Genomic DNA, 72,089 nt, shown 5'->3' with positions numbered 1-72,089 from the left:
TCGAATGCTGTTGGAATATCTTCTTTAAATTTAGCTATAGCACTTTCAGATAGGCATCTGGTGTAGAAGCTTTTATCTAATTTAATATAGTCAGGTAGTAAGAATTCGAAAGTGATTAAAGAATGATCTGATAATACTGAATTCTGCGGAGATATTATTAAATCCTCAATTTCAATACCATATGCCAGCACAAGGTCGAGGGTGTGGTTAAAACAGTGCGTCGCCTTGTGCACACTCTGACTGAAACCGATTGAATCCAGTAATGAGTTGAAAGCAATGCTAAGGCTATCATTGTCAACGTCCACATGGATATTAAAATCACCTACAATAAGTACTTTGTCTGATTTAAGGACTAAACATGATAAAAACTCTGAGAATTCAGATAAAAATTCAGAATACGGACATGGAGCCCTGTAAATAACAACGAATATAATTGGCTGTAATGTTTTCCATTTTGGATGTTAAAGATTAAGAACAAGACTTTCAAAGGAGTTATAATTTAATTTAGGTTTAGGAGTAATTAGCAGGCTTGCATCAAAGATGGCTGCAACTCCCCCTCCTCGGCCTGAGCCTCTAGGAATTTGAGTATTAATATGACTGGGAGGAGTGGCTTCATTTAGACTAACATATTCTTCATGGCCCAGCCAGGTTTCAGTAAGACAAAATAAATCAATGTTATTATCTGATATCAACTCGTTTACCAATAATGCTTTAGAAGACAGAGATCTAATATTTAATAACATCTAATTTTCCTATTTTGTTCTATCGTTGCAGTCGTTTTAATTCCAATTAGGTTGTTAAGTATAGCGCATCTTTAATCAATGCAAAGGTTCTCCTCTAGTGGAAACTCCAAGCATCTACTGCATATGGCATCATAGAGAGGACGTACCTTGAAAAACACATCATTGTTATCAGCTGGCTTCTCCAAATTGTTGATTGTTGACCAAATGCAGATCTCATCTGGCATATACTGTTTGAAGTATTAATACGGTCTCATGGGATGATCCTCATGAATTGGAGGATTCTCAAAGGAAGTGTCCATGATTGTAGTGAACGGCCTGTGACGCCACTTGATTTCTTCCTTCCTGGTTACTGTCATCTCCTCCTGTCCTCCTCTGTCACTACACTGTCTTTCTCCTCTATATCAATCTCATTTACCACATTAAGTTCTTCTGGCATGCATGTAACCTCTCCACTGTCCCTAATAACAAAACATTCACATTTTAACTCATTTTATGTATTCTTACTCTTGAACATTCTATTTAGATCTTACATATAAGACATTAAATTGATAAAAACCACATACTAAGAATTAAAAACACTCATTCATTTCTAAATTTACCACCTATCTCACTCCTGGTTTCATCCTCCTCATTTCCCGAGTTCAAGGAGTCAAGTTCAGATAACTCTCCATTTATGAGACGTTCAAGGAAGTCTTTGACTTTATACTCTACAACAGGGTGCTTATTTTCCCAAGGCCACATGGAAACAGGCTGTTGTGAGGGCAGACATCGGCTAATCTCAATTCTGCTCAATATTAATTTTATCTCTTTATAAAAAGCAGTACATTTTAAGGTATTTGATAAGCTGTGACTGGTAAGGGCACAAATGTTATGATTAGGACATGAAAAAAGTGAAGCAGACATAATACAAAATGCAGTTATGTCACTATTTATTTAACATCCACGAATGCAATTGTGACCAAAATGTGCAAGTTTTTGCCATTTTTTAAAGAACAGCATTAAATTACCTTTACAAAGTGCTATTACGATTTCGTTTGTAGTCTAACTAGAGAATTAGCTTATTTCACTTTTTTCTTAGAACATGAAAAAGTGAAGCAGACATAGTACAAAATGCCATCATGTCACTATTTGAACAGCATTCACAAAGCAATTGTGAACAAAATGTGCATATTTTTTGCCATTTTTCAAAGAACAGCATTCAATTAATTTCATTCAAAGTGTTATTATCTCTTTTTAGTCTTACGACCTCATTTGCTGTTTTTCAGTTGTATTTCTTGTTCAGTGAGAAAAATCTAGTCTGTGCTGGGCCTGAACAAGTGCACTAAAGTCAGTTTCAATGTCTGAAGTGGATATGCGAAGGACAGCTGACAGGGGATCATCAGTGAGAGAAGATCTCTATCTGGATTTGTTAAACTTCATCACTTTAAAAGTCCGATATGTTTTCCTGTTAGATTTGGACAACCATTGGTTGTAAGCTAACACATGCCAGTTTGTTCCATTTAAGTCCTATTTTGTCAAAACATGCATTTACCTCAGTGAACAAATCACTCCCCGTCTTCGTCCCTTTCATTGACCGCCAGATCCTCCGTTATCTCAAAGTCTTTCGTTATCCCACGTACAAAAATGAGTAACTGGGCTGTGTCGCGGACATCACAGCTTTCGTCCAGAGCCAAGGAGAAAAGTTTGAAATTGGTTTCCAGCGATCCTCAATCCTTGTCGTTACGGTTCGCCTGGCAAGCGGCACGTTCTCAAACCTCTCTTTTTTTCTCTGGGCATATTAGCGCAGCAGAGTCCACCAAACACTCTTTAATAAATTCCCCTTCAGAAAATGGCTTACTGTCTTTGTCTTGACTGCTGCATCCCTGGGTGTGCAACGCTTGGTAAAACAGCCTGGTTGCTTTTGCAGTTTAACTAGCAAAACTTCAGATGTCCGTTCCTGCTCTGCATTGTAACCCTTTAACACAGCGATCTGTTCTCCACAAACTAAGCACACGGTTTTACCTTTGACTTCAGTAAATGAATACTTAGAAGTCCATGTTTGGTTAAAAACTCGGCTCTCTGTCTCGACCTCTCTTTCTTTCCCAGAAGCTGACGGAATAACAGCTCATTCACGTCTCGTGAGCTCAGTTCACGGCTCTAACTGACACATTACAGTTCTTCTTCTTCTTCTTCTACTTATTTTCTTATTTACTTTACTATACCATGGTCTGGGTGAATACTCGATTCTGATTGGCTGCAGGGTGTCCATTAAAAAGTGATGTAGGACACCTACTAAAGGAGTTCGGTGAAACTGACTGTTTACTGTTCTATATGAATGCGCTACATTAAATCAAAAAGGAAATGTGGATTCATTATTTCCAGCTCGTCCTCTTGAACACCACAGGGTGGAGCTAAAACACACAGGCTGCAAGAAGTAAGTTATACTCAAGGGGGTAAGCTTCGCTTCAGAACTCGAACCTCTGATGGCGCCATTTTGTTGCTACAAAGCCATCACCTCCTGTTAGCATTCCACTGACCGCCATTTGTTTTTTACGTCACTTTGACAGAGAATAACTTTACATCTGAAGAGTTTAAAGACTCTATTTGTCCGTTGTTTATTTCTAAAGAAACACGACAATGTATAAAAGGCTCCATTACCTTGTACCTCACGTTATGGCTCCGTAGCAGACGCTTTTATAACAATAGGCTAACGATTGGGTCATAACCACGAGACTTACTGTCACACAGTAGAGGAATTACCGTATAGTACAGGAGAAGCTCTCAGGCAGTTTGGACTTCCATTATCTGTTTAGGTTTAATGACTAATGTTAACTAGCATGTTAGTGATCAGTAATTAGCCTGTGTCTATGTTATCTCCTTACATATACCTACACTCTCCGTCTCTGTAAGATTGGGAATGATTGAGATTTCTCTCGGCACAGCTACCAGAAGACTTCACACTTTCAGACAGGTTGCTCACGTCACATCTACGTCTTCAAGCTCAGTTGGAGGCTGCTCAGTAAAGCAAGAGATCACCGGAAAAGTGCTTCTAATAGCCTTCACTGGTCTCAGTCCAGAGCAACGGGGTCTATTGGTCCATTATATATATGTCAATGCTTGCAACCAGAGAAGAAGAAGCTGCATACATTTGCACAAAAAAAGCAACAACAAAACATTCGCCTTCAAAATAAAAGCACTGCAGTTGTATTTCATGCATGATGTACACTTATTTACGTTTGATTGCTAACTTCCCATTGACCTCACGCGGGCCGGTTAGGGCCACCCAACGGGCCGGATGTGCCCAGGTCTGCTCTACAAGAACATTATCTACAAAAAATATATATTTAAAATTTTGTAATCATGAATAAATAAACTGTGACACCATACTTTAACTATGAAAAGCTTACAGGTATTTTGTTTCTTTATAAACTGACACTAAACATGTAAGCGTTAGGATAAATCCTATAAATTAATTATATGATTTATTTTCAAAATAACTTCAAATATTATCACTTGTAACAGTTAAAATTATACTGACAGCTAATTTGTTTGGCCAGCATGAACATGAATTTATATTTTTGATTGAAAATGGGCACTTACTCTTCCCACTCTGCAGTCGCTCCGCCATGCTCGTCTTGTCCGATTTCTGTCACTCTCTCAGAACGTGTTCAAAGTCATAACATGATTTTGATTGGATAATCAGGATCCAATCAGTAACCAGCATTGCTGACATCATTCAAGTATTTATTGGTTTAGAGACAAAAATATGTCATGACCCTTCCAATGGACACAGGGACGGCATCAGAAGAGAAGTTAGGATAATATCAGACTCATGCTGTGATGTTGTGAATCAGCAGCTACACGGAGTATGTTTACATCTACTTTATATTCCACTATTACTCTGAATGTGTTAACAGCATATTCTGGTTGGATATTCAGAATAAAACTTAACCCACTTGTAGGTCTCAGTAGCAGTTCAATGCCTTTACAGTCTGAAATTCTGTCTGGGTTTTAATCGGACTAACCTTTGTGTCTGGTCTTTGTCTGGAGGTTGGAGACATGAGGATAGGTGACTGGGAGCCGGCTCCAGAGCACCACCAGCAGCCCCTCATTTCAGCAGACATTACTGTTATGTTTAGGCAAGAAAAACTGAGCGTTATGCAGCGATCAAAGTTAAGTTTAGGAAAAGATCCTGGTTTGTATTTAACCACTTCCAAGGAACACACGTCAGCCGTCAATGTTGTGCAAACAGGAAAAACGTGTAAATCATACGAAGTCCAGAGCTTAACCTTTCGTAGCATTTTGAACCAATGGTTCATGATGACAGGCTGATTTTTATCATCTAAATTCTCACCTATAACGTGTGAGAAGAAAGACGTTGACAGTGTGATGTAATGCAGCTGAAAGTTTTTCTCCAAAAACTCTGATATTAAGGAACAATATGAACACAGTCACTCTCCTGTTGATCTGATACAATCTTATCAGAATGAACCAGGCAGGAAACAGAGAACAACCTGTCCATCAACTCTGCTAAGCTAACAGCTAGCACCTGACTGTGTGTGTGTCTGTGTGTGTCTGTGTGCCTGTGGTTGTGTGTGTGTCTGTGTGTGCGTGTGTCTGTTTGCTGGTCTCTGTGTGTGTATATGTGTGTGTGTGCCTGTGTCCGTGTGTGTGTGTATGTGTGTGTTTGTGTTTTTTGTGTGTGTGTCTGTGTGTACGTATGTTTTTGTGTGTTTGTGTGTGTCTGTGTGCCTTTGTGTCGGTGTGTATATGTGTGTGTGTGTGTGGGTGTGTGCCTGTGTGTGGGTGTGTATGTGTGCCTGTGTGTGTATGTGTGTGTGTGTGTGGGTGTGTGTGTGTCTGTGTGCCTGTGTGTGTGTGTGTGTGTGTGTGTGTGTGTGTGTGTGTCTGTGTGCCTGTGTGTGTGTGTGTGTGTGTGTGTGTGTGTGTGTGTGTTTAGACAGGCTCTGTGCCATATGTGCAGCTCCACTATCTTCACACCCTTTATTGTTCATGCCAAACTTGCTCTTTCTCACCTGTCTCATTACTCTGCCTCTGGCTGTGATTGATGGCCCGTGATTGGCCCAGATGTGGCCCAGATGGATGGATGTGAAACTTGTGCTGGTCCACAAAAGATTGGATTGGTAGAATGAAATCACAATTATATTTATACCTCATTGGGTCCTACTAAACACCATAGTTACTGCAATTGCATAACTGCAATAATCTCTCCCCAACAATCATTCATTCATCAATTCTTTCATTTCACAGAAGTTTGGCAACAGCTAAAAGAGCAAAACACACCAACTAATAAGACAGAATTGTTCCCACTGCACACCAAAAAGATTTAAAAAAAGGAATAATACATGTGAATGATACAACATATGCCCATGTTTATGTTCAGCAAATATGATTCAAATTTACAATCACATTTTAGCCATTTTCAAGCATTTGGAACTTACAGAGTGCTTGTGAACTAGCATTGGGTTTACTTAGTTTGTAAAAGTACATTTATATACTGTATACATATATATATATTTATACCATGGTCTGGGTGAATACTCAATTCTGATTGGCTGCAGGGTGTTCATTAAAAAGTGATGTAGGACACCTACTAAAGGAGTTCGGTGAATCTGACTGTTTACTGTTCTATATGAATGCGCTACATTAAATCAAAAAGGAAATGTGGATTTATTATTTCCAGCTCGTCCTCTTGAACACCACAGGATGGCGCTAAAACACACAGGCTGCAAGAAGTAAGTTATACCATAGACATAATATATATATATATATACTATATTATGTCTATGAGTTCTACTGGCCCTCTGGACTGACTCAGTTTCACAGAGAATAACGTTATCTCACTTCCCGTTCACTGTTCAGCTCGCTGCTTCAGGCTGCGCCGCTGCAGCCGACAGTAACGTTACACATCGCGGATCAAATTCTTCGTAAAAGTGGTTTTATTGTTTTGGGGACAGTGACATGGCTGATAGCTAGCTTGTCTTGTTGTTCAACATACTGTCAAATTATTTTTACTGATTGCCAACTGTACACAACGTTATTGACTTTGGATCTTGCTAGCATAGCGTTAGCTTTCTGGCTCATAACTAAACTGAATGCGCGTCGGACGGTTCACGCCTCGCCGTCGTCCATTAATACCTGACAATGGTCACCTCGTCGGGCATTAACCCTTACATATATTATATCTTTTTGAGAATTCAATGCATGTATTGTTAATCCTCCAGCAGGTATCATCTCTCTTGTCTTGTCTCCAGAGTCAGAAGATGGCCAGGCACAGCCACTGAAAGAGGAAACAACATTATACAGCAAGCTGTCTCAACCAGAAGAGCTTTTGTTATCGTCTTACACACCTGTTGCATATCCAGCTCAATCTTCCCTGTGTCAGCTCTCTCCAGAGTCTTAAACATTTCTGGTAGAGAGACAGAAAAAAAGGTTCTGGTAATGTAAACATGGCTGAAAATCCAATGGACTGAAACAAATAGAAATGCATATCTTGAACACACTCTGTTGGCGTGCAAGAAAATCACATTAACAGTAAGATTTAACTGTGAATTTAAGACTTCTCCGTGACCAGAGAAGGAGCTGGCCTCTGAGCATTGTCCACTAGATGGCTGTATTACAGCAAAGCTCTGAGGTCTCAACACGTTCTCACACTCATCTCCTAAAATATGGACGCTTGGTCAGGTGCCTTTGTCCTTTTTATTGACGCTAAAAGTCTCCTTTAGCGCTTGGTCGGCATAGGCGGCGCCAGGGAGGGGCTTGGGGGTGCTGTAGCTACCCCTAGAATTCCCATAGCACCCCTTTAGCACCCCCAAGAGATAGCGGTGGTTTAGTTATTATTTTGGGGGGCATTTCTGCCTTTAATGGATAGGACAGCTGAGATATGAAAGGGGAGAGACATGCAGGAAACCGCCACAGGTCGGACTCCAGAGTACTTCCACAGTAACGTATTTAGAAGAAGAAGAAGAGCGCATTATTTGGTAGCCGTTAGGATTAGCAAAGTGAGTGTAACGTTAGTAGAGGATTGTTTTTTACTCCCTAAACGTCAATGTGTGGAGACTTTACCAAAAAGCTGTAAATGACACAGAGAGATATGGTGAACCTGTCACCAACCAGGACGAAGAAAAGCCCTGACCGTGGCCGTGATTGCTGCTGAGGATGCTGAACGTTACCCTGCTGTAAATGACATCAGACCAGTGAGGATGCTTAACCTTACACTGCTGTAAGTGACATCAGACCAGGGGATCCCACAGCCAGACCACCAGCCAGTCTGTGAGGAGTCCTCTAATAGGGGTCCAGGCAAGAACTGTACTCTGATCTCAGTCTGGCAGTAAAGGATTACAGTGAAGATGTGTTGTACAGTACTGTGAAGAAATGGATCACCGTTGGTTTAGCCCAGAAAACGTGATCGAAACAGGTTCAGCCATTCACCCTCCGTGGCTTATTTAGATAGTCACTACAGATATGACTCCATTATTTTTACCTTGTGTGCAAGTATGAATACTGTGACAGAATGCATGCATGTGTGTTTCTGTGTGTGGTTGGCTATGTGTGGTGTATTTGGCCTGCTGCATTCCTCTTCTGTGCCACTGTATGAACGCTACAGAAAATGATTGAAACCTGGCTTCTTGGCTGGGATTTGAAATATGTGCGGTGGGCTAATCAGAGTTTTATGGTGCTGTTGTATCGACAACTTTAGTGCATAAAAAACAAAAATCAATCTCTCTATCCCTCTCGTTCTCTCTCTTATTAGCCTAAACCACGTGGACGTGGGTGTGTATCTGCACGCGTGTGCAGTAGAGCTGTCCCACACGATTATTTTTTAAACGATTAATCTAGCAATTATTTTTTCGATTAGCGATTATTTTCCCATTGCTCAATTATTAACAATTTACACAAAACAAATTTCAATTAGGTTCAAATCTCTATTTATTAAAATTGTTTAACACTGCACTGTTCAAGTAAAATTAATTTGTAGTGCAACCTGAAGCCAGATGTAGGCAATCCAACCACAAAATACAGTCACCTTCAGGAGGAATACAAAAATGAAAACGTAAAGTAAACAGAGCAAGTGCAAAAAGATATGTGTGAGAGATTAACCTGTATTTGCTTTTTTTTAACAGAGGTAAAATAATGAATAAGCTCTTTAATGTTAATGTTTAACATCCAAGCTCTTCTCCCTTTAATTTAACTTGAATTATTTGTATCTAAAGGCTGGTTAAGCACTGTAGGGAGGAGAGGTTGGACAGTTGTTTTTGTCTCGTTCCAATGATTGGCACATCTGGGTGATGGCGTCGGATATGCGTTATCATGTTAGATGTATTTTCACTCACATACCCAACAACTGCTGCGTGGGTGTGCAGGCTATGTGTGACAAAGGAAACTTTTAGAGCACCCTCACTGAAACGTCGAGCTACCCCATAGCACCAGCAGAAGAACAAATCCCTGGCGCCACCACTGTTAGTCGGCACTAGTTGCCCTCCTTTTTGACGCAGTTTTGTTTAGGAAAAGGTCGTGGGTGGGTGTACGGTTCTGTGACACGCGGGAGGAAAGAAATAAGCGACTATAGCAAGCGTGACAAGCAGGATGTGAACCCCGTATCCTGGGTGGAAGCCCCGTGTTCAACATGGTGACCAACGAATCACAGCAACCGGTTGATGCCGCTGTCGCTGCTACGTCACCCGGATCGCTGCTCTGATTGGTTGAAGGACTGTCCAATTGCGTACAGAGTCATTTGAACTATGCTCGCTGATCTCTCCTCTTGTGCAGTAGAGAAATCAGAGCAGACTCCCCAGACTAAAAGACTGAGCTTGGTCTGCTGATAGCCAGACTACCAGGATGTCCCTGGGTTAACTGACTGCATATGTTGAGGAAACAACATGAATATAGTCTATATCAGCAACGTTACCTGAACAGTAGCGTTAGGTTACTGGTAGTCTATATCAGCAACGTTACCTGAACAGTAGTGTTAGGTTACTGGTAGTCTATATCAAGTATACGGAAAATAAATTATTACTGGTAGTCTATATCAACAACGTTACCTGAACAGTAGTGTTAGGTTACTGGTAGTCTATATCAACACCTGATTTGTTACTGGTAGTCTATATCAACAACGTTACCTGAACAGTAGTGTTTAGGTTACTGGTAGTCTATATCAACAACGTTACCTGAACAGTAGCGTTAGGTTACTGGTAGTCTATATCAACAACGTTACCTGAACAGTAGTGTTAGGTTACTGGTAGTCTATATCAACAACGTTACCTGAACAGTAGTGTTAGGTTACTGGTAGTCTATATCAACAACGTTACCTGAACAGTAGCGTTAGGTTACTGGTAGTCTATATCAGCAACGTTACCTGAACAGTAGAGTTAGGTTACTGGTAGTCTATATCAGCAACGTTACCTGAACAGTAGAGTTAGGTTACTGGTAGTCTATATCAACAACGTTACCTGAACAGTAGTGTTAGGTTACTGGTAGTCTATATCAGCAACGTTACCTGAACAGTAGTGTTAGGTTACTGGTAGTCTATATCAGCAACGTTACCTGAACAGTAGTGTTAGGTTACTGGTAGTCTATATCAACAACGTTACCTGAACAGTAGTGTTAGGTTACTGGTAGTCTATATCAACAACGTTACTTTGAACAGTAGTGTTAGGTTACTGGTAGTCTATATCACACAAGCGTTACCTGAACAGTAGCGTTAGGTTACTGGTAGTCTATATCAACAACATTACCTGAACAGTAGTGTTAGGTTACTGGTAGTCTATATCAACAACGTTACCTGAACAGTAGTGTTAGGTTACTGGTAGTCTATATCAGCAACGTTACCTGAACAGTAGTGTTAGGTTACTGGTAGTCTATATCAGCAACGTTACCTGAACAGTAGTGTTAGGTTACTGGTAGTCTATATCAACAACGTTACCTGAACAGTACTGTTAGGTTACTGGTAGTCTATATCAGCAACATGGATCGTGTTAATGGGACGGCCTGAACACACCGATGTTGGGCTAGTTGTGTTATTGTGTGAAAATGTGACTCCAGATTAGACTAAAGGATGTTAGTGATTGTGATAAACTGTAAACCTTTAAATATATGAATTGGAAAGTTCAGGCATTTTGAACACACTACAGGTGAAGAGATTTAAACATTTTAAGTAACAGATATCAGCATCACACCTCTCTGATTAATGACATTAAGACTAGTATTTTCTGTCAAGGAGACAGTGTAGTGACATGAATGTTTTCTGAAAGAAGACATGTTATGGAAGATTAATAAAGGTAAAGGTGATGTTTCTGTCTGTTAGTGTCTCTCCTTAAAATCAGCAGCATCATAACATCAAACATTTAGAGATCAGAGCTGAAGGTGAACAGATTATTTTAGTTAGAGCTCCACTTGTGTTCAGTCTGTTCTTGTTTCTGACAGAATCTAAACTGTGGAAGAGAGTCAGGGCGCCATCTGGTGGAACAATCCTCAACTCATCCTCAAACACACACATTTCTCAGTTTCCCTTTTTGGTGAATGGTTGCCAGGGAGATCAGGGTCCATTTCAGAAAGCATGTTTAGTGAAAACTCAGTTTGTTAACCCTGAGCAACCCTGCAACACTCTTTTTTGTTATTATGTTTTTGTTCAAAGGACTTTGAGTTTAATATCTTAAGTTTGTGATTTTATACATTTTACTTATCAGAACTTTAATATATTTTGATGTTCTGTTGTGACAATAAAACATTTTAAACTGCAAGTGATGACTCATTAATAACTACAAATTACTAATGTTAGGGAAATCTTCTTGTGTCTTGTTACACCTTTCTGGACTTTTTTTTTTAAACACAAAGGCAAACATGTACACACAACAGAAGAAAAGCTCATCGTCTGTATCTGTACAACACTTTTTTAAAGACGTATATCACGATCTCGAATACCTGTATACCACGTATTAAATCCCCCTTCCAACACCACCATGGATATAGAGCCAAAACACTTATTTATGAACTTCATTGGAATATAATCTCAGAATGAAATATCCCAACGTGGTGTCGACATAAAACACAGCGTGGTTAAACCGGAGAGCAGAGATCACTTCACGCCCAAACCAAAATACTTTCAACCAGGAATCTCTCGTTCATTCCTCGGGAGTGTTTCAATCCAAACCACCATCTTTTTCCTAAACTTAACGAGTCATTTGTAAAACGAAATGAAGAAAAACATTATTATGTTTGGAAACTGCAGCTATTTTATTAGAATGACATGAGTAAATGTTTCTAAAGGTGATGTGAATAAACTTGAATGGGTAATAGATGCATTCTAATCAGCGACAGTGTTTAACAATAAAAACTACAACTCCCATAATTCCACGCAACTTTCCAACGTCATCAGAAGTCTGAGTTACCATCCAGTGTTTAGGTTGAGAGACCCCTAGTGGCAGAAAGTTACATATTGTATGTTTAATATCTGCAGTTTTCAGCCTTCTTGTCTTCACAGAATCAGATGGTTTCTTATCAAGTTAAAACTAAAACAGTTGTTATTATACTGTCTGCAGTTTGTTATTGTTATTATATTAATCTGTAATTTTACCCACATCTACTTTATCTACACAAAGTGCTGTCTCTTTGTTGTTACATAACCGGACTACTTTATGAATGAGTGAACATGACAACATTAAACACAGACCCAGAGTTAAACTGTCAGATGTGTTTTATTCAACAGGAGACACAAGTTACTCTGATTCAGCAGGTAGTAATAGATTACTCTGATTCATCAGGTAGTAACAGATTACTCAGATTTATCAGGTAGTAACAGATTACTTTAATTCATCAGGTAGTAACAGATTACTCAGATTTATCAGGTAGTAACAGATTACTTTAATTCATCAGGTAGTAAAAGATTACTCTGATTCATCAGGGAGTAACAGATTACCCTGATTCATCAGGTAGTAACAGATTACTCTGATTCATCAGGTAGTAACAGATTACACTGATTCATCAGGTAGTAACAGATTACTCCGATACATCAGGTAGTAACAGATTACTCCGATACATCAGGTAGTAACAGATTACTCCGATTCATCAAAAGAAAAAAAAAATTTTGGGGGGGGGGAAAAAAAAATATAAAATTGGTTTGAAAAAAAAGGAAAAAAATGTTCAAATTTGATTATAATTTTTCTGTTGTTAATGATTTTTTTTTAGCTACTCCTTTGTACCGACAGTAGTAGGGAACAGCAGGTGGATTCTGCTTCACCAGGTTACAGTCAACAATTGGGAAAGTAGCTTTGCTGATTGTCATACCGTTGTTGCCATATGGGTCTCCTCCTCCTACAGCACAGATGGCTTTCACATCCCCTTTGATGATGAAGGTAATGAGACTCTTGCAGCTGTTGCTTGGGTTCACTTGGGTGGGTGGGGTCACGATTTTCTATCTTTTATAACCTGGGTACATTGGACAACAGTCATCCCAGCATTGATATGCTTATGCTCAAACTTAGTCCAACTTTGTCCGTCCACAGAGAGCACGGCAGCAGAGATCAGCAGAACACCAGCAAAGATAGAGATCTTCATGTTGATCTGGAGAACACAGAGTTATAAAAGCTGTTAGAGACTTTACTCTGACATATCTACCATCTCTTTATATTATCATATAAAAGCTGTTAGAGACTTTACTCTGACATATCTAACCATCTCTTTATATTATCATATAAAAGCTGTTAGAGACTTTTCTGACATATCTACCATCTCTTTATATCATCATATAAAAGCTGTTAGAGACTTTACTCTGACATATCTAACATCTCTTTATATTATCATATAAAAGCTGTTAGAGACTTTACTCTGACACATCTACCATCTCTTTATATCATCATATAAAAGCTGTTAGAGACTTTACTCTGACATATCTACCATCTCTTTATATTATCATATAAAAGCTGTTAGAGACTTTACTCTGACATATCTAACATCTCTTTATATTATCATATAAAAGCTGTTAGAGACTTTACTCTGACATATCTAACATCTCTTTATCATATAAAAGCTGTTAGAGACTTTACTCTGACATATCTAACATCTCTTTTTATTATCATATAAAAGCTGTTAGAGACTTTACTCTGACATATCTAACATCTCTTTTTATTATCATATAAAAGCTGTTAGAGACTTTTTCACACTTCACTGATGGTCAAAGGCAACCACAGGAAATCAAGAAGGAAAGTTAAGATGTGGTTTTCACACTTTGTTCTGATGCAGACGCTGACTAAAGTAGGTACTAGGTAACTGGTGACCTACAAGAACAGACAACCATTAAAAAATACTTGTGTTAATATCACAAAGTAGTCAGTTTACAGTTAGGATGTCCTAATGTTTGCATGCACTTTTGAATGTGTGTGTGGGTCTCTCTCTCTCTATGTGTATGTGTGTGTGTGTGTTTGTGTGTGTGTGTCTGTATGTGTGTGTGTGTGTGTGTGTGTGTGTGGGTGCATGTGTATGTGTGTATTCAGCTAGTTTTCAGTCAGGATGTACTGAGGTATGCATGCACTTTTCACGCTGTTCACACCATAAGTATTTAGTTCCTCTATGATAACCACAGAGCTGGTTCACACCAGTTGATGTCTCTGTCTGGCCTAAACTAAGAAGACTTATGATGGTGAAACTAGAAGCCCAGACTGGTCTAGAAAAAGCTGATAAAGATCTCCACGCTGCAGCTCTGACGATGTTCCAAGGAGAGACTGAGGTCAGAGCAGAGGCCAGCCTGGGACAGGAAGCTCCATGGGACGCCACCCATATGACCCTGAGGTGTTCTTCAGATAGAACACTAAAGGACACTGGGCCAGAGACTGTCTACAACAACAGACCAGCACCCTTCAGATAGAACACTAAAGGACACTGGGCCAGAGACTGTCTACAACAACAGACCAGCACCCTTCAGATAGAACACATAATAAAGGACACTGGGCCAGAGACTGTCTGCAACAATAGACCAGCACCCTTCAGATAGAACACTAAAGGACACTGGGCCAGAGACTGTCTACAACAACAGACCAGCACCTTCAGATAGAACACTAAAGGACACTGGGCCAGAGACTGTCTGCCAATAGACCAGCACCCTTCAGATAGAACACTAAAGGACACTGGGCCAGAGACTGTTTACAACAACAGACCAGCACCCTTCAGATAGAACACTAAAGGACACTGGGCCAGAGACTGTCTGCAACAACAGACCAGCACCCTTCAGATAGAACACTAAAGGACACTGGGCCAGAGACTGCTTCAACAACAGACCAGCACCCTTCAGATAGAACACTAAAGGACACTGGGCCAGAGACTGTCTGCAACAACAGACCAGCACCCTTCAGATAGAACACTAAAGGACACTGGGCCAGAGACTGTCTACAACAACAGACCAGCACCCTTCAGATAGAACACTAAAGGACACTGGGCCAGAGACTGTCTACAACAACAGACCAGCACCCTTCAGATAGAACACTAAAGGACACTGGGCCAGAGACTGTCTACAACAACAGACCAGCACCCTTCAGATAGAACACTAAAGGACACTGGGCCGAGAGACTGTTCATAACAACAGACCAGCACCCTTCAGATAGAACACTAAAGGACACTGGGCCAGAGACTGTCTACAACAACAGACCAGCACCCTTCAGATAGAACACTAAAGGACACTGGGCCAGAGACTGTCTACAACAACAGACCAGCACCCTTCAGATAGAACACTAAAGGACACTGGGCCAGAGACTGTATACAACAACAGACCAGCAGCCATCAGGCCGACTGAAACGAGGAGGGGGGGAGAGACCGCAGGCTGCTCTGACTCATCTGATGCCTGTGGAGGACGGTACTACACCCACAGCACACACACATTCTGATAACACACACATACACTATTAGGAGAAGATAAACTACTAGATCAAGATATTTATTACCTCCAAAACAAATATGGACCCCTTGTGTGCACCTATGTGAAGAATCAATTGCACCCATTCTAGAAAATGCCTCAATGTTGATTCAGTTGCACATTCAGTAATTAAGGCTTTGCATTTCCTGATACAGCTTCTCTCAAAGTTAGAGATGACTATGTTCATTTTGTTGGTGCATCAGAAAGAACTTAAAGAACAGAAGAAATATGTCACTTTTTTATACACACGTTCGTGCACCAACAACACAAGCAACTTGTTCAAACATCAGTCAGTACTGTCAATCTAAAGGGATGTGATCTCTTGTTAACATTAGGAATTGGATTCTAAAATTCGTAAAGTGATAGGATTTGATAAATATGACTCTGATCATTTATTGTATGTCTGACAGTAACCGACTTTTGGAAGAAGCCAGGAAATTGCACTTCTGCTTTTAACACACAAAATGTGCAGAAGGACTCACTACACTAAACATCATACGTGTCATTAGGGTCAGACAAAGTGTATGAAAAACAGGGACAACAAAAAATGAATGTGTAACGATCACACAAATATTTGGGTCAGATAACACGTGTGTTGCAGTATGTCATTAGACCCTGAAGAACAGAACATGTTGACAGTGTATCATTCATCCCTTCATGTCTCCCTCTCTGAGCATACAGGACGCAAATGGGAAGATTTGGGAGTATTTACGTCAAAATTGAACACAGATTGGCAACCAACTGAACAAAAATCTTTATTACAGCGCTCGTCATCTTTGATTTGGTGAGCTTTGTTTCTTTACACAGCCTCCAGTTAAGCAGCAGGAAGACAGAGCTGGTTGGTGCATGGAGATAAGTGTTTAACCCTTGTGTGGTGTTCATATTTTTGTTACACAGCCAATGTTCCCGGGTCTGCTGGACCCACCACATTATTAGGCTTTTATATCCATACAGCCAGAACAATTTATGTAAAAATACTTAACAGATGTTTACTTTAGCTCAATTAGTTTAGTTTAGTTTAGTTTATTTATTTATTCACAATACCACTTCAAACATTACAATAATACAGTTGGGGTACAAGATCAATTGGGTAGAGTGAATGGGTCCCCCAAAGAAGCTAGAAAAGCTTATAGGTGCGGGCCCATGATTCATGAAAGGGTCGTGGTACAGACTATAGAATACACAATTACCACAGATGATGATGAGTAGATGCACGCAAAAAGGCTTACCAGTACAATTACCAATGATATATACATCATTTATGGTTCATATTTTCCATTTACCCCTGTGAGATCACATTTATGATCATATGATCTTTTATTTTTTTTTCAGGTTAACTCTTGTGCAAGGCACTGTATCCGTGTCACATTCTCATGAGGGGCTGAGACCCCCTAAATATCAGATCCTAGAATCACTCCTGTTGAAAACTGTGAAATTTTGCAAAAATAATGATTAATGAATAATCAAAAGGTGGAAATGTATTTATCTGTTATACTGTTGCTTAATCTTTCTTATAAATCTGTTCTTTCTTTCAGTTTCTACTTGAATACAAAAGTCTAGTCAGGATGAAGTGATTTATGCATGCTCTTTTGACCACACGTGGTTTGTTCTTCTATGATAACCACAGGTTGGTGGTGGTAGAGAGTAGTCCCCCCCCTTCCCCCAAAGCACTTTGAGTGTCATATATAAATGTAATAAACTATTATTATTAGAAATTAATTAAGTAAATAAAACACATCCTGTACAAAAAGTAAGGTTACTTTAGCATGCACTGGTGAGTTAAGAATTAAAAGTATTCAATCTTTTACAACGTTACCTGATCAGTAGCGTTAGGTTACTAGTAGTCTACTGTCTATTTAACTGACACTTTTATCCAAAGCGACTTACAATTGCTATACAGGCCGCACACCTCTGGAGTGACTAGGGTTAAGTGTCTTGCTCAGGGACACATTGGTTGACGTATCACAGTGGGAATCGAACCCAGCAACCCAACGTTTTAGCAGGATGTCCCTGGGTTAATATCTGTTACTTACATTTTAAGTAACAGATATCAGCATCAAACCTCTCTGATTAATGACATTAAGACTAGTATTTTCTGTCAAACAGACAGAGTAAAAGGTAAAGGTACTTTATTGTCACATACACGTACATGTAGCGAAATACATTCTCTGCATTTAACCCATCCCTTAAGGGAGCAGTGGGCAGCCAATGACAGCGCCTGGGGACCAACTCCAGATCTGAGCCAGTGCCTTGATCAAGGGCACTGACTGGAGAACCTAGTACATGTTTTTTGATGGTGGGGAAACCGGAGCACCCGGAGGAAACCCACGCAAACATGGGGAGAACATGCAAACTCCACACAGAAAGGCCCGGGACCACCTGGATTCGAACCCAGAACCTTCTTGCTGTGAGGCCACAGTGCTAACCATTGCCATGCCAGAGTGTAGTAACATGAATGTTTTCAGAAAGAAGACATGTTATGGAAGATTAATAAAGGTAAAGATGATGTTTCTGTCTGTTAGTGTCTCTCCTTAAAAACAGCAGCATCATAACCATCAAACATTTAGAGATCAGAGCTGAAGATGAACAGATTATTTTAGTTAGTGCTCCACTTGTGTTCAGTGTGTTCTTGTTTCTGACAGAATCTAAACTGTGTAAGAGAGTCAGGGCGCCATCTGGTGGAACATTCCTCAACTCATCCTCAAACACACACATTTACACGATGCTTTACACTACTTTTACGTCACTCTGGAGTTACTTTCACCAAAATGACAGCAGAAGTATGACTTGGCAGGTAGCTTGTGTTTCACCACGGGATCAACAAAGTCTCATCTTTATCAACTTTAATTCAACGCAGCGTAAAAACTCATGAAAATAATGTCCATCTCTCAAATGTATCTGTCTCTGCAGTCATCTCAAACATCAAATTCCAGCAGCAGGAAATAACACTTCTGTGTGTTGGTGAATACATTTCTTTTTTTTTTTTTAAACACAATGGAATACATGTCGACACAACAGAAGGAAAGCTCATCCTCTGTGTCTGTACAACATCTTTTTAAAGACGTATATCACCATCTCAGCAGGAAAACTTATGCCTGGCTTAATGTCAGCAGTCAGATGGGATTACCATATTTGTGAATAGACATAACGAATATTAACAAATTTGCAACGGCAAATAGCTTCCTTGCTACTGTTGATGGTGAATACCTGTATAGCACACATTAAACCCCCCTTCAAAAACCACCATGGATATAGAGCCAAAACACTTATTTATGAACTTCATTGGAATATAATCTCAGAATGAAATATCCCAACGTGGTGTCGACATAAAACACAGCGTGGTTAAACCGGAGAGCAGAGATCACTTCACGCCCAAACCAAAATACTTTCAACCAGGAATCTCTTCATTTCTCGGGAGGCTTAGAATCCAAACCACCATCTTTTTCCTAAACTTAACGAATCATTTGTAAAGCGAAATAAAGAAAAACATTATTATGTTTGGAAACTGAAGCTATTTTATTAGAATGACATGAATAAACGTTTCTAAACGTGATGTGAATAAACTTGAATGGGTACTAGATGCATTCTAATCAGCGAAGGTGTTTAACAATAAAAACTACAACTCCCATAATTCCATGAACTTCCCAACGTCATCAGAAGTCTGTGTTACCATCCAGTGTTTAGGTTGAGAGACCCCTAGTGGCAGAAAGTTACATATTGTGTGTTTAATATCTGCAGTTTTCAGGCTTCTTGTCTTCAGAGAATCAGATGTTTTCTTACAGTTAAAACTAAAACAGTTATTATACTGTCTGCAGTTTGTTATTGTTATTATATTGACACTACACAAAGTGTTGTCTCTTTGTTGTTACATAACCGGACTACTTTATGAATGAGTGAACATGACAACATTAAACACAGACCCAGAGTTAAACTGTCACATGTGTTTTATTCAACAGGAGACACAAGTTACTCTGATTCATCAGGTAGTAATAGATTACTTTAATTCATCAGGTAGTAACAGATTACTCTGATTCATCAGGTAGTAATAGATTACTTTAATTCATCAGGTAGTAACAGATTACTCTGATTTATCAGGTAGTAACAGATTACTTTGATTTATCAGGAAGTAATAGATTACTCTGGTTCATCAGGTAGTAACAGATTACTCTGATTAATCAGGAAGTAATAGATTACTCTGATTCATTCATCAATTGAGAATCTTTACACCTTTTTCATAGTGAACAGGATTACCTTTGTTATCACAACTGATTACTATTCTCAGGTTGGCATCAGAGCCACGACACTTACAGTAGGGAAGACTCTTGTTCTCATTGCATTTGCAGTTAACTACTCTGAACTTTTTAAGGCTGATTCTCAGATTTTGACTTCCTGGATACTTCTCTCCTTCATCCCCACAGACCTTTTGGACAACGCCATAACTGGCACTGATAAAGGTGTTCTCCTTCTTACACCTCTTACTATTGGTTTCACTGATTTTTCTCTGTTTTATCACAGCATCACAGCTTTTACATTTCATGTTCTGTAAGATATGCTGATTTATAAACTTCTTAACTCTTGGATCTAGTTGTCTCCCAAACGTTTCAGCCTGAGTTTCTTCTTCTCTGTCATTTATCTCTTCGGTGCAGCCGTCATCGTCCATCCCCTCGTTGATATTCTGGTTTTTAATCTTGTCAGCAGGATTTACTTCTTCTTCAAACTCCAGAGAGAGCACGGCAGCAGAAAGCAGCAGAACACCGGCAGAGAGCGAGATCTTCATGGTTGTCTGGAGAACACACAGTTATAATAACCATCATTAATAAATGGTGAACAGATCGAACAGTTTGTTATACTTGATACTTATTTTACTGTTAACAAACAATGAAATGATGATTTATAGGTCAGCGTTGAAAACATAGAAAGGAATCAAAAAAGAGCCAAAAAGCATTGAAAGTATTTTGAAAAAAGGGGCATCAAAAGGATTGACAACATATATACAAATTTTAAATCTAAGTCATATCTTTTAAATCATATAAAAAGTCAAGCCACTAGAAAAGAAAACAGCCCTTAATAACGGTATTTATAAAAAATAATGATAACGCTAACAAATAAGCGTTGTCAAATATATATACAACTATTGAAAGTAATACAAATATCAATAATGGATGCCAACTAAAGTGGATAAAATAGGGGAGAGGCTGAGTGAAGAGGACTGGAGTCAGGTGTGTAGTGGGATACATCAAACAACAAACTCAAAATATTGGAAGGAATGTGTATGGAAAGTATATAGCAGATTATATAGCAGTCTACTCTAATTACAAAAATATTGGCTACTCTATTCCATAAAAATGCCTTAACCTTGTGTCTAAAAACCCCTCTGGTATTTACAATTTTGAGGGAAAGCAGCAGATTATTCCACAATGTTATACCTGTATAGAAAAAAGAACTTCTAGCTGCATTGGTGACTCTGGGAACTTTACAAGAAGGGACACTGGCCCTAGTATTGTGATTATGCTGTGTATGAACCATTTTTAAATTGGAATGTACATATTTTGGAGCAGAGCCATTTATGACATTATACATATGATTCAACTTGAACTGCTCCACTCTAACATGTACTGGCAGCAACCCTACCCTTTTAAAAGCCTCTTTACCAATATGAGTCCTGGGGGGTGCATTTAACAGGTAGCAGATAACATTATTTTGCATCACTTGCAGTCTGTTTTTAAGTTTAACTGATAATCCACAGTACCAAGCAGAACATGCATAATCAAAATGACATTGAATCAATGATACAACCAGTAATTTCTTGAAAGTTATTGTGTTTTAAGTTAAGTCATTGTCTGGGTTAACTTTTATTTATATATATATACACACAAATCAACTTCTATGTTTCTTTGGTAAAAGTTTGGGAGTGTATGCATATATGGTATGTGTATATATGTATAGATGTATGATTAGAAGTGCATAAGGGTGCAGATGTATGTGTATGTATATAATGTTTTTTGAATCAATTTTATTTTTATGTTTTGTTGATTCATTTCTATTTTCTAGTACTGTCAGTTATTAACGGCGTTAACGCAAACCCATTTTAACGGCGTCAATTTTATTATCACAAGATTAACGTTCGTTTTGGACTAGCAAACTTTGTAGTTTTTAGTAATTAACTAGTAACGTTAGAAAAACTACAACACCACACCGGATCTAGCTAGACCGAAACTAAACAACAGGCACGCCGCTCGCGAGCCAGCCAAACAGTAGTAGGCTAACGTTACGTTTTGAGTGGATGGTGAGCACAAGCCGCCAAAATGGATGCCAATAAGTTTCTGAATGGAAAGTTTACTTTTAAAAAGTTGAAAAATGGTACACAATCACACAGTTGATGGCCAAACACACAGCTAAGAATTCTCCGCCCCCTCTTCAAAGCCAGGCAACAGTTAATACAGTATATGCCAACGTTGTTTTCAATAAAAAAACATCTGCACAAAGCAAGCCGATCCACTTTTCCATGTTGATAAGAGCATTAAAATGAGAAAAAATAATGGGACAAAAAGAAATCAAGGGACATTTAGAATTAGAATAATAATAGATTAATTGCGATTAATTGCGAGTTAACTATGACTTTAATGCGATTAATCACGATTAAATGTTTTAATCGTTTGACAGCACTATTATTTTCCTTTCGCTATGAGGGTTGCTTTTGTTATGTTATTATTATTATCAGCACTAGGTGGACTACACGGATATGTACATACTTATAAAAAAAATTGCAAGGGTATGATAATGGTACTGCATTGTATGGTAATGTATTGTTAATTAAGTGAAGGAATTTCAATAAAAGTATATATAAAAAAACAGTGAAAGAGTGAATGTATTAACTATCTATGTTCATGGATAAACTGTTGGTTTTTCTCCAGCAGCAGAAAGCAGCAGAACACCAGCAAAGATAGAGATCTTCATGATAGTCTGGGAACACAAAGTTATAATTACCTGAGATATGATGAGATTATTATTAGTCAGCAATTTACCGAAGAGTTGTTGCAGAAAGCTTCAGTCTGTCCTTCACTCCGCTGGCTTCATGCAATGAGAAAGATGAAATGGTTACCAAAACAAAGAGTAAACTCTGACACCATGCAAATCTGAAGAGTCTGCAGACAGAAAAATGAAATCATCTCGTGTCTTATATCGTCTGAAAGAGAGACGTTGTCTCTGAAGTTCATCACCATATATGGTCAACGATCAGCTCCAGGTTCAGGTGGTACACCCACAGATCACATAGAAATACACACTTCACTGATGGTCAAAGGTAACCACAGGAAATCAAGAAGGAAAGTTAAGATGATGTTTTCACACTTTGTTCTGATGCAGACGCTGACTGTAAATGATGACCTACAAGAACAGACAAATATTGAAAAATACTTTTGTTAATATCACAAAGTAGTCAGTTTACAGTCAGTTTACAGAGATGTATGCATGCACTTTTGAGTGAGTGTGTGTGTGTGTGTGTGTGTGTGTGTGTGTGTGCGTCTCTCTGTGTGTGTGGGTTTGTGTGCGTGTGTGTCTCTCTCTATGTGTGTGTGTCTGTGTGTGTGTGTCTGTGGTTTCAGCCAGTTTTCTCAGTCATAAAGTGTTCAGTCAGGATGTGATCCACCACAACTAGTTTCTCTTTGATAACCACAGAGCTGGTTCACACCAGCGCCGCCCGCCCCCCCCCAAACCTTTCTTCTGCCTTTCTGTTCTATCACGTTCAGGGGCCTCATTTATAAATGTGGCACAAAAAAAGGCAAGAATTGCACGGGAAAATGTTAGGTAATCCACGTACTCTCTGACCGCGGCATACGCACAGACACGGAGGAAATGAGACCACAGGCTTCTCTGACTCATCTGACGCCTGTGGAGGACGGTACTACACCCACAGCACACACACATTCTGATAACACACACATACACTATTAGGAGAAGATAAACTACTAGATCAAGATATTTATTACCTCCAAAACAAGTATGCACCCCTTGTGTGCACCTATGTGAAAGATCATTGCACCCATTCTAGAAAATGCCTCAATGTTGATTCAGTTGCTGATTAAATTGCTGAATGTTAGAACATTGTGTCACATTGGTCATTATTACTGAGACTTATGAAGTGTCAGATTTAGTTCCATCATAGTGTCATCAAACGTTAGCTGATGTTGTTGTTCAGTAGCTCAGAGATAGCTCAGTTAATGAAATTACTGATTTATCCGTGTCACATTCTCATTAGGGGCAGAGTCCTCCCTAAAGATCTGATCCTAGAATCACACCTGTTGAAAACTGTGACATTCTTTGCAAAAATAATGATTAATGAATAATCAAAAGGGGGAAATATATTAATCTGTTATACTGTTGCTTAATCTTTCTTATAAATCTGCAGTTTCTACTTGAATACAAATATCTAGTCAGGATGTACTGATGCATGCATGCTCTTTTGACCACATATAGTTTGTTCCTCTATGATAACCACAGCCCCCCCCCAACCAGGCCTTTTCCTGCCCAGCAACAGAAGAGCAAAAATACCGTCTTCTTTCTCTTTGTTCATTCTCTCAGATTATTCTGGGATGTACAGAACCTTCTTTGCACAAAGAATAAAGACTTAAATGACTTTGTTGACAGAAGCATTATTTCAAATCTCACCTTCTATGTATTAGACTTTCCACCACACTCACTAGCAAACAATTCACTGTTATTCTCCATAATACCTCAAAATATACTGCATATTTGGACATGTGTACAGGGTAAAATCCTACCTGTCACGCAGGTGGGTGCTACACATTGGTGGTGGTAAAGAGTAGCCACTTTGAAATTTAGCTGTTTTAATGAATACAAAAAAAAACATTGGGTGACCCTCCCCTCAACAAAGAATAAAAAGACATGACCCTCCCCTATTTTCCTCCGGTGGTCCATTCCATAAATACTGAACGGTCCCTTATTATTATAAATTAAGAAAGTAAATAAAACACATCCTGTACAAAAAGCAAGGTTACTTTAAGATGCACTGGTGAGCTAAGAATTACAAGTATACAATGTAGGATTCCCTTAGGGTACAGATTTGATCATTGGCAAATTATCAAAGATGTTTTATCAATATTAATAAAGTTATGAATATGGTTATTAATAACTTTATCAAATCGACAAACAATCAAAACGGGGCACCACCCTGCTAGTCAGGGACCAATAATCAAACTGTGGAACAGTCTCATTTCTGTGGTAATCCTTTAAAAAGGGAAATAAAGGAAGGGGTGAATCCAAGCACGGACCTGATCGACCAGCAATTATTACAACAAGTACACAAATAATCACAAGCAACTGCTAATTAAGCATAATAAGATTTATTAACTTCACAATTATCAGTAGCTAAACAATAATCCTTCAATAATAAACTCATATACCTTTTTATAATATCACAACCAAAAACAAAGCAAAAACAAAGCAGCATGTGTCATGGACACGTCTGTGTCTGTGTGTGTGTGTGCGTGTGTGTGTGTGTGTGAGTGTGTGTGTGTGTGTGTGTGTGTGTGTGTGTGTGTGTGTGTGAGTGTGTGTGTGTGAGAGAGTGAGTGACAAAGGAGGGGGCGGTGTCGGAGTGTAGTTCTAAACACCAAAACAACTCCAAAGATGGCTACTCCTGTGAGCTGCACAAAACTATTTAGCCTCAAGAGGGCGGTAGTGGTGCTGCGTGCGCGGAGAGGGCTGAAGAAGCCGGGGGGGTTGCTAGGCAACGAGAACGCTTAGCCGATCTGGTAGCTAGTCCCTGTTTTAGCTCTGTCCGAACGTAGGGAGATCCCACGTGTGAAGCTACAGCGTTAGCTTGGTAATTTTGCGGCTAGCCTGTGTCGTGTTTGTGCGTGTGTTAGTAAAGGACGAAAGAGAAGGAGAGTAAAGAAAAGAGGCACTTCTGATCTTAAGATATTGATAATGACCTAGTTCCCCTCAGCCACTGTCCTACAGACTGAGACTTTTGGTTTTGCTGAGGGAAACGTCACTATAACCACTCCAGTAGCTAGCAGCTGATTTTCGCGATTCTATCGCAGACAGTAATTAAAACTCCTGAAAGGAGTTTGCAGATAGCAATTACGGTTTTAACCCAGCTACTTAACACGACATAAATCAAACGATATAATGATCAGTTATATATTCACAGAACAGATTAATAACCAGATATGGCCCATACATGATTACAATCAGATCACATTAATGGCAACAGCGGTAGCTAACCCTTTGCTCATTAGTAACAAAACAAAACGCACTAGTTCTAATATTCTGCCCAGAACTGTGTAAAAGCCTCCTTACTGTGCGTTGTCTGTCAGTTAAGTCTCTTGGCCAGAGCTTAACAATCCGTTTCGTCCGGAGCAAAAGAACGAAAAACGGATTCCAGGTCGACCAAACAAGAAAAAGAACGTAGTCCTTTTCTTAAATCCAGGCTGATTAAGCCCGCTGCAGATGAAGGAATACTTCAACAAAGTATTTCCTCGGATCCCCTTTGTATATCAGGCCAATATACTTTGTACCAGCTCGAAACTCGGCCAGCGAGGTGATGCTAGTTTACTAGTCCGGACTAGAGTGCTTCCTTTCGCGACGTGAGTCCCGGTGGAAAAGCAAAGAAGCACAAACGCCGAACGCTTTTATCGTTCCCCCGCCTCCTAGTGGCGGGGTGGTGCATTCAAAGACCCGACGGCCAATGGGAAAACTGCAACCTGGTCAAAGGTGTGAAGCAGTTCTTTGTCTCACCGCCAGTCTGCCTTGTCCCACACGTGTTGAATGCACTTTCTCCATGTTGAGATTCTGCTTCCAAGTAGCAGCCTCTAGGAGTTTGGTGCAACTGGCTTTGGAATTTACATGTAGGCCAAGATCCTTTGTCTCGCAGTCAATTCAAGTTGAGCCAAATCACTGTTTAACCAACCCTTGGTCCCCAACAACAATTTTTTACAACAAGGTTACCTGAACAGTAGCGTTAGGTTACTGGTAGTCTATATCAGCAACATTACCTGAACAGTAGAGTTAGGTTACTGGTAGTCTATATCAGCAACGTTACCTGAACAGTAGACTTAGGTTACTGGTAGTCTATATCAGCAACGTTACCTGAACAGTAGTGTTAGGTTACTGGTAGTCTATATCAGCAACGTTACCTGAACAGTAGTGTTAGGTTACTGGTAGTCTATATCAGCAACGTTACCTGAACAGTAGTGTTAGGTTACTGGTAGTCTATATCAGCAACGTTACCTGAACAGTAGAGTTAGGTTACTGGTAGTCTATATCAGCAACGTTACCTGAACAGTAGTGTTAGGTTACTGGTAGTCTATATCAGCAACGTTACCTGAACAGTAGAGTTAGGTTACTGGTAGTCTATATCAACAACGTTACCTGAACAGTAGTGTTAGGTTACTGGTAGTCTATATCAGCAACGTTACCTGAACAGTAGTGTTAGGTTACTGGTAGTCTATATCAGCAACGTTACCTGAACAGTAGCGTTAGGTTACTGGTAGTCTATATCAACAACGTTACCTGAACAGTAGCGTTAGGTTACTGGTAGTCTATATCAACAAGGTTACCTGAACAGTAGTGTTAGGTTACTGGTAGTCTATATCAGCAACGTTACCTGAACAGTAGAGTTAGGTTACTGGTAGTCTATATCAGCAACGTTACCTGAACAGTAGTGTTAGGTTACTGGTAGTCTATATCAGCAACGTTACCTGAACAGTAGCGTTAGGTTACTGGTAGTCTATATCAGCAACGTTACCTGAACAGTAGTGTTAGGTTACTGGTAGTCTATATCAACAACGTTCCTGAACAGTAGAGTTAGGTTACTGGTAGTCTATATCAACAACGTTACCTGAACAGTAGTGTTAGGTTACTGGTAGTCTATATCAACAAGGTTACCTGACAGTAGACTTAGGTTACTGGTAGTCTATATCAGCAACGTTACCTGAACAGTAGTGTTAGGTTACTGGTGTATATCAGCAACGTTACCTGAACAGTAGAGTTAGGTTACTGGTAGTCTATATCAGCAACGTTACCTGAACAGTAGTGTTAGGTTACTGGTAGTCTATATCAGCAACGTTACCTGAACAGTAGTGTTAGGTTACTGGTAGTCTATATCAGCAACGTTACCTGAACAGTAGAGTTAGGTTACTGGTAGTCTATATCAGCAACGTTACCTGAACAGTAGTGTTAGGTTACTGGTAGTCTATATCAGCAACGTTACCTGAACAGTAGCGTTAGGTTACTGGTAGTCTATATCAGCAACGTTACCTGAACAGTAGCGTTAGGTTACTGGTAGTCTATATCAACAACGTTACCTGAACAGTAGCGTTAGGTTACTGGTAGTCTATATCAACAAGGTTACCTGAACAGTAGTGTTAGGTTACTGGTAGTCTATATCAGCAACGTTACCTGAACAGTAGCGTTAGGTTACTGGTAGTCTATATCAGCAACGTTACCTGAACAGTAGCGTTAGGTTACTGGTAGTCTATATCAACAACGTTACCTGAACAGTAGTGTTAGGTTACTGGTAGTCTATATCAACAAGGTTACCTGAACAGTAGTGTTAGGTTACTGGTAGTCTATATCAGCAACGTTACCTGAACAGTAGTGTTAGGTTACTGGTAGTCTATATCAACAACGTTACCTGAACAGTAGCGTTAGGTTACTGGTAGTCTATATCAGCAACGTTTCACCAGGATGTCCCTGGGTTAACTGACTTCATATGTTGAGGAAACAACATGGATCGTGTTAATGGGATGGCCTGAACACACCGATGTTGGGCTAGTTGTGTTATTGTGTGAAAATGTGACTACAGATTGGACTAAAGGATGTTAGTGATTGTGATGAACTTTAAACCTTTAAAGATATGAATTGGAACATTCTGGCATTTTGAACACACTACAGCTGAAGAGTTTTAAACATTTTAACTAACAGATATCAGCATCACACCTCTCTGATTAATGACATTAACCTGTTGTCTTTGGGTCAAATTTGACCCATTTTCAAAAAGTTTCTATATCCGGAATTTGTGTTTCTGTCAACCAAATTGAGAAAACAAATAATATGGATGGTTCCAACGCTCTTCACAATGAAAATATAGGATCAGTTGACTACTTTATTCAATTTTGGGTGTTTTATTCAATTTTATAGTATTTGAAAAAGAAAAAAACCTAAAAAGAAAACGCAGAAAGAATCGGGAAAAGTGAAAAAAGTTTTAATTTTACATTTTCACCCAGAAAAACAAAAACTTGCTGACGGGAAGACAACCAGAGGGTTAAGACTAGTATTTTCTGTCAAACAGACAGAGTGTAGTAACATGAATGTTTTCTGAAAGAAGACATGTTATGGAAGATTAATAAAGGTAAAGATGATGTTTCTGTCTGTTAGTGTCTCTCCTTAAAATCAGCAGCATCATAAACATCAAACATTTAGAGATCAGAGCTGAAGATGAACAGATTATTTTAGTTAGAGCTCCACTTGTGTTCAGTCTGTTCTTGTTTCTGACAGAATCTAAACTGTGGAAGAGAGTCAGGGCGCCATCTGGGGCCTGTTTCACAAAAGCAGAATATATAAATCCAGGATAACTGATAAAGTGAGGCTTGTCCTAGTCTAATCTGTGCAGCCGGGCTTGGTGCGTTTCACGAAGGCCAAGCCAGGCTGAGGAGGAGAGACTAGGTCGAGTCAGGCTGAGGAGGAGAGGCTAGGTCAGGCTGAGGAGGAGAGACTAGGGTCAGGCTGAGGAGGAGAGACTAGGTCGAGTCAGGCTGAGGAGGAGAGACTAGGTCAGGCTGAGGAGGAGAGACTAGGTCAGGCTGAGGAGGAGAGACTAGGTCAGGCTGAGGAGGAGAGACTAGGTCAGACTGAGGAGGAGAGACTAGGAGCTGAGGAGGAGAGACTAGGTCAGACTGAGGAGGAGAGACTAGGTCAGACTGAGGAGGAGAGACTAGGTCAGGCTGAGGAGGAGAGACTAGGTCGAGTCAGGCTGAGGAGGAGAGACTAGGTCGAGTCAGGCTGAGGAGGAGAGACTAGGTCAGGCTGAGGAGGAGAGACTAGGCAAGGCTGAGGAGGAGAGACTAGGTCAGACTGAGGAGGAGAGACTAGGTCAGGCTGAGGAGGAGAGACTAGGCTCCAGCCGGCTGAGGAGGAGAGACTAGGTCGAGTCAGGCTGAGGAGGAGAGACTAGGTCAGACTGAGGAGGAGAGACTAGGCCGAGTCAGGCTGAGGAGGAGAGACTAGGTCGAGTCAGGCTGAGGAGGAGAGACTAGGTCGAGTCAGGCTGAGGAGGAGGAGAGACTAGGTCGAGTCAGGCTGAGGAGGAGAGACTAGGTCGAGCCAGGCTGAGGAGGAGAGACTAGGGTCGAGCCAGGCTGAGGAGGAGAGACTAGGTCGAGCCAGGCTGAGGAGGAGAGACTAGGTCGAGCCAGGCTGAGGAGGAGAGACTAGGTCGAGCCAGGCTGAGGAGGAGAGACTAGGTCGAGCCAGGCTGAGGAGGAGAGACTAGGTCGAGTCAGGCTGAGGAGGAGAGACTAGGTCGAGTCAGGCTGAGGAGGAGAGACTAGGTCGAGCCAGGCTGAGGAGGAGAGACTAGGTCGAGCCAGGCTGAGGAGGAGAGACTAGGGCCTGCGCAGGCTGAGGAGAGAGACTAGGAGTTTAAACTAGGTCGAGCCAGGCTGAAGTCATTCAGATAGATGCGCGTCCACGGCTTTCCTCAAAAGACCGCGAGGTCGATCACAGATTTACTGATGCCACAATGGAGACTACGCATTGTACATACTTTATACAGAGTGAGCAGCAGCTTTTTGTGGAAGTATGATGACGTGAAACACATTATTTGTTTAAAAAGAAAAGAAACACGGCAGCTGTAATGAAACAACGAGAAAGCGAGGCAGACGATCACGGACCGACTGAATGTGTAATTGTATATATATTATAAGTTTCCTAAGTCATATTAACTTCCACTGCTCGCTTTTAATGCAATGTGTAGCCTACAACTGTTCGTTTTTCAAAGGACAGTGACTCATTGAATGGTTTCAGTTAAGAGCAGTATTTCATAAATGTATATTTTTATACTATCATTAAGTCGGTCCGCTATTATCTGCCACGCTTTTTCACGCGTTTCATTTTTTTATTTTTTATAGAGGCCAGAGTTTCCTTCTCTACATATTATATGCCTTGCTCCCTGTATATATGGACATAGAAAATAAAGACACTGAAGAACTTGGACACTAAAATCTAGAAACTATGAAGATAATTAAGTGATAAATTCCATGCACACTGTAAACATGAATGGAACAGAGTGTATTCATCAGTTATTTCCCCCAATATAAGGTAAAAACCATTGGGTTGTCCTCCTGTCCTACCTGTTGTTACATGAATGTACAGTAGCCTACATCACTAGATAGTTACTGGTCCAGTGAACTAAGACTATCATTTGGGAGGATTGTACAATTAGGATATGTTCTTAAATTGTACAATCCTCCCCAATTATATTCCCAGTTTACTGGACAACATAAATTGTGTGCTAAGAATGCCAAATACAATGCACATGGAAGTGGAACAAACATGATCCTTATTGTTAAAGAATTAAAAAAAATTAATCAACTAAAATAATTCAAGGTGCATTGGTCAACTATAGAAATGTACAGCATTGCATGTATGGCCCTTAGTAACAGACTTCATTTTAAAAAAAACACATTTGAAACTTTGTATCAACTTTTATTATCATAAATATATTAATTAAACTTATAATAACAATATGAACAGCAGTCTTCATACAGCAATATAACAGTAACAAAGACTGTCACATGAATAATTATAAATAAAAAAATAATGGTCACAACTTTAAATAATAACAGTACTTAAATAAACAGCAATATGCACCTGTTGTATTTTAATCCAGGCTGATAATAACAATATGGTAAAACCACTGCTGGATGATCAGAAAAGGCTCCAGGATTAAATAAATCCTGGCTGTTAGCCTGGTCAGGAGCAGGCTAGCTGTTAGCCTGGCTGTTAGCCTGGTCAGGAGCAGGCTAGCTGTTAGCCTGGCTGTTAGCCTGGTCGGGAGCAGGCTAGCTGTACAGAATAAATCTCCATGGTGATTTATGTGCCTCCGCTTTCGTGAAACCGAATCAAGGCTTAATTCATCCAGGATAACTGGGAAATCCCGGCTTAATCCCTTATCCTGGTTTTGTGAAACAGGCCCCTGGTGGCTCAATCCTCAACTCATCCTCAAACAAACACATTTCTTTGTGTGTGTGTGTGTCTCTCTGTGTGTGTGTGTGTCTGTGGTAACCCTATGTTTTAACATTTTCATAATAAACTTAAAGGGGTATTCATGATGACAGCTACGTGTTCTCTTCCTTTTTTCAGCTGCCGTCACTACGACAACCACAGACATATTTGACTGAAAGTCGCCAATTATCATAGTCGCTCGTTAAACCGAGGCTGCGGTCCAATAGTCAGGTAAAGCTGCTGCCGTGGTAAGAGCTGCTGGAATTGTCAAAGTGGTAAGGAAAGGTTCATCAATGCTTCCTGTGTTACCTCCTTTAGCATAGGATACATTGGACCATCCTTTATGAAAGGAAAGGAGATAACTCTGTCCCACAAGGAAAATGTAAAGCGTCTCATCACCATTTGGCCGTTCACATTCAGAATATTAAGATGTGCAGCACTGGCAGCCATAAGGCCACAGGCAGTCAGTCTCTCAGTAGTCTCGTGCAGCAGTCCCAGCCTGCCGTCAGAGCAGAGAAGAGACACACACCACTCCACTACTTAGACCTTAGCTCAGAAATACATCATGCTTCAATGCAAAAAAACTAATTAAAAAAAACGCCTACTGTTTACATGAGTTTTGTGGTGTAGTAATAGTTCTAGTTTACGACTGTTGGCTTACAATTTACTTTTTCCCTGTTCATTTGATATGTGGACAACATAACAAATGGATGGAGGGGGGGTGGGGGTAAATCTGATGAAATAACTTCAACTCTCTTTCAAAATATCAGGTATTTCATGGAAATTATATAAGCCAATATGGCTGCCGCCATATGATGTCATAATATGCAAATTAGATGGGAGAATGTACTCCCCACATAAACGTTAGGTCATTCTCAATATTTGTTTCATTTACACTTTGTCTCTATCTCAAACCACTTTCAAGCCAGAGCCTTCTGAAATTTTGGTGTCAAAATCTAGTATTTGGAAAAATAAAACCCGTCCCCTAAAGGGTTAAGGTTCACGGCCAAGCCATGTCATTATGAGAAAACTTTTTATTCTTTATTTACGGGTTATGGTTGTGCACATACCTTTGTCCACTATATTTGTCCATCCTCCAACATATGACTTACTTTTGGTAGAGGGTGAGATCAGTTAAAAGACTCCATAGTCTCCATGCAGAGGTTTGCTTCTTCCTTTGTCTTCATGTAGACATTAACTTAAAGCCAAACCTATATGAATTATTGTGCATGCTATATTAAGCATTACTTAATGTTAAATGTTCACTTCATTAATGTATAACAATACTGAATAAACCTTAACTAAACAGTTATTAATGGTTTTTGGTAGACTTATTGAAAAGTTGAGAACATATGCACCATAACTAACACTTAATTAATGTGTAACAATACTGAATAAGCCTTACTAAACCATAACTAAACAATTATCAATGCTCTGTGGAAGACTTATGTAAAGTTGAGAACATATGCACCTTAACTAATACTTAATTACTGTATAACAATACGGAATAAGCATTACTAAACCATAACTAAACAGGTGTTAATGCTCTTTGATAGACTTATTGTAAAGTTAAGAACATATGCACCTTAACTAACACTTGATAAATGCATAACAGTTCTGAATAAACATAACTAAACAATGATTCACAGTTTATTAGTACTCTTTGACTTAAACATTAACACAGCTTTTAAACATTAGTGAAACACTGTCAATGTGAAATCAAATCTTCATGACAACCTTCTGTTATGCACACATATTCAAAATGTAAACAAGGTTTTCATTTGATTCTGAGTTTTACTCAGTCAGTTCTCATCTTTCTTTCCACTGAAGACTCAATAACAGTTTAAGTCCTGTATGGAGATTACACTGGATATTTTCCCGCTCTTGTCATCTTCACTGTCATGTCTTCTGGATAGTTTTCCTCTCTTGAAACCTAACAAACCAAGTGGGATATATCAATTTCTTTTAAATGCATGCAAAAGCTACGGATGCAAGAATTGATCGTTAACTAGATCACCGTCAAATCTTTACACATATTGTACACTCAAATGACAACAAAACTTGATAGGGCAGCCTTAATGGTACACACTCTACCTAGTGAGTGGTGAGCTACCTTGACGATCATGATTATCCATTATCTAGATTGTGTCCAGAATATTAATGCATTGATGCATCTGACAGCCAGCAATCACAGCATTCACATGTTTGTTTATATAAATCACAGTATACTATGAACTATAAATAATCATTATCATAGTGTAGCCTCCCTGGCTGAAAGATGGTCTGGCTCTCTTTAACTAATGGTTCACCAAGACTTCATTTTTCCTTTGCACTTTCAAACATGCCTTGAACACACGGCATCTAACCACTGAAAGAGCTGAGAAAACAAGGAAAACGAAATACTTTTAGTTTAAATATATCCATCTTTTTTATTTTATACTCATCTCCAAGTCCTTAAAACTCTTAAACAGCATATCATAAAGTGACCGAAAATACAAACAATATTAGAGGAAACAATGACCAACATTATGCCCTTACCAACCAGAGGCCTGTACTACGAAGTAGGATTTGACGTTAACGAGCTAACTTAAGGCTCAACCCAGGATTTTCTGTACTACGAAGGTGGATCACTTGTTATCGGGTTCAATCGTCGTGGTAACTCATGCTGAACGCCTAACCTGGTCGGGAGCAGGTTAAGTTGGAGATCAGAGATCAACCGGTGTAAAAGCACCACCTACTGACCAATCAATACTCAGTGTTAAAGCACCGCCTACTGACCAATCAATACTCAGTGTTAAAGCCCCGCCTACTGACCAATCAATACTCAGTGCGTATAGCACGCCTACTGACCAATCAATACTCAGTGTTATAAAGCACCGCCTACTGACCAATCAATACTCAGTGTTAAAGCACCGCCTACTGACCAATCAATAGGTTGATTGATAACGGCGTCACCGTTCTTTAGAAGATCAGGTGGAGCTCGGTGTGAGGAGAGAGAGGTGCGCTCATAAAAGTGAAAACATTTGGAGACTGACAACCGTTAACATTCCCTTATGGGTATTTTTATGAAATAGGCTATATAGCCTATTTCATAAGGGAATGTTAATGGGTATATATATATATATATATATATATATATATATATATATATATATATATATATTAATGGGAGGGAATTACATATCGGCATATACGGATAGCTTCTTGAGCCGTGTGTCGCCAACGCTATTATCGGTTTGAATTATGTTTTTTATATATTTTTTATTTGCTCTCACGATTGCTTCCCACTGCCAGGGTTGCAGCTGAAATAATAGGCTATAGCAACGACAGTTTATGGAAAGCACAAGTGTAAATATGGTCACATATTGTGCCTGACTGATGAGGAAGTGATATTGATAAGAGTGATTAAGTGATTTACGCATCTACAGCGTCGGCTATTTTTTTGCCAGCTTCTTTCCTTTTGTTTTAGTTTTAGAAGCAGCGACTGTATTGTTTTTTTTTTTTTTTCGCTGGATCGGGAAACCCTGAGTTGACTGAACTAGGTTATAACCAGCGTCGTGATACAGGTTATGCTGCACCGCGGTTGTTAGGTTAGGTAAAGCCGGATTACTGAAAGAGATCCAGGACATGTTGATCTTGCTTCGTAGTACAGGCCTCTGGTGCTAAACGAGTTAAACATAAAACGTTTTGCTTGTATGATCTGCTCACTTTGCCTGCTTGTGGGAACAACTATATACTTCCGGTTTCGATCTTTTCAAAATAAAAACATTGGAAACTGCTATGGATTATTAAATGTGAAAATAAATTGTGAAATAAATAAATAAATAATATGTGGGTCACTTAGAGCTAGCTTGGCTGTTATGTCCAACACATTCTCACACCCAACTCGTAAAATAAGGACGTTCGGTCAGGAGCCTTTCTCGTTCTTATTTGACGTTAAAAGTCTCCTTTAGCGTCTCATGTAAACATGCTTGGTCGCCACTATTGCCGTCCCTTTTTCGTCCCTTTTCACGCGCTTGGTCGGAGAAAAACAACGGGGAAAGGACACCTCAAACGCCGGTAAAACACACCGCGGGGTGAAGCGCAATAACGGAATCGCGGGAGGATGGGTTTAGGAGAAAAACAACGGGAAAGGGCGCCTCAAAAAAACGCGAACGGGAGAGGAAAAAAACCCGCCCCGAAAGGTCTCCTGTTCTGAGTGAAAGTCCAGTGTTTTACCCATCCACCATACCAATAGCGCAATTTCCCATTACATACCACTCACTAAATCTCATCCAACTGCGGCTCTCCCCAGTACGTTACACAAATACGCCGAAGGGTGCCTTTTTCGTCGCATCAGACGCTGAAGGACACTGACCAAACGTACTTATTTTACAAGTTCGGAATGAGAACGGGTTGTTATGTTAGCTCTAACATAAGTTAATCACAGAAGAATCTGCCAGAGAACAGAGTCATTTTGATTACCTAAAGCTAGCTAACTTGCTAGCTAGTGCTTTTATTTTGAAAAGATTGAAACCAGAAGTATTATAAGCTGGCTGAGGCCGCGGGCAACATGTGCTGCTGATCCTCTGCAAAATAAAGCATGGTGTATGCTTATCTTGTTTATCATCTGGCTGATAAAGGAACAAGGTTTGTCAGTGTTTACTCTAATATCATTTGTATTGTCAGTCACTTTATGATATACCGTTTAAGAGTTTTACGGACTTGGAGATGAGTATGTGCAAGTAAAGCTAGCATGTCAACATAGCCTGCAGTTAATTACCACGCTAATGAGCCTGTTTAGCGACATGAAACTGTGTAGCTTGAGAGATAGAAATGCAATTACTACGGTATATTGGATGTGACAGAAGGTTCAAAGGAGAATCATTTAATATTTAATTTAATATTGTATTAGGCTTTTAATTTAGGTTGATTTCTGCATAGAGAGTGAATAAACTACCCAACCATGAAGACCATCTTTCAGCTGGGGAGGCTACACCCCCCTCCCCCAAATGTCGCAGCCCCACCTGTCCCCACATCCTTTAGAAGACATCAGTCTGGGGACGCATCACAGCCACCTCCACCTATCACTGCCCCACAACAACCAGCTCTATCTCTTGCAGAATTCCTTTATCCTGTGGAAAATGGAAGAGCTCGTAATCACAGGTATGCCTACTTTAAATACACGATGGCCGCAGGTCGAACTCGAAGCCGGGCCGCTGCAGGATCAACCAACATGGGGCGATATATATGCGATTGCATATAATGTATGTATATTCAATACTTCTGTTTTTAACTTTGTCTCATTCTTTTACCAATTTGTTGTTTAGAAAAAACATCCTGAAACATCTGAATTTCCATGCAGTTTTGACATGCATACCCATGTTTTATGTTCACAGCTGCCTATGGAAATTTTGAGAACTATGTTTTTGCTTGTGGTGCTGCATGACGGAGACCCAGCTACTCATTCCCTGGCTCTCACATGTCCACGTTTGTGGAGGATAGTGAGAGAGGAGTCATTTCGGAAGGAAGCACACTTCCTCTGGCTTGACAGTAAGTAAGAGTTTCTTTCCTTCTGCCCTCCTTCCTTTATTTTAGATGACATGCTGGCTTGCCCATTCTTATATTGCGGCGAGGTCAATACGAAGGCTTTGCGAGACAGGCGTCCGTCTTAAAAATTATAATAAAGCATTGCAGCCAAACTTAACAGCTTTTTTTCTCCTGCAAGCATTTCACTGGTAATCCAGTGACAAACAATATTATGAGATACTCTATACTTCTAAAACACAGCCCAAAACATTTCAGTATTTTCTGACCTTTCTGTTCTTTTGTCATCAGGTGTGGTGAACTGGAATGCATTTTCAGAGGAGTTTAAGAGAAACTATAGAATACCTTATCAGATCTCCTGCTGCGTTGAGTGCTTCTCTCTCTTCAAAGACTGTGACGAATACACAGGATGCGGACGGAGAGGACACCTCCGGGGGGTTCTTTTCTGAAAATGACTATCCCGGATACTGTAGCCATATCTGCTTGCAAGTGGAGCCATGTTTTAAAGGCAAATGTGTTATTTGTGTTGTGATGCAATGTGTGTGCTTTTTATTGTTATGATTCCCTTGTAAATAATTAAAAATATATTTACCTGCAAAACATCAGCCAATTTCATTAATCCTCAATGACCACACTCATTTCCTTACCATCAGAAATATATCCGAGCGATTGCTCACCCTACCCTGCACAATCTCAGGACTTCAATTATCAGTTACAATATACGGTCTGTGATGTGGATTCATAAATGGCATAAATCAATCCGATGGGGGAACCAAAGCTCCTACTCTGCTGTAAACTTAATCAAACATAACATGATGTGTTTGCTTCTGAATTTATATATATATATATATATACTTGTTACAAGACACTCAGCAGGGCTATTTTTCAAGAAATGCTTCACTAATTATCTCAGAGGAAAGTAGTAGCGTTTTTTTTTAAACCTGCTATGACCTGATGCCGACACCGGGGGGAGCAAGTGGCTTTCTATTTTGCCCTAGAGAGACACAAAAATGTATATTATCTAAATAGGCCCTAGAGAGACACACCATACACACAGATATTACTTCACAGTACACACCATACACACACAGATATTACTTCACATTGCACAACATTTGAAAATACAAATCGTATATAATTTTACAGTTAACGCAGTTAATTTAAAAAAAGACATTATGCTACTCCAAATCAATCTATTTTAAGAGATAACATATTACAAAAAGTCCTGTAACAGACTCACTCTCACAGTTCCATTCCCACATTGCTCTGGACCTAACTGAACTTTGAATTGTTTTGGTTTTCACTTTGGGTAAAATAAAACTACCTCCAACTGCATGCCTCGTTGGATAATGATGTGTATCAGTACTAAAGGATAGTTTTGTTAATAAAGTAAAAGGTGTTTTTTTATTATAATGTTATGTAAAAAAACATTAGTGAATACACAAATCTATTTTAAACTTTACACCATGAGAGCCTTTCATGCATTTTATCAACATCTGATCCAAACCCACATGAGAGAGATACACATGCAGCTTTATTCTGAATCACTTGTAGTTTATTAATAGTTGTTGTTGAACCAAACCACAGAGCAGTAATCAAGGTGTGAAAGGTGCTTTACAAATAATATATTATTATTATGTTGATCTGTGATCTTCTTTATGAATGAGTGAAAATGACGGCATTAAAAACAGACCCAGAGTTAAACTGTCAACATGTGTTTTATTCAACAGGAGACGTAAGTTACTCTGATTCATCAGGTAGTAATAGATTACTCTGATTCATCAGGTAGTAACGGAATACTCTGATTCATCAGGTAGTAATAGATTACTCTGATTCATCAGGTATTAACGGATTACTCTGATTCATCAGGTAGTAACAGATTACTCTGATTCATCAGGTAGTAACAGATTACTCTGGTTCATCAGGTAGTAACAGATTACTCTGATTCATCAGGTAGTAACAGATTACTCTGATTCATCAGGTAGTAACAGATTACTTACTTCCATGAAAATGAACAGGTTTACCGTTTTCACATCTGACTATAATTTTCTTGGTAGAAGGAACACCGTTACCATACCGACAGTTGTAGGGAACAGCAGGTGGATTCTGCTTCACCAGGTTACAGTCAACAATTGGGAAACTAGCTTTGCTGATTGTCATACCCTTGGTGCCATATGGGTCTCCTCCTCCCTTAGCACAGATGTCTGGGACCGCATTCACATCCTGTGTGCTGATGAAGGTATTGATACCCTTACAGCTGATTTTTGGGTTATTGAGTGTGGGTGGGTTCACGATTTTTCTGGCTGCTATCACCTGGGTACATTGGCCAGCAGTCATCCCAGGGTTGATATGCTTATTTTGAAACTGAGCCCAACTTTGTCCGTCCACAGAGAGCACGGCAGCAGAGATCAGCAGAACACCAGCAAAGATAGAGATCTTCATGTTGATCTGGAGAACACAGAGTTATAAAAGCTGTTAGAGACTTTACTCTGACATATCTAACATCTCTTTATATTATCATATAAAAGCTGTTAGAGACTTTACTCTGACATATCTAACATCTCTTTATATTATCATATAAAAGCTGTTAGAGACTTTACTCTGACATATCTAACATCTCTTTATATTATCATATAAAAGCTGTTAGAGACTTTACTCTGACATATCTAACATCTCTTTACATTATCATATAAAAGCTGTTAGAGAATGCTGCAGATTCATACTATGTACACACACACACACACACACACACACACACACACACACACACACACACACACACACACACACACACACACATACATACACACACACATGCACACACACACACAGGCGTTTAAATGTTGAAGAAAAACAAAAATCTAAACAATGACTGTTGGCTGAACTAAACTGTAACGGTCTCTGAAAGGACATTCCAATGTAAAAAAAAATAAAGGATTTCAAACAATCAACTTACAGTTTCTTCAAACGGTCCAAAGTGTTGACTCACCTGGAGGGAAAGGTAACTGGTTTCCTGGTATGAATGACAGACACACCTTGAGGAAGCAGGAAGGATGGGCTGCAACTGATGATCAAAAAATCAGGTTTGTGGGGTTAAACACACAGACACACACACACACACACATAAACACACACACACACACACACACATAGAGAGAGAGAGAGAGACACACACACATTCAAAAGTGCATGCAAACATTAGGACATCCTAACTGTAAACTGACAACGTTGTGATATTAACACAAGTATTTTTTAATGTTGGTCTGTTCTTGGAGGTCATCAGTTACCTAGTACCTACGTTAGTCAGCGTCTGCATCAGAACAAAGTGTGAAAACCACATCTTAACTTTCCTTCTTGATTTCCTGTGGTTACCTTTGACCATCAGTGAAGTGTGAAAAAGTCTCTAACAGCTTTTATATGATGGCGTTTAAATGTCGAAAAAAAAATATAAAGCTAAATAATGACTGTTGGCTGAACTAAACTGTAACAGCCTCTGAAAGGACATTTAAATGTAAAAAAAGGATTTCAAACAATCAACTTACAGTTTCTTCAGACGGTCCATAGAGTTGACTCGATGCCTGGAGGGAAAGGTAACTGGTTTCCTGGTAAGAATGACAGCTACACCTTGAGGAAGCAGGTAGGAAGAGCTGCAACTGGAGCAGATTTTCACAATAAGATGACATTTTGGTTTGTTAACAACACAGACTTCTGTGATGGTAGCCGAGCTTCGCTGAGCCAGCCGAAAACCGCTGACCATGCTGCAATAACACCTGCCAGAAATGGTAAGATTGTAACTGGTCCAGGGTGTTTTTGTCTGTGGTGTTAATACAATTGTTAAACATTTTGGGTTATTTGGCTTATTTGCATATGTGTGGACTAGCCAGACCTTCTTCCACAGCGCTGTGGAGGAAGGTTTGGAGGACGGTCTGGCTGTAAGAGACTACAAACATGGATATCTCAGTAATTAAAGAGGACTGCATTAAAAAACAGAGTAAACTGTCAGATGTGTTTTATTCAACAAGAGACAGAAGATCCACTGATTCATCAGCTGGTTAATAAGACAGAAACCTATCAAAGTGAACAGGATCTCCTTTAACATCACATGTGACTACAATGTACCTGTTAGAACCTGCAGCATCATACTCACAAGGACTGACAGTACAATCCTTCAGTCTGTAGACAACAATGTTAAAGGGTGCTCTGCTTCTTCTGAGATAACAAACACAAGGGGCCCTATCCGCACCCGGGGCGCCCAAAGCCTGACACAAATGCGCCCATCTGTGGACCTATGGGCGTGCTGGTCTTACAGGGAGGTGTGTTCAGGTGCATTCTGGGCGTGCTGGTCTTACAGGGAGGTGTGTTCAGGTGCATTCTGGGACTATTACTATCTTGAGGCAGCGGGAAGTGATCACGCCATTGACCAACAAAAACCTGGTCTAAAGTCAATAACGTTATTTTAACAGAGCATTAGTAAAATGCTCCTAGGCTCGTGCACAGTGCGCGCACACTATGTTTGTTACACACACAGGGACACACAACAGCACACACTTTCATCACCTTGGTGCAACCGTTATTGTTCATCCCCTTGTTGATATGCTGATTTATAAACTTTGCAGCCAGAGTTTCTTCTTCTCTCACAAAGTCCAGAGAGAGCACTATTAATGAATGGTAAACAGTTCATTTTACTTCGTACTTATTTTAGTGTTAAAGGTGCTACATGAAGCAGGTAATAACAAAAACAAATCCTGCTCCTGTGGCTTATGAGACCGTTCTGGGCTTTAACAGAAAGGGGGGAGGGACTGAGAAGTTGTCAATGTTAAACATTTTTGGCTAAGTCCTGGATCTTCACAATCCTACCTACAGCACCTTTAAAGATGAACTGAACTGGAATTTGAGTAAAGGTGATATAACAGATGTATTTTATTTCTTCTCGTTGGTACAATGATTAAAATGGCTGAATTTGTTAAAAGGGATGAAATGGTACATTGAAAGTGTTGTTGTTGTTAAATGGGCGCCGCCATGTTGAAATTCCACAACCAGCTACGTCACTGGCATGGTAAGCAGCCGTGGAATGTAAACAGTCAGAGGCTAACGGACATGGCTGAGGAAACGGCAACCAACAGGTTTAGGGGGGTTCATACTGTATTACCCCTGGCTGCAGTAATGGGGGCTAAGGCAGCTGGGGTTACAATACATTTCCACAGGCTACCTTTGACAAGGAAACCAGTCCTAAACTCATGGCTAGCTGCCTTAAAACTGGCTAGCCCTCCAACAGCCCCTGGATTTAGCCAGCATTTTTTAGCGACAGACTATTTAGAGAGCTGTACTTTTGATACAACAGGGTCACTGGTGAGGGTTAAGTCCAACAGACTGAAACCTGAGGCCATACCCTCAATGATCGACTTTTCAGACTACAGTACAGGGCCGACCGATAGACCAGCGGCAAGTACCAACACCAGCGATGCTATCTGCCGCAGAGACAGGGCGCTGAAACGCTCCCATCAGGCAGAGGACAGAGAGGGATGTTTAGCTGTTATCCAGCACGCTAGCTAGTCTACTAGGCAAAGGGCTGGATGTAACGTTGTTGTCACATACACAAAACACGTACATATTCACTTACACGCACAAATAAAGCCTAACATGTAGGCTTTATAGCGTTCAACAAAACTGAGACTGACACACTGGCCATTCATTGAAAGTGGGTCACAAAACCAAGCTAGATACCACACGCTCCAACCTAGGGAAAGGGCTAGCAGCTAAACATGTTGGAAACACTTATGTCAAACTCCACAAGCTAGCACTCCGACCATAGACTGTATGAATACATCCTGACTACGATGATATCACAGATCAATAATAATGCGTTACTAGCTGCTAGCTAAACCACAGCAGGTCTGTAAACAGACTCCAATGTCCCTTTCTACTCATCCTGATGCTAGCTGATGTTCACCGCCTCAGGGCAAATCGTTGATGCAGAGGGAGTTCAACTCGCAGAAAAAGCTGCTAGTTCCTTAGTAAGAGGTATCTGTGTAGTATCCATTTGTGCAATATCCATCAACGACCACAAGGAAAAAAATCTGCCGCGTCAAAACTGGTGAATCCTCCGTGCATCTATGGTCAACCTGGGGTGACTCTCCTACGGGGAGCAAACTTTTTTTTCTTTTTTCAAACTTTATTTATTTTGGTTTTAACATTTTGCGTGCAGGTAACTTAACAAGCGATCCCATTGGATGAATTTGTCCAATCACAGATGGATTCAGTTGCAGTCCATGCTCCGGCAGCGCCCACACACACACCAGTCACTCCCATAGACAATAAGAAGGTCACTCCCCCCCAAATGATCCGAAGGTGTAGCCTGAAACTGATCATCCTCCATGTGGTGGTAGTCAGACACTACAGGCTTGTCCCTCACAGGCTCAAATGTGTAACCCATGCCATTAAAATTACTCATTTTCATGTGTATTTAATATTATTACATTACATTACATTACATGCCATTTAGCTGACGCTTTTATCCAAAGTGACTTACAATTAAGTGCTTTCAACTTTGAAGGTACAAACTCGAGACAACAAGTATTAAGTGCAAATGCATTAGCTTTAAGTAAGCAAAGCTACAAAGAGACATTTTTAATTTTATCCGAGGTGTAGTCGGAAGAGATGTGTTTTTAGCCTTCGGCGGAAGATGTGTAGGCTGTCAGACATCCTGATGTCGATGGGGAGCTCGTTCCACCATTTGGGAGCCAGGACAGTGAACAGTCGGGATTTGGTTGAGTGATTAGTTCTCCCTCGCTGTGAGGGGGCAGCAAGCAGTTTGGCTGATGCAGAGTGAAGTGAGCGGGTTGGGGTATATGGTTTGACCATGTCCTGGATGTAAGCTGGGGCTGATCCGTTCATGGCCCTGTATGTAAGTACTAGTGTCTTGAAGCGGATGCGGGCTGCAATTGGTAGCCAGTGAAGAGAGCGGAGGAGCGCTGTAGTGTGAGAGAACTTCGGGAGGTTGAAGACAAGTCGAGCTGCTGCGTTCTGAATGAGCTGCAGAGGTCGGATGGCACATGCAGGTAGGCCACTCAGGAGGGAGTTGCAGTAGTCTAGACGTGAGATGACTAGAGCCTGAACCAGAACCTGAGCCGCCTTCTGTGTTAGAAGGGGACGTATCCTTCTGATGTTATGCAGCATGTATCTACACGATCGGGTGGTTGCAGCAATGTTAGCAGTGAAGGAGAGTTGGTCGTCAAGTGTCACACCCAGGTTTTAGCAGTCTGGGTGGGGACTACCACAGAGTTGTCAATTATTATAGTCAGGTCTTGGGTAGGAGAGCCCTTCCCTGGAATGAAAAGGAGCTCAGTCTTGTCAAGGTTGAGTTTCAGTGTGCGGACATCCAAGAAGAGATGTCAGTCAGACAGGCCGAGATACGTGCCGCGACTTGAGTTTCAGACTCAGGAAAGGAAAGAATTATTTGGGTGTCATCTGCGTAGCTGTGATAAGAAAAGCCGTGCGACTGGATGACAGATCCAAGAGAGTTGGTGTACAGAGAAAAGAGGAGGGGACCCAGGACTGATCCCTGGGGAACCCCAGTTTTGAGTGGGCAAGGTTCTGAGCTAGATCCTCTCCAAGTTATCTGGTAGGTTCGGTCTGCCAGGTAAGATGTCAGCAAAGAGAGCGCAGAGCCTGAGACACCCAGATCCTGGAGTGTCGAAATGAGGATCTGGTGGTTCACTGTGTCAGCAGAAAGGTCAAGAAAGATGATGATGGAGAGAGAGGTTGTTCTAGCAAAGTGAAGCTGCTCAGTGACAGCAAGGAGGGCAGTTTCTGTTGAGTGACCAGCCTTGAAGCCAGACTGGTGGGGATCAAGAAGGTTGTTCTGGTGGAGATAGGTAGAGAGTTGATTATGAATGGCACGCTCAAGAGTCTTAGATAGAAATGGAAGAAGGGAGACGGGTCTATAGTTATTGACATCAGAGGAGTCAAGTGTTGGTTTTTTGAGTAGTGGGGTCACTCTTGCCTCTTTAAGGGCATTGGGGAAACAGCCAGTTGACAAGGAGATGTTAATGAGATGAGTGAGGAAAGGAAGAAGGTCAGGTGCAATGGACTGGAGAAGGTGAGAAGGGATAGGATCCAGGGGGCAGGTGGTTGGACGGGCAGAGGTAATCAAAGTAAGAATTTGATTTGGAGATAGAGGGGTGAAAGAGGAAAGAGTACTGGATGTGATAGATGGTAAGGTAATTTCAGGAGGTGTGGTGGAGAAGGAAGAGCGTATGTCATCTATCTTTTTTACAAAGTAGTTGACAAAGTGGGTTGGTAGGAGGGAGGAGGGAGGAGGTGGACTGGGGGAATCTAGCATGTTAGAGAAGATGGAAAAAAGGGTTTGAGAAAGAGGATTCAATTTTAGTTTGATAAAAAGAGCTTTTTGCTGCAGAAATGGAGGCAGCGAAGGAGGAAAGAAGAGACTGATAGGTAAGCAGATCATCTGGGTGTTTAGATTTCCACCATTTCCTTTCCGCCGCCCGTATAGTTGATCTTTCAGCACGTACCGAGTCAGATAACCACGGCGCTGGGGAGGACTTACGAGCCGGTCGTGAAGTAAGAGGGCAGAGAGAGTCAAGAGAGGAGGATAGAGTAGAGAGTAGAGTGTCTGTGGCAGCATTAGGAGGCATGAGTAAGAAAGAGTCAGATGGAGGGAGGGTAGATAGAGAACATGCCGCCAGAGAAGAAGGAGAGAGCGAACGAATATTACGGCGGACAGGTACGGTGTCTCTTGAGATATGGTTGTGAGCTTGGGAGAGTGGGAGAGAGTAAGAGATGAAGAAATGGTCTGAGGTATGGAGTGGAGTAACAGTGAGGTTTGATGTAGAGCAGTTTTTGGTGAATATGAGATCTAGGTGGTTACCAGCTTTGTGAGTGGGTGGTGAAGGAGAGAGACAGGGCAAAAGAAGAGAAGAAAGGTGAAGAAAGGCGCGCCGACTTCTCTGTCTGGATGTTGAAGTTGCCCAGAAGTACCAGTGGGGACCAGTTTCAGGGATGTTTGAAAGAAGGACATCCAGCTCCTTCAGAAACTCCCCCGAGGAGCCCTGGTGGGTGGTAAATAACAATGATTACTAGTTGTACCGGATGTGTTATGGTGACAGTATGAAGTTCAAAAGAGAGTGGAGTAAACTGTGGCAGTGGGTAGAGAGAAAATCTCCACTTGGGGTTAATGAGTAGGCCTGTCCCACCACCTCTCCCAGTGGGTCTGGGTGTGTGGGTGAAAGAGTAGCCAGAAGAGAGAGCAGCAGGGGTGGATGTGTTGGTTGGTGTAATCCAGGTCTCAGTGAGAGCAAGGAAGTCAAGGGATTTCAGGTTGGCAAGGCCAGAGATGAACTCAGTCTTGCGAGTGGCAGATTGGCAATTCCATAGGCCACCTGCAACAAGGTGTTGGGTGTGTGTGGAACGGGTGGGATAGGTAAGAGAGGAGGGGTTGCAGAAATGTTGCAAGCTAGTGCGTGGTTTGTAGTATCTCCTAGAGGAAACACGGATAGGAATGGAAAAGCAACACATTTCCGGATGAAGACACCGAGCAATGTGAGTGAGATATATGCTGTGAGATAATATGCTGCCTATATACCTTCGCAGGTCCTACCATGCCAGTGACATCATCGAAATTATCAGTGTTCTAATACTAACAAATGTAATTTTTGTGTTGCTTAAAAAAAGCTATATTGATTTTTTTTAATTAAAATTTTAGTGTAATTTTTTATTTGTCATAACCAACACATTATAAACGCTGATTATTTCAGTTCAGTTCAGTTCATCTTTAATCAATGAAATAAGTATTTAAATGTGCAAATGTGTATCTGTGTTCGTGCGTCTAATTTGTAACTCGTATTTCATCATTTGTAAATTAACTTGTACAATGTACAACAATGTAAATATATTTGCAAATCTTTTTCTATTTGTGTGGGTACTTTTGAGTTTTTCCGTTGTTGTCACAAACAATTTGGGTCTCAAGAGACGATCCCAGCACTCTCCAGTAGATGGCTGTAAAGTCCCTAAATTCCAGCACTCTCCAGTAGATGGCGGTAATGTCTCTAAATCCCAGCACTCTCCAGTAGATGGCGGTAATGTCTCTAAATCCCAGCACTCTCCAGTAGATGGCGGTAATGTCTCTAAATCCCAGCACTCTCCAGTAGATGGTGGTAAAGTCTCTAAATCCCAGCACTCTCCAGTAGATGGTGGTGATGTCTCTAAATCCCAGCACTCTCCAGTAGATGGTGGTGATGTCTCTAAATCCCAGCACTCTCCAGTAGATGGTGGTAATGTCTCTAAATCCCAGCACTCTCCAGTAGATGGTGGTGATGTCTCTAAATCCCAGCACTCTCCAGTAGATGGTGATAAAGTCTCTAAATCCCAGCACTCTCCAGTAGATGGTGGTAAAGTCTCTAAATCCCAGCACTCTCCAGTAGATGGTGGTGATGTCTCTAAATCCCAGCACTCTCCAGTAGATGGTGGTAATGTCTCTAAATCCCAGCACTCTCCAGTAGATGGTGGTAATGTCTCTAAATCCCAGCACTCTCCAGTAGATGGTGGTAATGTATCTAAATCCCAGCACTCTCCATTAGAAGGTGATAAAGTCTCTAAATCCCAGCACTCTCCAGTAGATGGTGGTAATGTCTCTAAATCCCAGCACTCTCCAGTAGATGGTGGTAATGTCTCTAAATCCCAGCACTCTCCAGTAGATGGTGATAAAGTCTCTAAATCCCAGCACTCTCCAGTAGATGGTGGTAATGTCTCTAAATCCCAGCACTCTCCAGTAGATGGTGGTAATGTCTCTAAATCCCAGCACTCTCCAGTAGATGGTGGTGATGTATCTAAATCCCAGCACTCTCCAGTAGATGGTGGTAAAGTCTCTAAATCCCAGCACTCTCCATTAGAAGGTGATAAAGTCTCTAAATCCCAGCACTCTCCAGTAGATGGTGGTGATGTCTCTAAATCCCAGCACTCTCCAGTAGATGGTGGTGATGTCTCTAAATCCCAGCACTCTCCAGTAGATGGTGGTAATGTCTCTAAATCCCAGCACTCTCCAGTAGATGGTGGTAAAGTCTCTAAATCCCAGCACTCTCCAGTAGATGGTGGTAATGTCTCTAAATCCCAGCACTCTCCAGTAGATGGTGGTGATGTCTCTAAATCCCAGCACTCTCCAGTAGAGGTTGGTAATGTCTCTAAATCCCAGCACTCCCGGTAGATGGTGGTGATGTCTCTAAATCCCAGCACTCTCCAGTAGAAGGTGGTAATGTCTCTAAATCCCAGCACTCCAGTAGATGTTGGTGTGTCTCTAAATCCCAGCACTCTCCAGTAGATGGTGGTAAGTCTCAGTGATCTGACTCAAACCCTTGTCAAATGTTTCAGAGACAGTTGGCAGAAACTACTTGACGTTCCTACGGGTAAGTTGATATTATTAGGACTTTGTCGTCAAATAAATTACATATATGTTTTCCTCATCATTGTTGCAGTGCATTTACAATTTGCTTTATTTTGTTATAGCGGCAGTGAGTTTGCTATATTTTGGAGCGTGCTAACGTTCACCTTCTTGTACAATGATTGTCAAGTCCTACTCTTGTTCAACTTCCAAAGGACACAGGGACAACATTTCACATTTCTGACTCTGGCACTAACTTTGTGGGAGCCAGACCCGCACTGGAGAAGCTTCACTAAATTCCTTAACCGACCAAACAAGTCTGAACTTGAAGACACAGCTAACTTAGCTTATTAAATCAGCCCTGTAACATGGGCTTTCCCTGGTTTTTGTATGGAATTATTTATATATATATATATATATATATATAATATATATATATATATATATATATATATATGCTGCATTCCAGGCAACCCGTAACTCGTGTTTTCACAACCTTCTACCTGTGAAAGTGCCCTGGAGCGCAGTCAACAACTGTACCACCAACCGATCATACTACCAATCGGTGCTACATTGTACATTTTTGCGCGTCACACACACACATTAACAACAATAGAGCCCTATTGATGCTGTGCACAGACGTGTGGCGCTGGTAATGCGTTGAGAAATACAAATAAATAGACATAAATAGGCAACGTAAAGTAATTTCGCACATTGTAATCAAAACGATACACATACAATTGTGTACTACTACAGGTTATGTTTATTAAATGAAGCCCAAAATATGTCTAACGCTAACTAGAAGGGTTTGTGGTGACGTTGCCTGGAATGTTACCAAGTCATGAGTCGTGACTTGAAGTCTTAACTTACGAGCTAAAAATATATATATATATATATATATATATATATATTTATAATAATTATAAACTTTCAAGGCTAGGTTTTGTGATGTCACTGATGATGTCACAGAGACAACGTACCATGATGTCATTGATGATGTAACATGCTGCCTTCAAATGGGGTGAGGTAACGAGTCAGTGATGTCAGTGATGAAGTCACAAATCCTTGTCAACAAAAACTTAGTTATATCACTAGTGACATCACTAATAGTGTCATTGACTGAGTCACAGTAATTTGACATCATGAAATGTCTCTGTGAGATTATGTGTCACATAAAGTGTGACATCATCAGACATTTAGTGTCTACTTCAGACATTTAATGTCCTTATTTATAGAGTCAGTAGTCGCATAAAGTGACGGCATCACCGTTGACGGACTCCCACGTCGAACAACAAAGCAAAAGTTGGAACTTAACGCCAGGGGTCCTTGACCATGCATCAGACATGTAGACGAGTAGAGAGTGAGACTGTTGAATCTTTTGGTGTTTGTTTCCATCTACTTATTGTACCCACCTTATGTCTTTTCTAAGTGATGTCCCGAACGTTGTAGGACTTTGGTCCAAGTTCTTTGAAGCCTAAGGATGAGGGCAGAGCCTCAAAGCAGCCACCCTGAAACAGCTGTCCTCTCTCCAGACAGCTTTTTCTCAACAATTCAAAGTCCTGGTTGAGGTATTTGGCCGCCTGAGAGTTGGATCCTATCTTCTGCGATTTCTCTCGGCTGTGCTGAAGTTTAGCTACGATGCCAGACATTTTAAAAGATTAAGACTTTCTGTCTTTTTACAACTGTCTTGTGTGTGTGTGTGTGTGTGTGTGTATATGTGTGTGTTTAGACAGGCTCTGTGCCGTATGTGCAGCTCCACTATCTTCACACCCTTTATTGTTCATGCCAAACATGCTCTATCTCACCTGTCCTGTTACTCTGCCTCTGGCTGTGATTGATGGCCCGTGATTGGCCCAGATGTGGCCCAGATGGATGAATGTGAAACGTGTGCTGGTCCACAAAAGATTAGATTGGTAAAATGAAATCACAATTATATTTATACCTCATTTGGTCCTACTAAACACCATAGTGACTGCAATTGCATTACTGCAATAATCTCCCCAACAATCATAAACAGTGAAAACTATTTCACCTCTGACTATTTTAACCATATGTGTCTGATCTGTGCAAGGTTTTATAAATTATAGTCTGATAGTCCAGAGGCCATAGTTTGTTAGTTTATTTTCTTTCATTTTACAGAAGTTTTGCAACAGCTAAAAGAGCCAAAACACACCAACTAATAAGAATTGTTCCCACTGCACACCAAAAAGAAAAAAAAAAGGAATAATACTTGTGAGTGATACAACATATCCCCATGTTTATGTTCAGCAAATATGATTCAAATTTACTAACACATTTTAGTCGTTTTCAAGCATTTGGAATTTATAGAGTGCTTGTGAACTGTCATTGAGTACACTTAGTTTGTAAAACATAAATGTGATTTTTTGGTGAATTCAATGCATGTATTGTTAATCCTCCAGCAGGTATCATCTCTCTTGTCTTGTCTCCAGATCAGAAGATGGCCAGGCACAGCCACTGAAAGAGGAAACAACATTATACAGCAAGCTGTCTAAACTAGAAGAGCTTTTGTTATCGTCTTACACACCTGTTGCATATCCAGCTCAATCTTCCCTGTGTCAGCTCTCTCCAGAGTCTTAAACATTTCTGGTAGAGAGACAGAAAAAAAGGTTCTGGTAATGTCAACATGCCACCGCTCTCAGAGTCTACAAATCAATATTAGATATACTGAATGGATAAAGTTGTGTTTTCTGGACACTTACTGAAGAGCATTTCCAGTTTAATGAGACAACCCACAAAACAGTCAAAGTCTATGGCATACTGAGCATCGGAATAACGGCTGACAATGGCCTGCAGCACACCACTGTTGACCTGGAACCTGGGGGAAGAAAAATAGCCATCAGTTAGCATGATGTTCTAAAAGGTGTTGGATAATAGCAGGGTGCTAATGGTAGAGTTACAAAGCCTGGCCCACTCTTATTTGTTCCTGTGGTAAGTATAATGAATTAAATCTATGTGCAGGGGGGGAGTCCTCTAACTGGCTTATCCAGTCTGCCAGGAACCACACACCCACACCCACACCCACACACCGCACACACACACACACACACACACACACACACACACACACACACAGAAAAAAAACACACACACACACACACACACACGCCTGTGGGGCTCAGTGGTCAAATAAAACCCAGAAAAATAAGCATCATAGGTAAAGTGCTGTATTTACAAAGCTGTATTTTTCCATTTTTACAAGCATGTCATATTTTCAATATGTGTCTCATAACTTGGTATATATGTGTGTAAACTATAGTGGCATACTCTGTTCAAAAATAATTAAAATATGCAGGCAACATATTTAAATATCTCATTTTGATTCTTATCAGGAAAGCAAATGTTATCCCTGAATTTAAAGCTATAAAATGTAAACTTGCAGAGAAAACTTTGCAGTAAAGCAGTAAGGTTACGATACATAATGTAAATAAAGAAGTTTTTTTCAAACATTGATGGCCAGACTGCCATAACTTTAGTGGATGAGATTCCTCAGGTGATAATGTTTGTTACCTGCTTCAGTGGCAGCGCCTCTCATCTCGTGGGAGTTCATGGTGCCAGAGCTGTCTGTGTCATGTTTCTTGAAGATCGCCTATATGACCCAGGATACAACCAGGTATGATAACCAAAACTCATTTCATATTCATACACTGCTGCAATGACAACTTACCAGGTATTTCTGGATTTTGCTCCAAAGCAAGTTGAATTCCATCAGCCCCAATTTGCCACTTTCATCTTTCTGAGGAATGTTAAGATTTATAAAAAGCACATCCTGGATGATGAATTAAATTGATTGTTCACATATTTTAATTCCACACAGTATATTATAATGCACCCACATCCCAACATTTTTAAAGTACAGTTTCAAAACATCAACTGTGGGAGGACAATTTATTCATTTCTTAATAATAATAATAATAATAATAATGCATTTTATTTATAGGCACCTTTCTAAACACTCAAGGTCACCTTAAAAAATCAGCAATAAAGCACTCAATCCATTAAACAAGCAATCAGAGAAACAGGCACTAAAATAACATGATAATATAATTAATAAAAGAGCAAGAAAAAGGGTGGGGTCATTACAGTCAAAGCAAAAATGAAAAAAAGAAAAAGAATTAAAGAGTAAGCTTAAAGAGGATACATCTAGCAGACTGACAATAAGGCGACCTGTCTCCAGGCTGAAGGCTTCTGTCTTGATATCAGACCCTGCAAGAAAGTGACACAACATATCTAGCTCTAACTCTAACAGTAAGTCAAATGAAAATAAAAAGGCTACTTGTTGATCTATGTAAGAGATTAAATTTACTCACGCTGAGAGAAAACTTTGTTCAAAATTTCAACCAGGTCAAAGGCCGATACCTCCATGTCCTGTAAAAAATGAAAAATGAACATTATAAGTTATTTTCTACTGGTTTGTAATCCAGGTTTAGAGCTGTTGATACATTTCTTTTATCCAATAGTTCTCATGTTGACATACATTGCCATCAGTCTGCTTGAAGTGCTCCTTGAAATGAGGATCCACATCACTCTCAGATAGCTCCTGCTGTGAGATGGAGACAGTATGTTACTCATTTCAAATAGGAGATGCACTGGCTCTTCAAATTTGATTCATTTATTTAAATATTGTTAAATTTAACACAACACATTAACACATTAAGCAATAATCATTTCAAATTGAATGTGACATGCTATTTCATTTAATCTAAGTACTAAAGTGAAAAGAAAAGAATGTCTAACCAATGCAAGAGCAGCTATATCATTCTGTGGATGTTCTTACCTCCTCTATTGGAATGTCAAAGTCATCCTCCAGTGGACTGAAACAAATAGAAATGCATAGCTTGAACACACTCTGTTGGCGTGCAAGAAAATAACATTAACATTAAGTTTTGACAGTGAATTGAAGACTTTTCTGTGACCAGAGAAGGAGCTGGTCTCTGAGCTTTGTCCACTAGATGGCTGTATTACAGCAAAGCTCTGAGGTCTACATCAGCCTGCAGACATCACTCAGTCTGTATGTTACTGTAACACAATACCTGGCTGCAGCCGGTTTCTCAGAGAACACCCTGAGAAGGAAGCTGCCATTCTTGTCAGGCTCGTAGGTCGAGGGAACAATGGCATATTCTCCTGGAGGAAGATTAAAACGGTTGCACACTTCCCGTCTGCTGGTGAAGGAGCGCTCGTGGCCACATAGCTCTGTTCCAGCAGGACATCTGGACCCAGGTGAACATTGCTTCGGCCTTTGTACTGAAGAGTAACAGGAGAAAAGGGCTTTTATAAATGAAAGCCATCCAGAAAATCACAATGCAAACGTGACACTTGTGATGTCTATGTTGCATTTCAAATTTCAGAGAAAGTAAGGGATAAAACAGTTTAAATACTGACCTGATCTGGGACCTGTAAAAAGGAAACAGACAGAAGAAGTATTTTTTTTAAATCAGTCAAATATAGAGCTCTGATTTCATGATAATGAAACATCAAATTATTCTGAGGCACCTTATAAATTGCAAAGCCAATTCTCTGAAGTTTGCAGCCGAGCCTCTTCTGCTGTCGCCTATCCTTTTGCATGAGCCCAACCAGAATGGTACATCCATCCTTCCCATCCAGGGGATCATCATCCACATCCTCCAGGCGCACCACAAACTGAGGGTTGGACGAGAATGTGTCTGGAACAGACAAAAGTGTAATTCTTTATATGAAGTGTAACAGAACTTCTTGCTCAGACATACATATGGTTTCTCTGTTACCTGAGAACTTTCGGCAGCCGCCTGCAGTAGAGCCCTTCCTCCACGTCCCTTCAAACTGGTAGTGGTTCCATTGGCCCACTTTATCACTCGTGAGCGTGTCTGGGGTCAAGTTACAGATCTCCAACCTGGAGAACTGCTCGATAAAGTCTGAATAGGACATCCTGAGGAGAGAAACACATTTCTCAACAAAGAACATTGTGTCCATCACTTTTCCTAGTCTGAGCCTATATAGTTCATTTGGTGATGGTGAAAATATGTAAAATATTACATTTATTCTCATGTAAATGAAAAGTTAAAGCCAACAGATTTACCAGAATTCTCCATCATCAGCAGCATGGTTCAACTTTGATTTCTCATCTTCACTGAGATGGTTCCATTCACTGGACCTAATTGTGATTTAAAAAAGCTTTTAGGATAATCCTGGAATTAACTAATGGTAGCTGATGGTTAATGGATCTAGAACGTAATTATTTACTTATCACTCCAAGGCCCAGTCCACTCCTTGCGACCCCATGGGTTCCTCATGCAAACCAGCTGAACTGGCTCGCCTTGGAAATGAACCTGGGAGAGAGCAACCTGGGAGAGAGCAACAGCAGGCAATATAATTTGAATGCAGTTGAAAAAAAACAGCATAATGTTGACAGTTTAGATAATCATATACCTCCTCTGCACCAGTGACTGAGTATGCATGTCCCTTGAAAAGATTGAGAGCTGTATGTTTCTCTTTCTCATCAGCACTGGTGGTCTGAAAACACCAAGAACAATATTTCAATCTGATGACATTAGTACTTTACTACTGTTGGTATGTTGGCTTGCAGATAAACATGCAAACCTGTATGAAAATAAGCAAATTACTATGGAAATAAGACCTACTTTAATAGCGCAACCAAGCAGTGAACCCAGGCTCAGGGCCTTCTGCATGATTTGGAAGAGCTTCGGTGGAGCTTTGTCTAAGTAGTATACTTCTGCAATCCCTCCTGTAAAATCCTCAAACCCCTCAGTAGGGTATCCTCCTGACAGGGCCTCATAGCTGCCATACAACCTGTCAGACACAGAGGGATGTGACCAGATTTACCAACTATATATTGTACATTTTCACTGGATTAATGTTTTGATGAAGCAAAAAAAGAACGATCCATACTTGGCGTAGGCCTTCTCAGAAGCGCGCTCCAAAACTCTGAGCGCTTTTCTGAGTGAACGAACAGCAGCTTTCCTTCTCTTGTGGGTAAACGGTCATCGATCACCACATCCACCCACTCACCAAACTGCCAGAACTGAGAAGAAAATATTCTCATCAGTAAACTCAACGTCAAATACTTTTATGATTCATGAGCAAGACAATTGTGTGATCCTTGAATAATATGTTCTATTCTCTGCATGTCACAGCATGGCAATATAGGGAAACTTAGTACCAAAGACAAAAGTACACTATTTCATTGTTTTTTTTTAACCTATTGACCTATGAGCCATAATTTTAGGGTTATGGTTAAGCCAGATAAGAAGGGCATTTGTCTGACCTGGAAGTGAAATATCCCAGCGTAACCTTCAGTAAAACTCTGTTCCTGGGGCACCACGCGAGCCAGGATGTCCTGGTCTAGAGTCAGACTGGCTATTGCAGCCAGAAGCCAGCAGTCACCTACACAGTAAAATCAGAGACATGTTCTGAGATTGAGCAATATGTGGCATTCACCGCAGTGCAGCAGGTGCTGCAAACAGCAAAAAGCGAAAATCCAAAACACCCCATTATCCATCCATCCATCCCTTCATTCTTTCCCCTCACTTACCCAGAGCTCCTTGGCAAATGTCCGTTCGTGTGGCTCCATCAACAATGAACTTTGGGTTTAAGCACAGATCCTATATAGAGAAGCAAACAATCACAAACAGTTGAACATTTGAGAGCAATATATATATATATATATATATATATATATATATATATATATATATATAATAATTCACAAACACATGATTCAACACCATCCATCCATCCATCCATCTTCATCCGCTTATCCGGTGTCGGGTCGCGAGAGGGAGGAACCCATTTCGGCCGCTTGTACCCTGGATCTGGTTCTTTGGGTCATGACCCAGCCTTCATGACCATAGGTGAGGGTAGGAACGAAAAGTGACCGGTAGATCTAGAGCTTTGCCTTCTGGCTCAGCTCTCTTTTCGTCACAAAGGTGCGATAAATTGAATGTAATACCGCCCCCGCTGCACCGATGATTCAACACATTTAGATAAATTCTCTCCCAGAGAATTCTGTGGCTTTCAAGTGTTCAGATCGCGATGCAGAAAATAGAGAGGTACAGCTACTCTTTTTATGTATATTGTTTTTTACTTCTGCTATCTAAAGTTTAAAAGATTAAATATTTGCAATTCAGTAAATGAAAGGAATACAATAATTAATGTCAAGTCAGTGACAAGCTCACCAACCATAGGATCATTTAAAAAACAGTGTTCCTCTTATGTTTGGTTAGTTTTCATTGCTGTGTGTTTTTTCTTAGAGGCTTCCTACCGTTGGCCTTTTCCAAACAACCCCCTTGGTTTTTTCTGAGCCTGGTCCCAGCACCTTGTAGCCCAGTGATGTGGGCTCAGCTGGGAAGTGCTCGTCCTCAAACAGGCGTCCACTCTTCAAACACTGCTGGCGCAGAGTCTCATAATCCTGCTGCAGGAACTTCACTGCTTTCTTGTTTGTGCCAATGCCTTGTTCCCTGTCCTGCTGACGGGCCAGTCGATCTGCCGTGGATGTCATCCTCACCTTGTAAGTGTATGTAGCCCTCCTTGGACGGTGATGACTCTCTCTGTGAGCTGAGTTGGGTTAATGTCTGCTGCCTTTGTCCCAGTGTCCTATATAGCTGCCAAAGGTGAGGAGAGGATAGGATGGGATCACAGACACTTCAGCACTTTAACACTTTGGCACTTTAGCAATTTAGCTATTATATATATTATATATTCACATGCATTTTCTGAAGGAAATCTAATATCTAGTAGCTAGAATCATATAAAAGCTGATAGAGACTTTACTCTGACATATCTACCATCTCTTTATATTATCATATAAAAGCTGTTAGAGACTTTACTCTGACATATCTACCATCTCTTTATATTATCATATAAAAGCTGTTAGAGACTTTACTCTGACATATCTACCATCTCTTTATATTATCATATAAAAGCTGTTAGAGACTTTACTCTGACATATCTACCATCTCTTTATATTATCATATAAAAGCTGATAGAGACTTTACTCTGACATATCTAACATCTCTTTATATTATCATATAAAAGCTGTTAGAGACTTTACTCTGACATATCTACCATCTCTTTATATTATCATATAAAAGCTGTTAGAGACTTTACTCTGACATATCTAACATCTCTTTATATTATCATATAAAAGCTGTTAGAGACTTTACTCTGACATATCTACCATCTCTTTATATTATCATATAAAAGCTGTTAGAGACTTTACTCTGACATATCTAACATCTCTTTATATTAAACTTTTGAGTTTTCGTCCTTGCAGCTGAAACAGAATCTAAACCAATCAGAGAAGTTTAAATGTGTTAAAGAGAGAATAATAATCTAAAGTATATTTACCTGAATGACAGGAGAGAGATGAGTTCTAGAGTCAGCAGCAGGAGAGATACCTGGAATATCACATGATAACAAACACACTACGTTACATCACATTCAACTACGAGGTTCTTCAGAAAACAATTGAAAAAAGGACCAAAAATGTCAAAAAAGCGACAAAATTTCAATTTTTTGAATCCTCAAAATAAATTGGCCAAAAACCAACAACAAACGTTGACAAATACATTGAAAATGTGACCTAAACGTTAAATAAGTGACAAAAATTTTGGACAAAAAAATCGTCGAAAAAACATCAGAAAAAAAGCTTAAAATACTAAAAGTTGGAGAAGTCTTACCAAAGAGTTGAACTCTGACACGATGAAAAATCTGAAGAATGTTCAGACGGAGATATGAAATGATGTTGTGTTTTATATCCTCCAACAGAGGATTCAGTTGTCTCTGAAGTTAACAGACATCCCACCCACTGATCCTAATTTAAATACACGCGTTAATGACGGTCAAAGATTAACGTGGAAAAACCAAAAGAGAGGAAGTTAAGATGTTTTCACACATTGTTCTGATGCAGGTTATTGTAAAAGATGAACTACAAAAAGAGAAACATTAACTTAAAAAAATATTTTAAATTAAAAAATATACTTTTTTATATTATGAAACAATACTGTAATAGACACACACACACACACACACACACACACACACACACACACACCCACGAGTTCTGGATGATATCGAGCTGTTACTGTGATTGCACTTCCTGTAAGTCAAACTCCACATTTTCAAATCTACAGATATAATTTATCTGGAAGCTCAAAACCTTGATTTCACTCCTCTTCTGTATGTTCTCTCCTAACCCCTCAGATTATGGCCCAATGAATTAGAACTAACCCTTTAAAACACCAAATTCCCACAATACCACTAACTAACTGAGCAATAGAGGCAGCAACTCTCATCGTGTTCCAGGTGGTTAAATTGTTGTTATTGTCAAAGGAGTCTGGTGTCTTTGAAGAGAGCAAAGATAACGTCTTCAGTTCCCGGTTGTAAACGGCTGTCTGAAAGCAAGGTAGCAATAGGCCTGAAAATATTCTAAATATAGCGTACACTTAGAGGGATAACTGTCTGATTTTTAACCAGCTTTGTGTCATGGCAGTTTTTGCAGATGAACGGATTCCTCCACTTTTGCGTCGGGCCAAACAACGCCCCTGACTGAAGAAGGAAGAGCAGGGCTACATTTCAGTAGTGGCACTAAGATTTCAATACATTTGTTTAAACCGGGTCAATCCTGTGTTGAAACTAAGAAGAAGCTGTTAAAACAAATAAGTAGAAAGTCTGAAAATGTTTTCCATAGAAGTGTCTCATATTGAGGAACTGCTTCTTTGAGTTCCTGTTTCTCAGAAAAAGGCTGATTCACTTTTCTGAAAACAATCATGTTTGCTAGTTTAGTTTAATGTTTTCAGAAAGGGTTAGTTGTAGTTTGTGTCCCAGGAGTCCTACTTCAGGGGACCGCAGTTTTAACCCCAAAACATAATCCTTCTTCTAAACTAGTCTTTTTGGTGTCTCAACCTAATTGTCGTCACCGCATGAAGATCAACAAACACTAAACACCAGAAACACCCAGAGGTCCCCACAAACACTAGAAACACTCAGAGGTCCCCGTAAACACTAACACACAACAAACACACACACAAACCATACACACACACACACAACATGCAACTCACAACACACACACACACAACATGCAACTCACAACACACACACCAAATACACAAACACACACAGCACAAACAAACACACACACACACACACACAATTCGCACACATACACACAGACATACACACACACAGATGTAGGATTCTCGTAGGGTACAGATTTGATCTTTGGCAAATTATCAAAAGATGTTTTTCAATATTAATAAAGTTATGAATATGGTTATTAATAACTTTATCAAATCGACAAACAATCAAAACGGGGCACCACCCTGCTAGTCAGGGACCAATAATCAAACTGTGGAACAGTCTCATTTCTGTAAAAATCCTTTAAAAAGGAATTAAAGGAAGGGGTGATTTCGAGCGCGACCCGTTCGACCAGCAGTTATCACAACAAATACACAAATAATCACCAGCAACTGCAAATTAAGTATAATCGAATTTATTAACGTCACAATTATCAATAGCCAATCAATAATCCTTCAATAATAAAACGTATATACACATTCTACAATATCACAACCAAACAAAGCAAAAACAAAAGCAGCATGTCTTGTAGACACGTCTGTGTCTGTGTGTGTGTGTGTGTGTGTGTGTGTGTGTGTGTGTGTGTGTGAGTGTGTGTGTGAGTGTGTGTGAGAGAGAGTGAGTGAAAGGGGAGGGGCGGTGTCGAAACTTCCACGATAACCTTCGAAGTCACTGTGACCTTTAATGTGACTATTATCACCACTGTTCATCACACCCCCAACCGGCCCCGTCAGACACCGCCTACCAAGAGTCTGGGTTTGCCGAGGTTTCTTCCTAAAAGGGAGTTTCTCCTCGCCACTGTCGCGATAGCCACTGCTAATGCTTGCTCTTGAGGGAATTACTGTAATTGTTGGGGTTTTGTAAATTATAGAGTGTGGTTTAGACCTACTCTATCTGTAAAGTGTCTCGAGATAACTTTTGTTATGATTTGATACTATAAATAAAATTGAATTGAATTGAATTGAATTGAATAGAAATGTAGTTCTAGTACAAAAACAACTCAAAAAATGGCTACTCCTGTGAGCTGCACAAAACCATTTAGCCTCAAGAGGGCAGTAGTGGTGCTGAGGGCACGGAGAGGGGGCTGAAGAAGCCGAGGTGGGGGTTGCTAGGCAACGCGCACGTTTATACCATATGCTAAATCACCTATAAGCTCTATACAAACCCCACGTGGTTAAGTTAGCAGCGTTAGCTCAGGAGCTACGTGGTTAGCTTGTATGTCCGTGTGTGTTAGTAAAAGGAACAGAATAAAGGAGGAAAGGAAAAGAAACACTCTGATCTTAGTTATAGATAATGACCAGCTCCCTCAGCCACCCAGGTCTGGACCCCATGTGTAGTTAGGACAGACTGAGACTTTTGATTTACCGAGGGAAACGGCCACTATAACCACTCTAGTGGCTAACAGCTGATTCACTGCGATTATCTCGCGGACAGTAACTAAACTCCGTGAAAGGAGTGGTCTAGCAGGTAGCGCTTACGGTTTTAAACCAGCTACTTAACACAACAGAATCAAACCGTATAGTGATCAATTTATACATTCACAGCAACAGATTAGTAACCAGATATGGCCAGTACATGATTACAATCAGATCACATTAATGGCACAAGCGGTAGCGAACCCTTTTCTCATTAATAACAAACCAAAACGCACTAGTCCTAATATCTGCCCAGAACTGTGTAAAGCCTTACTGTGCGTTGTTCGTCAGTTAAATCTCGCCAGAGTTTAATGATCCGTTTCGTTCCAGAGCAGTGGACGAGCCGTAATCCAGGTCGACAAGCAAGAAACAGAACGCCGTCCTTTTCTTGAATCCAGGCTGATTAAACCCGCTGCAGATAGAGGGAATACCCGGCCAGTATTTCCTCGGATCCCCTTTGTATATCAGACTGATATAAAACTGTCCCAGCTCAAATTCGACCAGCGAGGTGATGCTGGCTAGCTAGTCCGGACTAGAGTGCTTCCTGTAATGACCTGGGTCACCGTGGAAAAAGAGTAGAAGTGGCGGGGTGGTGCATTCAAAGACCCGACAGCCAATGGGAAAAGCGCAACCTTCTCACAGGTGTGAAGCAGTTCTTTGTCTCACCACCAGTCTGCCGTGCCCTCCACGTGTTGAATGTAGAATCTCCATCTTAGGGACTCTGCTTCCAAATAGCAGCCGGTAGGAGTTTGGTGACACTGGCTTTGGGATTTACATGTAGGCCAAGATCCTTTGTCTCTGCAGTCAACTCAATCTGAGCCATTTTTTGGTTAAGATCAATGTTTAACCAGCTTCTTGGTCCCCAACATAGACAACACACACACAACACACAGACACAACACAGACATACACACACAGAGACACAGAGAGACACACAAACACAACAAACACACAACACAGAGACACACACACACTCAGAGAGACACACAGACACACACAGAAACACAGAAACACACACACACATACAAAGAGACACACACAGACACACGCACAGATACACACACACGTGGACGCACACACGCAAACACTAGAAACAGAGACACACAAAGAGACACACAAAGAGACACACACACACACACACACACAACCAATGCATCTTGGGAAAATAAAGGAAAAGGCAGAAACAACACTGCAGCCTGTGTATTACTGTAAATTCAAATAATACGGTAAGAAACTGTCTATTTACAGCAGGGGTCTTCAATGTTTTTTTAAGCCAAGGACCCCTTAACTGAAAGTGAGATGTAGCAGGGACCCCTACTACATATTGTATCAAATTGAGTTGCACATTAAACTGGGCCTACAATAACGTCCTTCTTACATACCCTTTTTGCATAAGCTATTAAAATATTAATTGTTGTCATGATTTTATAAATCATATTTTAATGTTACACATGTGGCACAGTGAATCTAGGATTAACTATATCTGTGGGCTGATATCTTAGGGACTACCTTACCTATAGGCCAGTAAGCCTATCATCAGTGGGAATTTATATATATTTATATCCCCTGTTGAAGATCTCGGATTTACAGAAACATACCTTACAATTTAAAAACAGTATGCATACTGTAGATAAACAGTAGTTTACTGTCGACGCTGCTGCCAGTATATTACTGTACATTTACAGTTAAAAGTTTTACAGTGCACAAGTTCGACTGATTCATTAGCTGGTTAATAAGACAGAAACCTATCAAAGTGAACAGGATCTCCTTTAACATCACATGTGACTACAATGTACCTGTTATAATCTGCACCATCGTACTCACACGGACTGACAGTACCATCCATCAGTCTGCAGGCACCAATGTTAAAGGGTGCTCTGCTTTTTCTGAGATTACGAACACCAGGTTTCTTTTTATTAAAGTATTTCTGTCCTCCAGTCCCACAGATGTGTCCGACGGTTCCGATAGGCGCTCTGATGAAGGTATTCGTCAGCTTACAGCTGCTGTTGTAGTCTGTGATTCCTCTGTCATCTATCACCTCGGTGCAGCCGTTATTGTTCATCTCCTCGTTAATACGCTTTGCAGCCGGAGTTTCTTATTCTCTCACAAAGTCCAGAAAGAGCACGGCAGCAGAAAGCAGCAGCACAACGGCAGAGATAGAGATATTCATGGTAGTCTTGGGTCACAACGTGGGAAAAACCTTGTAACAACACATTATATAATAACAACATCACAATGTAATGATGTCACAATGTAACAACGTCACAATGTACACACTGAACGCAGTATGTAATACATTTTTCTGCATTTTGTAATACTTTATTTCATGAGGTGTGTAAGATAAGATGACACATAAGCAGTTAAAATGTTATGTTGAAATAGAATTTATTATATTATAGATATATAATTTATTTATTGCTTTTAGATTTTCTTTCTTCAAATTACTTTCAAAGCTGGAAGAGAAGAAAACATCCGTTCTGGTTAGTTATTACTTAGACTGATGCGTTATTTAATGATTTATTACAAAATGCACAGAAATGTATCACATATTTTTAATTCATATTTTAATTAAAACAAAAAATGTTGAAAGTGAGCAGCAAACAAAAAAATAAATTAAGTGAAGAAAATCTGTAAAAACAAAAGTGATTTAAAAAAAAAAAAAAAAAGAAGTCCCAAACCAACCGGACAGTTTGGGTTCAGTTCAAACACAGCAAAGAGATTAGAGAAGAACTGCAGATTCATGACATACTTTAGACTTTTCTCGCAATAAAGAATAAAAATAAAGTTAAAGATGTCAGAGAAGAGTCTTACCAAAGAGTTGGTGCAGAAAGTTTCAGGTGCAAAGATCCAAAAACTTCTGTCCTTCAGTCTTCTGGTTTTCATTCAGTAAAAATGATTACATTTAGAAATGTAAAAGCTAAACTGCACAAAGTCTGAAGAAGAGAAGAACTGAGACGATACAAATCTGAAGAATTAGAAATGTAATCATCTGCGGTTTTATATCCTCCGACAGAGAGAGGTTGTGTCTGAAGTAAACTGTTGAATATCATCTGCATATACGGTAAACTAATTTAACGTATATGATCAACAATCAGCTACAGATAAAGGCGTTATACCCAAACTGATCCAGATTCAAATACACTCTACGTTCTAAGTTAAGATGTTTTAGGGCGTTTTCACACTTTGTTCGATCCAGACGCTGACTGTAAATGATGACCTACCAAAACTGAAAAACACTGTTTTATATTACAAAGAGAAACACAAGGCTGAAAGAAAATTCCCATAATTGATGGTACAAAACATGACAAAAAGAAAGAAATTTTGAGTCTGTTTTCGGTCAGTTTTCGGTCATTCTTTTGTCATTTTTTCTTGCCGTTTGTGTCCTTTTTGTGCAGAAAAAAAGAAAAGAAAAAAAGAGCACAGTTGTTGGTCAGTTTCTGGACTGTTTTTGGTCATTATACGGCCAGTTTTTTTAGTTACATTACGCCTTGTTTCTGGTTGGTTTCCGGTCAGTTTTCAGTCTGTTTGAGGCAACGAAAGAACACTTTTACTTCATCAAACCCTTCATTCAACTGTCAATCAGCACAAGCAGACACACTGTAAAGAGAGCGGCTCACTGGGCATGCTCAGTGGTGACGTCATCGTACTCCACCCCTTCATTATAGAATAGAATAGCCTTTATTGTCATTGCACTGTGAAGGTACAATGAAATTTAGGGTGCTCTCACAGAGCCACCCTTGCACCACAACATAAGAAAAAAACAACAACAAGAAAACAAGGAACGACATGTGTCCTGACAAGGACAAGAACAGGCTCAGCAAGCAATTTTGCTCTCAATAAAAAATATACATTTTTGCGTATGTATATTATTTAAATATAGATATCCATAAAATCTAAAAGGTAAAAAAAAGCTGTAGTTATTAAAAGGTGTAGAGTGAGTGCTTATGACAGCGTGTCCATGAGTGTCATGGATAAAGTGAGTGTCCATGAGTATTTGCAGTCCGTATGGCCCAGGTCAACCTGCTGGTCAACCTGCTGGTGTGCGATTTGATTGACCTGTAGCGTCTCCCCGAGGGCAACAGCTCAAATAGGGGGTAAGCAGGGTGTGAGGGTTCTGTGGTGATGGCCTTGGTTCTCCTAAGGCAGCAGGAGATAGCAATGTTTTCCAGGCTGGGCAGTGGGCAGCCGATGATTTTTTGTGCAGTGTTTATAACTCTCTGCACCACCTTCCTGTCCGGAGCCTGCGTACCAAACACTCAAACAGTACGTTAGTACGCTCACCACAGAGGATTGGTAAACAGCCAGCAGTAGCTTCATGTCAAGATTGTTCTTCCTGAGCACACGCAGGAAGTGTAACCGCTGCTGAGCTTTCTTAATCAGTGCGCTGATGTTGTAAGTCCAAGAGTGGTTAAAAGAGATGTGGGTGCCCAGAAACCTAAAGGTGGTGACAATTTCCACCCGCTCTCCATTTATAAGGAGGGGGGTGTAGTCCTGTCTATGCTTCCTGAAATCCAGAATTAGTTCTTTTGTTTTAAGGATGTTCAGGGTCAGGTTATCATCCTTGCACCAGCACAACAGATCCTTTACCTCTGCTCTGTACGCTGTCTCGTCCCCGTCGGAAATACAACCAATCACTGTGGTGTCATCGGCATATTTTATTATGTGGTTGGACTGATGGGTTGGTGAACAGTCATAGGTGTAAAGTGCGTACAGCAGAGGCATCCTCTGTTGACCGGTTTGCCCTGTAGGCGAACTGGCAAGGGTCAAAGAGGAAGGGAGGCAGTCTCTGATGTGCTGGGAGAGCACTTCATGATTACAGACGTCAGAGCAATGGGTCTGTAATCGTCCAGGCTGTTTATGGCAGGTTTTTTGGGAATGGGGATGATAATAGAGGCCTTCAAACATGTGGGGATGGTGGCATGTGTCAGGGAGAGATTGAAAAGTTTTGTGAGGATCCCTGTTAGCTGGTCTGCACACACTTTAACCACCGCTCCCGGAATGCCGTCGGGACCAGCAGCTTTCCTGGGGTTCACTGCTCTCAGTTTCATCCTGACCTCATACTCCTGAAGAAAGAGAGGTGTAATGCTGGAGCCAGGGGGAGGCAGTGACTGCAGGTGTGTGGTGGAGATCTCAAACCGGGCAAAGAAGCTGTTTAGCTCCTCTGCCAGGGTACTGCTGCTGGAAGATGTGGGGAGGGGAGGGCGACCTTTGTAGTTGGTTAGGGCCTGGATACCCCTCCACATCTGTCGCGGGTTGTTATCGATCAGATGTCCCTCTACTTTACCTCTTATAACAGTCCTTTGCCTGTTTAATACCCCTCCTCAGTTCAACTCTGGTGGTGCTGTAGAGAGCTCTGTCTCCCGTCTTGAAGGCCGAGTTACGAGCGCAAATCAGGGTCTGGACTTCACCTGTCATCCAGGGCTTCCTGTTAGGGAAGATCCGGATGCGTTTCTCCTCTGTGACGTTTGCAATGCAACACTTGATATAGAAGAGGACAGACAATTATGCTCGGTCATCTCCATGGAGACGGCTGGTTTGTTTCCTGTGGGCGGAGCCAAGAGGTGATGATGATGAATCATTCATACATAGCGCTCTGAAGAGTTAAAGGTTATGTTCCAGAAAGGTTAACAAGACTTCACCCAGGAAATGGGTGTTCATGTCCCAAGAGGGTTTTAATCCAAACAAATATCTTTTTTTAATTTTGATTAGTTGTTTTGGTGTCAAATGAAACTGCCGCCGCTGCATGGCACTCCATTTTTCTTGACTATATGTAACTGTAAAGACCATTTAATTAACTCAGTTTTGGTAATTTTTTGACCTGTTTACGATCTGTTTTTCAGTCAGTTTTCAGTCATATTTTTGAAGTCTTCAGTCTGAATCTGGGCTCAGTGTTTGTTGAATAAAGTCTGTAGCGCTGGAGAAGATTTGTGCAACATGTTTTTTGTTTCTCACTGCGCCTCATTTAGAAGAAAGCCAAGTGTTAAAATGCCCCGACTCTAATAACCAACGTCTTAACTTCCCCGTTTGTCTGTGTGTGTGTGTGTGTCTCTGTGTGTGTGTGTGTGTCTGTGTGTCTCTGTCTGTGTGTGTGTGTGTGTGTGTGTGTGTGCATGCGTCTGACTGTCTGACTGTCTGACTGTCTGAATGCGTCTCGGTGTGTGTATGTCGGCTTAACTTTAATGTATTAACTTCCCCTTTTGTCTGTGTGTCTGTAAAAAATAAACATAGACCCCGACCCTACCCGAGCCTGTGCACGTTGTATCCAAGCCCGGCCCGACACATTAACTGTAATTATGACTATGCTTATGCTCACCATTCTGTAGAAAATGAAAAAGAGGAAGATATTATGGTTACATCATACATATTCTTACTGGATATACATGTTAAAGATACAGTATGTAACATTTCTGAATTAAAACCACGGACGTCATTAGGCCTATTTTTGGGCGCTGACGTTACCCCAAAAGGTTCCTGAGCCCCCCCCAAATAAGGAAAATATTTAAATTTTTACATTGCACTCTGTATCACTCACTACTTTGAATCAATCTTCCTTCATCTGTTGCAGTCTGTCTGTTTTATTTATACTAGTACAGAGCCCGTTCAAAATGTGCCTGTTTGGAATGGGCTGATTGCTTGGCCTGTGGTATTGCTGCTTGTAGAATTCTCCAAAACCAAATTGTGCCCCAAAATGACTTACAGAAGGACCCCAAACCACTTAACCCTTGTGTTCTCTTCCCATCAACCAAACTTTGTTTTTTCTGGCGTGTGAAAGCTGTCCCACGTTGAACACAGCTGTACGGCTTCTCTCCAGTGTGAACTCTGATGAATCTCTAAAGAGGTTGAAGATGTGAAGGATTTGTCACAGTGCTGACAGTGGTGACGTTTGACTCCACTTCCTCTCCGTTTCTATCAACAGACAGAAAAACAGAGAGAGTGAGTCAGTGAGGTACCATGCTGTAGTGATCTATCTTAAACTAGAAACAACATTTAGAGCATGTCTGTGGAACATAGTTTGACTGATGCATTACCTTTGTTAATTATCTGCCGATATCCCCATTATGGATTTGCATAATGGGAAAATGTAAGATCCAGTGTTGGTTAGTTTGTTATAAATAAACTACTTTTGATTAATAAATGTGTGCCCTCCCTTTTTATTGCCAGCCTTTAGCCAGGTGGTAGCAAATGTGGGGTCATCTGGGATTGTTAATTCTTTTGGCATTTTTAGGCCTTTATTTGACAGGGCAGCAGAAGACATGAAAGGGGAGAGAGAGGGGGAATGACATGTAGCAAAGGGCCACAGGTCGGAGTCGAACCGCGGCCGCTGTGTTGAGGAGTGAACCTCTATATGTGGGCTACGTCTACATCAGAGGAAGACTAACCCTTGTGTTGTCTTCCCGTTGACCAACTTTTATTTTTTTCTAAATTAACTTTATTTTCAACCTTGTGTTCTTTCGACACTTGGCACTTTCCATAATGTTTTTGTCGATTGTTTTTCAGCAATTTTTTTGACGTGCGACATGGACATTATTTTCAGGAGTTATTACGCTGCGTTGAAGTGAGCTGTCCCGTCACTGTTCCCTTGGTCAGAGCCAGACAACACCTGTGTCCCAACAAGTGACGGTATGTCAGATCGGACAGCAGTGCATCCGAGCTGCTGACTGAGATATATATATATATATATATATATATATATATATATATGAATTAATGTTTAGGCTTGCTAAACCTAAATATCATTACATTTTTCCTGCTTGCCTATTGTACATTTTACTTCTCTATTTTTATAGCTTTACTTACTTTGCATATTCATATTAATCATACAAAATATTATGAATAATCTATGATGTGCTAAAGTGGATAAAGAAGATACTTTATTGATCTGGTGGTGTAATTCACAAGCTACCTGCCAAGTCAAACTTCTGCTGTTATTTTGGTGAAAGTAACTCAAAAGTAGTGCATAACGCATTACAATTCAGAGACAGTAATATTGTAATATAACTAATTACTCTCAAATGACAGTAACTAGTTATCTATAATGTATTACATTTTGGAAGTAACACACTGAAAAGTTTGTATGGTCACGGAGCGGTTCAGAGTCGGACCTGAAAGCAGAACAGGTGAGGACATACATGTAAGCTGATGACCGTCCAATCACAGGGAAGAAACCAGGAACACGAGAACAGCTGGCACAGGGACAGATTTCTTGACAAAAGATGACAAACCAACAACAGAAGCAGAAAGCAGAGACTAAATACATGAGGTAATGAGGGGAGAAACGAGGGACAGGTGACATAAGGGCTGATGAACAGGTGAGACACATCAGGGCAGAGCAGCCAATCACAGAGGAGGGAAGACACACAAGGCAGGAAGTAGAACAAGACATGACACAAGAACAACAGACACTACAAAGTAAAAGAGGAAACTGAAGAATGAAACATACACAAGGATAGAAGTAAAACTAGACAGAGAGGACACAGAGAACTGGTAACACACAACCATGAACAAGCTGGAGACATTAAAATCATCATAACATCAAACATGTAGAGATCAGAGCTGAAGGTGAACAGATTATTTTAGTTAGTGCTCCACTTGTGTTCAGTCTGTTCTTGTTTCTGACAGAATATAAACTGTGTAAGAGAGTCAGTTGAGTGGTGTCGGGTGTTGAGTAAAGTCAGAGGGTGTTGAGTAAAGTCAGACACTTCCTAAATTATAGATCTATGAACACTCTCTACAGCACGCTGATACTACCATATTTAACATACTGTGTTGAGATTTGGGGAAATGCCTGTAAAACCACTCTACAGACAGTGTGCACAGTTCAGAAAAGAGCTATACGAATTGTGAATAATGTTGGCTTCCACTATCATACTAATTCTTTATTTCTCAAGTCAAATACACTGAAATTCATGGACCTGGTAAACCTAAATACTACGTTAGTTTTGTATAAAGCCCGAAATAATCTACTTCCTCCTAATATTCAAACTATGTTTAGAGAAAGAGAAGGTTCGTTACCCTCAGAGGCGATCTAAATTGGAAACAACCTACCTGTAATACAGTAATGAAAAGCAGGTGCATTTCTGTCTGTGGCGTGAAGTTATGGAATGCATTACCAAGGGAATTAAAACATATTGGGAATGTTTTTAAATTTAAAAAAGGTTTTAAAGACATGATACTAGATAAGTATAGACATTGAGTATTATTGTGTGTGAAGGTGGATAATCATGTTGATGATGACAAAAAACCATTACCATTATAGTTGTCATCATTAATTATGATATTATTTACCTTAAGATGGCAGTTGTAATATATATATATATAAAGCACTGACCCTTAATGGGTGTATGTATGTGTGTATGTATGTTTGTGGGTATGTATGTAGGTATGTATGTATATATGTATGTAGGTAGATGTAGGTATGTTTTTAACTTGTTTTAAAAATGTGACAAGGGGGGGGGCGTTATATAAGCTGAAGCTTCTAACCCTACCCTTTGGTTATAACTAATGACCAAATAAATTCATTCATTCAAATTCATTCATTCATTCAGGGCGCCATCTGGTGGAACAATCCTCAACTCATCCTCAAACACATACTTTATCACTCTTCATTGTTCCCTTTTTTAACAAGAAGTGTGTGTCTGTGTGTGTGTGTGTGTGTGTGTGTGTGTGTTTGTGTGTGTGTGTGTGTGGGTGTTTGTGTGTGTGTGTGTGTGTCTGTGTGTGTGGGTGTTTGTGTGTGTGTGTGTGTGTGTGTGTGTGTGTGTGTGTGTGTGTGTGTGTGTGTGTGTGTGTGTGTGTGCGTGTCTGTGTCTGTGTGTGTGTTTGTGTGTGTGTGTGTGTGTCTGTGTGTGTGTGTTTGTGTGTGTGTGTGTGTGTGGGTGTTTTGCCTGCCTGTCGGCTGAACTAAACTGTAACAGCCTCTGAAAGGACATTCAAATGTAGAAAAAAGGATTTCAAACAATCAACTTACAGTTTCTTCAGACGGTCCAAAGGGAGGGAAAGGTAACTGGTTTCCTGGTAGGAATGACAGACACACCTTGAGGAAGCAGGAAGGAAGAGCTGCAACAGGAGCAGATTTTCACAATAAGACAACATTTTGGTTTGTTAACAACACAGAGTTCTGGGATGGTAGCCGAGCCGAGCCGAGACTGCCGAAAACCGCTGACCATGCCGCAATAACACCTGCCAGAAAAGGTATGGTTGTAACTGGTCCAGGGTGTTTTTGTCTGTGGTGTTAATACAATTGTTAAACATTTTGGGAAATTAGCTTATTTGCATCTGTGTGGACTAGCCAGACCTTCTTTCACAGTGCTGTGGAGGAAGGTCTTGAGGACGGTCTGGCTGTAAGAGACTCCAAACATGGATATCTCAATGATTAAACAGGACTGAATTAAAAAACAGACACAAGTGTAAACTGTCAGATGTGTTTTATTCAACAAGAGACAGAAGATCGACTGATTCATCAGCTGGTTAATAAGACAGAAACCTATCAAAGTGAACAGGATCTCCTTTAACATCACATGTGACTACAGTGTACCTGTTAGAATCTGCACCATCATACTCACAAGAACTGACAGTACCATCCGTCAGTCTGCAGACAACAATGTTAAAGGGTGCTCTGCTTCTTCTTTTACAAGTGCACCCATTGGCGTGCTGGTCTTACAGGGAGGTGTGTTCAGGTGCATTCTGGGAGTATTACTATCTTGAGGCAGCGGGAAGTGGTCACGCCATTGACCAACAAAAACCTGGTCTAAAGTCAATAACGCAGCATTTCATTG

At 40.4% G+C, this 72,089-nt stretch overlaps 1 protein-coding gene, 2 long non-coding RNA genes and 1 pseudogene across 3 annotated transcripts; all 4 read right to left on the bottom strand.

The window, feature by feature from the left end:
- Nucleotides 1-6,936: 6,936 nt before the first annotated feature.
- Nucleotides 6,937-7,161, bottom strand: LOC120562412. The gene is made up of 2 exons (XR_005639779.1): nt 7,094-7,161; nt 6,937-7,023 (listed from the first exon to the last, which is right to left on the bottom strand). It is a non-coding gene; the product is annotated as an uncharacterized LOC120562412 (long non-coding RNA).
- A 32,166-nt stretch (nt 7,162-39,327) lies between these two features.
- Nucleotides 39,328-41,063, bottom strand: LOC120562401 (ribonuclease pancreatic-like). Its single transcript, XM_039806128.1, has 3 exons — nt 40,959-41,063; nt 40,406-40,480; nt 39,328-39,864 (listed from the first exon to the last, which is right to left on the bottom strand). The coding sequence occupies exon 3, from the start codon at nt 39,856-39,858 to the stop codon at nt 39,409-39,411; it is 450 nt and encodes a 149-aa protein (XP_039662062.1). The 5' UTR covers nt 39,859-39,864; nt 40,406-40,480; nt 40,959-41,063; the 3' UTR covers nt 39,328-39,408.
- Nucleotides 41,064-51,196: 10,133 nt separating this feature from the next.
- On the bottom strand, nt 51,197-51,634 carry LOC120562408. Its single transcript, XR_005639774.1, has 3 exons — nt 51,529-51,634; nt 51,354-51,412; nt 51,197-51,283 (listed from the first exon to the last, which is right to left on the bottom strand). It is a non-coding gene; the product is annotated as an uncharacterized LOC120562408 (long non-coding RNA).
- Nucleotides 51,635-52,298: 664 nt separating this feature from the next.
- Nucleotides 52,299-58,201, bottom strand: LOC120562504 (annotated as a pseudogene).
- Between the last annotated feature and the right edge of the window lie 13,888 nt (nt 58,202-72,089).

The sequence above is a fragment of the Perca fluviatilis genome, chromosome 7, assembly GCF_010015445.1.
Source record: "Perca fluviatilis chromosome 7, GENO_Pfluv_1.0, whole genome shotgun sequence".
In the NCBI taxonomy this organism is placed as follows: domain Eukaryota; kingdom Metazoa; phylum Chordata; class Actinopteri; order Perciformes; family Percidae; genus Perca; species Perca fluviatilis.
This window is presented reverse-complemented; position numbering and strand designations above follow the sequence as displayed.

What these genes read in the sequence shown, in the direction of transcription:
- LOC120562401 (XM_039806128.1), bottom strand. Translation starts at nt 39,858, where the DNA reads ATGAAGATCTCTATCTTTGCTGGTGTTCTGCTGATCTCTGCTGCCGTG.